Genomic DNA, 72,089 nt, shown 5'->3' on the forward strand with positions numbered 1-72,089 from the left:
AACTAACTCGATTACATGATAAATCTCATCCAACCCATCATCGTCCAGCAAGCCTACGATGGAATTACTCACGCACGGCAGTGAGCATCATGAAATTGGTGATGGAGGATGGTTGATGATGACGATGGCGACAGATTCCCCTCTCCGGAGCCCCGGACGGACTCCAGATCAGCTCTCCCGAGAGGTTTTAGGGCTTGGCGGCGGCTCCGTATCGTAAAACGCGATGAATCCTTCTCTCAAATTTTTCCCCCCGAACACGAATATATGGAGTTGGAGTTGAGGTCGGTGGAGCAACAGGGGGCCCACGAGGCAGGGGGGCGCGCCCAGGGGGCAGGCGCGCCCCCCACCCTCGTGGACAGGTGGTGGGGCCCCTGGCCTTGATTATTTCGCCAATATTTTTAATATTTTCCAAAAATAAGTTCCGTGGAGTTTCAGGTCATTCCGAGAACTTTTGTTTCTGCACATAAATAACACCATGGCAATTCTGCTGAAAACAGCGTCAGTCCGGGTTAGTTCCATTCAAATCATGCAAGTTAGTGTCCAAAACAAGGGCAAAAGTGTTTGGAAAAGTAGATACGACGGAGACGTATCAGCAACCAATAGTAAACATAAATGACGAAGTTCCTCATACCCAAACTAATTAACTAGAGCGATCTACGCTAGTTCAGGACCACTGTTTAGTTACATCACATAGTTTCGCTGTGCATAAATTCAAAGTTTAACCATAGAAAGATAGTAGTGACACATTGTCATCGACAATCAGTCCTCCATGTCGGCGGTCCAATCTTCATAGTCAGGGAGGAAGCACCCGAGCTTCTTGAAAGGCTTCAGGGCTAGATGTTGAGTGAGTAGCAGTGCTCAGACATCTTCCCGCGTGATTGGCCCATGGTAGAACATCCCTATTGGTTCAAGGACCTGCTTCATGATCACTTGGGCAAGTTCACATTGTACGTGATAAAACTCAGCTCTGATTCGATGATCCGGTTTGCTTCCTATGCTTGTGGCCCAGCTGACAATCTCGGCATCGTTGGTAGTAGTTGACATGCGAAGGCGGTTATTATCCCTTCTGTACTCGAGCAGGTGATGCATGAGGTAGAATCCATCAGCCATACTGGTGTGCGGTTGCTGGATGCAGCAGAAGTTGGTCTTATGACCAAAATCCAGCCCGCGATTCCTGTACTTTTTCACCTTGATATATCCACCAGACAGGCTGAAGGTTAACAGGGCACTATCAAGAACACTCTTTATGTGCTTGTAATCCTTTTTCCTGAGGTTCTTCGATGAGTCCAAGTACATAGCATGGGAGTATTCCAGGGACAGAACGATGAGGACGCCCCCCCCCCCCCCCGCTGCACAAATTAAGTACACCTCAAATTAGCCTCCATGCTTACAAAGGAATGATTAACACTTACGAAAGGATATGTGTGGATGACTTATGATACGTCTCCAACATATCTATAATTTTTTATTGTTCCATGCTATATTATATTCTGTTTTGGACATTATTGGGCTTTATTATACACTTTTATATTATTTTTGGGACTAACCTATTAACCGGGGGCCCAGCCCAGAATTGCTGTTTTTTTGCCTATTTCAGAGTTTCGAAGAAAAAGAATATCAAACGGAGTCCAAACGGAATGAAACCTTCGGGAACGTGATTTTCGGAACGAACATGATCCAGAGGACTTGGACCCTACATCAAGACATCAACCAGGAGGGCATGAGGTAGGGGGGCGCGCCTACCCCCCCCCCCCCCAGGCGCGCCCTCCACCCTCGTGGGCCCCCTATTGCTCCACCGACGTACTCCTTCCTCCTATATATACCTGCGTACCCCCAAACTACCAGATACGGAGCCAAAAACCTAATTTCACCGCCGCAACCTTCTGTACCCGTGAGATCCCATTTGGGGCCTGTTCCGGAGCTCCGCCAGAGGGGGCATCGATCACGGAGGGCTTCTACATCAACACCATAGCCTCTCCGATGATGTGTGAGTAGTTTACTTCAGACCTTCGGGTCCATAGTTATTAGCTAGATGGCTTCTTCTCTCTTATTAGATCTCAATACAATGTTCTCCCCCTCTCTCGTGGAGATCTATTCGATGTAATCTTCTCTTGCGGTGTGTTTGTTGAGACCGATGAATTGTGGGTTTATCATCAAGTTTATCTATGAACAATATTTGAATCTTCTCTGAATTCTTTTATGTATGATTGGCTATCTTTGCAAGTCTCTTCGAATTATCAGTTTGGTTTGGCCTACTAGATTGATCTTTCTTGCAATGGGAGAAGTGCTTAGCTTTGGGTTCAATATTGTGGTGTCCTTTCCCAGTGACAGTAGGGGCAGCAAGGCACGTATTGTATTGTTGCCATCGAGGATAACAAGATGGGGTTTATATCATATTGCATGAGTTTATCCCTCTACATCATGTCATCTTGCTTAAAGCATTACTCTGTTCTTATGAACTTAATACTCTAGATGCATGATGGATAGCGGTCGATGTGTGGAGTAATAGTAGTAGATGCAGGCAGGAGTCGGTCTACTTGTCTCGGACGTGATGCCTATATACATGATCATACCTAGATATTCTCATAACTATGCTCAATTCTGTCAATTGCTCAACAGTAATTTGTTCACCCACCGTAATACTTATGCTCTTGAGAGAAGCCACTAGTGAAACCTATGGCCCCGGGTCTATTTTCCATCATATTAATCTCCCATCAACAAGCTATTTCCGTTGCCTTTTATTTTGCTTCTATTTTACTTTGCATCTTTATCATAAAAATACCAAAAATATTATCTTATCATATCTATCAGATCTCACTCTCGTAAGTGACCGTGTAGGGATTGACAACCCCTTATCGCGTTGGTTGCGAGGATTTATTTGTTTGTGTAGGTGTGAGGGACTCGTGCGTGGCCTCCTACTGGATTGATACCTTGGTTCTCGAAAACTGGGGGAAATACTTACGCTACTTTGCTGCATGACCCTTTCCTCTTCAAGGAAAAACCAACGCGGTGCTCAAGAGGTAGCAACTTACGTGGGATGATAAGGTAAGAGAATCACTGCCTTGTCCTTATTAACTATCATGAATTCGCCGAGGTACGTGCTCGCATAGTCACGGTGCTCTTTGCAAACTGCCAAGAAGCTCTCGTGCATATAGTACGAGTCCGTGACGCAGATATATTTTATGTTCTCGATCCTGATGAAGTAGTTGAGATACAACCCATACATGCGGATGAACTGGAAATCCAGCTTGGTCATGTGGAACATGTCGTATATGTAGTGAAATCGCATGATGAACTGATTCGCGGGCCAGTTCTCGATGTACAACTTCCCAGCTGGCACCTTAGCCGCGTAAAGCGGGTATCCTGGTTTTTCCGCGATCAGAAGGCTTTTCTCTCTGGCCAGCACATCTTCATGGAGTCTCCCTAGATCATTGTTCAGTATGTGCTCTAGCGCTTTGGTAGGTAGGATCGGCTCGCCGGCGACATGGAAATGCTGCGCACCTTCGATAGGTATTCTGTCTACCACTCGGGGCTTCAGAGACGGCTGGCTGCTTGAAGCAGCTCTGGCGCCTTTAGGGCCTTTCTTGTCTGGTCTCCTCCTTTGCTTCTTGGCGGGTGGCGGTAGTGAGCCCACCATACCTTCCCTAACCACCACCCCCATGTCGTCAGGCTAATCAGTGGACGGCCCTCGGGGGGTTGCTGGGTACAGGCGGCATCTGGAGGCGTCTCCTGCGAGGATCGCTTGAAGAGAGAATTTTTGCATTCTGCCTTAGGACGTTCCGGCTCCGGCAAATCAGGCAGCATCAAGTCATCATCTCCACACTCATAGCCAAAGTCTTCGTCGTCCTGAGCCATCAATCCTCCATCGGTATTATACTTGTATGGGTCATCATGATCCTCCTCCATGTCATCATCAACATTTTCTTCTTCGACAGCGGGGGCGACATGATCTGACACTAATGGAGGCTCTCCCTCGCGTCGTACGCTATCACCCGCCATGACACGTGCAGGTAATTTGGTAGGTGGGTGATGTTCATAACTTCTTGAGAAGGTAGCGTTGGCGTGATACTAGGCGCCTCGAGACGAAGAAGAAACTTCGGCCAAGGCAAGAACCAGATCTTGCATGCGCCAATCATCTTAGGGGCCTCGTCGTCATCGACTGGTACCGGAGGAGGCAAATCCTCGAAGCCCCCTAAGACACTGGCCACGTTAACCTTTAAGATGCCATCGGGCGCCTCTCGGTTGTGGAACATGCGGTCCTTTGGCTTCACAATCGTGTCCTTTCCCACAGCCACCTTCTGGCCCTTGATGTCCTAGAGTAGGGTGCACGGCGTGTCGTCGGCCTACGAAGGAGACATGTCTGTGACATTAAACATCCGAAAGGCAACTGAAATGAAAGACTATAGACATGCGGGTGAAAAGGGTATGACGCGTAATTACCGTGAGGGCGTCGAGCTCAGCCAGCGACGAAGGCCCACCAAGCATGCCAGAGACGGAGGTCGGGCTGCTATAACAGGAACGGGACCTTTTGCGGTTGCTTGGGCAGGTGTTGGTGCTGTGGTGTTTGCCGAATTGCTCCCGACAAAGCTGGGAAGGGGAAAGTCCTCCGGCTGTGCATTTGGATTGCTCTTCGACCAATTGAAAATTGGTGGAATCAAGCTGGCCACCGCGTCAGTGACCGCTGCATTGACTACCCCGAGCAACTCTTCTTTGGTCTCAGCTTTGGTCTTATTGACCGCAATCGCAACCTTCTCGTCGATGCTCTGCTGAGTGATGACCAACCGTCTCTTCCTTCTTTCCTTTGGCTCCTCGTGGTAGCACGTCTTCCACGAGGCGCCATCTCCGACGCTGTGCACACGTCCATAGGACGGCGGCTTGTCCACCGGGACCTTTTTCAATATGTTGAGGGCCCGGTTGAATGGGGTGTCCCACTTGGGCCTCGCCAAAGACTGTGACGACTCATCGCTTTTGGCTGCCTTTTGGTGCTGCTCTTTCTGCAAAAGGAACGTGGATGGTTTACTAATGTGACAAAACTTGCAGTCGAATTGATTGGAAGCTAATATGATAATGTGGTAATATAACAATTACCAGAAGTCTCATGAACTCCCTCGTGTTCGGGTCCGTGTAAAAGATATTTTTGACTTTGTCCCACATGTACCGGGCCCTGATCCAGTCATGCTCCAGCGGGTCGGTGAACTCCGCCAAGGGGTCTGGGATTCCATGACTTTCATGTTCGGCGTCCTCCTTGGCCCATACGTGCCTCTTTGCCTCGTAACCATGGCTTTCGAGTCAGTGGGGAGGCGTGTTCCTGGCCTGGAGCGCCTTCATTTTCTCCGACCCTGCCTTGACTTCTTCTTTACCACAATTCTCCTTGAATTTTGCAAATTCCTCTTCCGTTATTGTCGATTATCAGCATGAATCTTGGACCACGGTTCATTCTTCGCAATCGCTTTTTTCACCCGAACTTTCCAGGAGGACAAGTCGTTGGTGAATGTCACCATCGCCTTGTCGTTTATCTTTGTCATGGCGACGTCGTCCCACGGCTCTTTATATTTGCCTTCATTCCGGCCGGGGAACATGAACCTATTGTCCAACTTCTTTAGGAGCATGTGCTCCATATGTGGTATCTGCTTCAACCTCTCGCCGTTGATGTTCACGGTTTCCCTGAGGATGCATCCAAGTTGATTTCCCCAGCACGAGCGCACATCCTCCGGCGCCGTTGGCTCTAACTTCTTGGGGTGCATCTCCGTGACCACAATTTGTCCGATGCCAAGATCATTTGGTCTTCGTGTCCTCTTCTTCTTCGTTGCTTTACCGGCTACGACAGCATTTTTGTCGGTCTCGGGGTGGTGTCGGTGCCGGTGCCAGTGTCGGCATCGGTGTCGGGGTTGGTGCCACTGCCGCCACCATGCAACCCCATCTGGTGTTCGTCCAGGTAATTGAAATAGTGATTTGCTGCCTCGATGGGGTCTGCAAGGCGAGAAGAACCACCCACGACTTCGGCGTCGGTAGACATGTTTCCTATTCAACAATTGTAATAAAAGATATAATGAAGAGAAAAATGGGGCCTATATTTGGTCGGAATGTTGATTCATTCCCCTTCCGGCAAATCCCGGGTACTCCATATGTACTAGTTTCTAGCACAAGTCATGTCGAAAATCACGAAAAATTTCGGCATCACCTTTGTTAAAAGTGGACATATGGAGCACCTGAAATTTGTCGGAACAGAAATGAATCAACATTCCGACAAACATAGGCCACTCGGATATTTTTCGACATTCAACCAACATTGCAAAACCAACATATAACATCAATGACATATATCATTCAAGCAAAAGCATGCTTGTACTTAAATACACAAAAATGACAAAAAATAGCTACAAACTTGCTCAAACTTGCTCCTAGGGTTCATACATAGCTAACTCCTAGCACAAACTTGCTCTCTCTCTCTCTCCCTCTCTCTCTACTATTTTTGCTAACTTGCTCAAGATTTTGCTAACTTTGCTAAATTTGCTATTGTTTTTTTAATTTGCTACTATTTTTATACCTAATTTTTTGCTACTGTTTTTTTTAATTGCTACTGTTTTTTAATTGCTAATGTTTTTTAAACTTTGCTACTATTTTTTAAAAAAATTTGCTACCATTTTTTATACCTAATTTTTTGCTAACTTGCTACAAAAATTTGCTAACTTCCTAAAAAAACAAAAAACAAAAAAATGCTAATCAGCTACGACCCTAATTTGCTAAGAAAAGTTGATAACTTTGCTAAATTTTCCAACTTTGCTAATTTTTTTGCTAAATTTGCTAACTTACCCTAAAATTTGCTAAATTTTCCCTAAACAGAGAGAGAGGAGGGCAGGGGAGAGGGAGTCTTATGAAGAGGGAGCTCGGGCTTGGGCGGCGGTCGTCGAGGGCGGCGGACGGCGGCGGCGGCGGCGAGGTCGAGGGCGCGTGGGCAGGGGAGAGGCGGGGGCGGCGTTGTGGTCGAGGGCGGGTAGGGGAGACGCCGGTGAGGAGGAGGGCGGGCTCGGGAGACGGCCGGCGACGAGGTCGACGGCGGCCAGGGGCGACGGACGGCGGTCGAGGGTTGGCAGGGCGACGGCGGTGGCGAAATAGTGGGGGAAGAGGGTGGGAGAGTAGTATGGACTTGGCAAAAATTGAGCCCTCGTGGTGGTTAACTCAAAATAGTAGTAGTGCTAGTTTAGGACCAGCGCTATAGCTAACTTAGCTATATGGGTGGGTTGTAATGCAGCGCTACTGCTAATGGCACATAGTAGTAGCGCTTGTTTAGGATCCAGCGCTATAGCTATATTAGCTATAGTGCTGGTTCACAATCCAGCGCTACTGCTAACTGTTCCAATTTTTATTATTTTCTTTTTATTATTTTCCTTCTCTAGTTTTTAGTTTTCTTTTCTTTATTATTTTCTTTTCCTTTTTTTCTACTTTTCTTTTTCTTTTGTACTGCTTTCTCCCTTTTGTTTTAGTTCTTTTGTTTTTCTCCCGACGACGGCGTCTCCCTCTCCCCCACTGTGCGAATATCACCGGAACCATGCATGTGGTGGTAACATATCAGTTGACCGATAACGTTTACTTCAATGCGTACACAAAATAGATACATATATATATATATATATGTAGGTTTCTGATCAGCTGTGTCGACGACGTTTCACATTGAGCTTCTTCTTCCCTTTCTTGTTCGTTGCCGAGTAATTGAGCCCCTCCTTGTGACTTTTCCGGAGCCATGGAGTGTGATCTTTCTTAGGTAATGTAGTCTTGATTCTTCTTTTCACGTATGCTTCATCGTCATCGTCATCTTCCCTCATCGGGTTGCCGTATTGGTCGTAGTATTCCTCGTTGGCGACTCCATCCATTCCGACGATGCTCCTTTTGGATCTCCTCGTGACAACATGCCTGGGATTGGCCGGGTCGGTTATGAAGAAGCATTGTGTCACGTGCTTAGCGTGTACCCATGGCTCATTTTTGGCGATGACGTTAACGTTCACGGGAGTGCTCTTCATGTCGGGTATAGACATGCTGGTGAAATACTTGTTTTCTCTTACGACGTCCTTGGCCCATCTGACACGAAACATCATCGCATCGTGCATTCCAGCATAGTCAAGCTCCCAGATCTCTTCGACCCTTCCGTAGAATCTTTCAGTTGTACCGTTGGCGTCAGTCACACATTAAATTGTCACCCTGGAGTTCTGGTAATCACTATCCATGTCTTTGGCCTCCGTGTAGAACATGTACCCATTCATATCGTAGGACTGATAGGTCGCGAGCTTGGGCGCGGGGCCATGTGCTAAGGCGTGTACGAGCAATCTGTCCGAACTTCCCTCTTCCGGGGGGTTTTCAAGAACTTGCTCTTTGAACCAACGAAAGAAAGTGGCGTTGTGCTCTACAGTAACTTGGACATCCGTCTTGAGCATCCCCTTATCATGGTACTTCTTTGTGATGCTTTCTTTGTGCCGTGCCACATAATCATCTACCACATCTAGGTGTTGTAGCACTACTAAGTTAGCCCTGCCAAAGTCGTTCCGTCGATCTAAGTAGTCCACGTGCAATTCCCTCCGGCCGTTGTTGTGACCATCTCCTTCAAGCTTCCCATCGTGCTTCTTGACGGGCAAACCAACAACAGGGTCTCCGACGCGTATATAATTCTCGCAAAAGGAGACGCACTCATGCGTCAGATACCCCTGGACGATGCTCCCTTCGGGACTAGACATGTTACGAATAAATCCTTTGATGACCCCATTTATCCTCTCGAACGGCATCATGCTGTGAAGAAATGTCGGCCCGAGGTCGATGATGTCGTCCACGATGTGGACACACAGATGCACCATGACGCCAAAGAATGCGGGTGGGAAGTACATCTCAAGCTCACATAGTATGACAATGATCTCTTCCTGTAGCCTTCGGAGCTGCTTCACACTTATGGACTTTCGAGAGATAACGTCGAAGAAGTTGCAGAGACCAGTAAGCGTGTCACAGACGTGCTTCTCCATTATCCCTCTAATGGCAATCGAGAGTATCTGCGTCATCATCACGTGACAGTCATGACACTTCATCCCGCTGAACCTTTTCTTCTTGCGGTCTAGAAATCTGCTTATCTTCCCACAGTAACCGGAACTGACTTTGATTCCCATAAGGCACTTGATGAATTGATCGATCTACTTTGCACTTAAGGTGATGCAATAAGGTGGGAAATAATTCGCCTCCTTCTTGTTGATTTTTCTGCCCCTTTCCCCCTCCTCCGTCTCCGTCTCCTCCATCAACTTTTTACGGTGGAGATCTTTCCTGATCTTCAAATCTTCCAAGTCTTTCCTTGCCTTTGGCCCATCCTTGGTCTTCTCCGGCATGTTCATCAGTGTGCCAAGAAAGCTCTTGAGGACATTCTTCGTAATATGCATTTGATCAAGGCAATGAGGTGTGTCGTGATTGGGCCAGTACTCCAAGTCCTAGAAAACAAACCTCGTTTTCCATACCTTCACCAGCAGCTCCGGTGCCTTTTTGATCTTTCCCGGCGTGGGGCATTGTTCCCAGTTTCTCAATAGCTCATCGATTTCGGCACCGCTCCTCTTATGTGGAGGTCCTCAAAGCTCAACCAACCCATTGAATAGATCTCCATGCTTTCTCCACGGGTCATCCTTCTCGAGCCATCTACGACGCCCCATGTACATGATTTTCCCGGACCCGCCATCTTTCATTGATGTAAACTGCTGAGACGTTGTATCATCCATGCACCTCGTGCATCCGCAGTATCCATGGCACACCTGGCCTGAGGTGTACCCGTAACCGAGATAGTCATGCACCGTCGTCATAAGCGCGGCTCTCATATGGAAATACTCTCCTTTGCTGGCATCCCATGTCCATGCCAGTGTTTTCCATAACGTGTGTAGGTCCTCTTGCAGAAGCCCCATCTCCAGGTTAATACTATTTCCCAGTTGTTTCGGCCCTTGAATCAGCATGATCATGTGTATGTACTTTGTCTTCATGCACTTCCATGGGGGGAGGTTGTACATCCATACAAACACGGGCCATGTGCTGTGGTTGGTGTTCTGGTTTCCAAACGGATTCATGCCATCGGTACTCGCACCAAGAATGATGTTCCTTGGATCTTCTGTAGCAAATCCATATACGACGTTGAATGCTCTCCACTGGCTACCATCTATGAGGTGTCTCAGCCTCGGATCATCTCCATCGCCGGGCTTCTTCCTCTCCGCGTGCCAGGGCATGAGCTTTGCTTCCTTAGGATCTATGAAATACCGCTGCAGACGGGGAGTGATCGGAAAGTACCATACAACTTTCTGAGTAGCTTTCTTTCCTGCCTTCTTGTATCGAGAAGCATTGCACACTAGACAGCTGGTTTTTTCTGCATGCTCCCCCCGATAAATGATGCAATCATTGATGCATGCGTGATACCTAATGTGCGGCAAATCAAAAGGGCAAACGATTTTCTTGGCTTCCTCAACACTAGTAGGACATAGGTTCCCCGCGGTAAAAACTTTATTATGTAGATACTTCAAATGCTCATCGAGGCTTTTGTCTGTCCATTTGTTTTTGGCCTTCCTCTTTAGAAGTTCGAGCGTGAAACTCAAGTGGGTCACCTCGGGATCGCAACCGTCATACAATGGAGTCCTCGAGTCTACTTCAAGTTGCGCCAGCTTGGCCTCCTCTCTAGAAGCAGCTCTCTCACTAGTTGTACTCTTGCGAAGGAGGTCTGGAACATGAGGGTCATGCACGACTGCAGTTAGTAGCGTCAAAGACTGCGGCGTGACCGCCGCCTCTTCTCCGCCATGTCCGGACTCTTCTTCGCCGTGTATGGAATCTTCTCCACCGCCGTCATTTCCAGACTCTTCCTCGCCACCATGTCTGGCGCCATCATCTTCGTGTCGATCGGTCATCTCTTTGTCTAGCCCCATGTCATTATTCCCTGCCATGTGGACGTCCTTCTCATCATTACCTTCTTCACTTATCCACTGAGTATAGCCATCCATGAAACCATTCATCAGCAGGTGCACCTTCAAAGTGCCACGATCAAAAGGGTCCAAAAGGACTCCTTACTTACATCTTGCACACGGACATCTAATCCTAGTCTGATTATTTGCATACATGTCCATCACCGCGGATTGCATGTACCACTCCACTTTCCATCCACTCACCTTCATGACCGACTGCACGGTATAACAAGCAAAATGGTTATAAAATAAATAATGCATGCTTCAAAGTCATATAAAATTTTGGCATGACCTTGCCTAGAAATAGGACATATTGAGTTTGCTCAAAATTCACCGAAACGGAAATAAATCGACATTTCGGCAAAACATAAGCAACTCGAGGGCATGTCACTCGCACAAATCTCTCCATATATATCCCAAACACACATATTCTCATTCACACACATATTTCCATTCTTGAAATGAACGACTTTTTACTCACCTATATATCTTCCGAGAGAGACTGAGAGCACGCGGTTAATTAGATGATGAGAGAGAACGATCGAGAGAGCACGTGTGGATGGCTAAATAGCTAGCTTGATCTAGTTGTTGGGGAGGAGAGGTGAATCTTGCTAGCTAACTAATGGAGAGGGGTTATGGTGGAGGGGCATTAATTAATGGGGAGAGAAGAGAGGTGTAGGAGAAAGAGAGAGGCCATTTATGGAGGAGGGTGCCATTAATGAGAGAAGAGAAGTAGGAGGAAGAGAGAAGAAAAGCAACAATGGTGGAGAGTGGAGAGGGGAAAGGAGGGGGAGAGAGGGCAAAGTGGGGGAGAGGAGGGGGAGGGGTGGAAAGGTGGCACCAGCCGCAACTAGCAGTAGCGCTGCTTAGCAAAAAGCATTGCTGCTATGGGACTTAGTAGTAGCGCTCTCTAGGAAAAGTGCTACTACTAAGTGGGCCCCATTAGCAGTAGCGGCGTGGTAAAATCAAGCGCTACTACTAAACTGTTAGTAGTAGCGCTTGTTTCTATACATCGCTACAACTCCAGCTACCGTCGGTGGCCTCGTCTGGTCCCACATAGTGGTAGCGTGTTTTTGCTTCCCAGCGCTACTACTACAGAGTTACTAGTAGCGCCTGCCGGGAAAAGCGCTACTGCTAAATAGCAGCAGCGGTTACTATTTTATAGCGCTACTACTATGCTACTGTGTATAAGCATTTTCCTCTTAGTGTATCAGTAAAATATGTTGATGGAAAATAAGCACATTGCAGATTCATCAGATTAATTCAAGCCACATGGAAAACCCATTTATCCAAACCAAGCATGATTAAGAACTAGGAAATGTAGCACTTTTATATGTTTCTCATGTATTAAGTGCAGCCAAATTTGATTTGTTCCTCACATGCACAACAATACAAAATTCTACCCACGACAATTTGGACATCGCATTGCAGAATTTAACCAAGCAGTTAACTAAACACCACAACAAATGAACCAAATATTAACTGAGCACCACATTGCACAATATAACATACTCCTAATAGAAGATCAGATAGTTAACCAAACCAAGCATGCTTAACAACTTGGAAATATAGCAATTGTATTTGTTTCTCATGTATTTACTATAGCCAAATTCAATTTATTCCTCACATGGTATACAATAACAGAATGCACCCACAACTATTGAACATCGCATTGCAGAATTGAACCAAACAGTTAACTAAACACCACAACACAAATGAACCAAACGTTAACTGAGCACCACATTGCATAATGTATAACCAAACCAAGCATGCTTGAAAACTTGGAAATATAACAATTGTATTCGTTTCTCGTGTATTTTGTAAAGATAAATTCGATTTATTTCTCACATGGAAGACAATACAAAATTGCAGCCTGAAGAATTGAACATCACATTTGCAGAATTGAACCAAACAGTTAAATGAAGATGACAACTAATTAACAAAACAGTTAATAAGTGAGCACCACACTGCACAACATATAGAACATATACACTAGAGCAACAGATTGCATGGTAAAATTAGATAACACAATTCACTAGAATTTGTGAAGGAAAGGCAGGAGCAGCACACGCAACGGGTAAACCGAGCATGCTTAACCGGCGTAGCTAGCAAATGGCAAGGTGCTCCTCCAAGATCTGGGGGTCGGCACGAATGGCAGCCATCACGACCTCATCCGCGCGTGCAGCCGCGATTTGCTTCTCTGCTGCCAAATGCTCCTTGAGATCCTGGCTATACTGCGTGCACCATGGCTTAGGGCGGCACTTATTTGGTGGAGGGGTCGGTGATTTGGGTGGAAGGTGTTGCGCTTGCACCGGCGGTCGGGGCATGTGGGATGTGGAAGGAGGAGGGGGGTGGGGGTCGGGTGTGGATTACCCGCCTGGATAGATGAGGCCGAGCAGCGTGAAGGAGGGTCGCCGGCGAGGAGGCGGCACTGCAAGCAAGGAGTGAAGGTTTCAACTTGGAAAGGAGGTGGAAACAGGGGAAATGTGGCTTTTTGTAAGGGGAGAGGGCGGGGAGGTAGATATTTACGCGGAAGCCGAAAATTTGGAATCGCTTCAGCGAAAAAACCGGCGTGCAAAGTGTCATCAGACACGGTCCCTTATTCAGAACTGTGTACGATATGTGAACATCACAAACAATTCAGATAGCTTAACCCGTGTGTGATGAGTTTGAACGTCAAAAATTTTGGTTCAAATTTCCATGGTTACAGTGGTCATCCACGTCATTGCATAATTTGGCTACACAAAGGAGACTATAGCACACCCACGCTTCTTAATCGAGCAAGTTCGGCAATTAAATAGAGCTAGCTGACCTAAACATTACTCTAACAAATTAAAGATCGGCGCTCTTAATTAAACAAAACAAAGAGTACTAGTACTACGCCTGGTGCTCGTCGATCTCTGCCGCCGCCTCCATGTCCAGCTCGCGCCTGACGGTCTCCTGGTGAAGGGGCTCCATGGCATCCATCGCACCATACTCGGCAAGCATCTCGCTATCCGCGTCTGCCATCTCTTTGGAAAAGGCAGCCACGAGCTGGGCATGAGCGGCCGCTATCTGGGCTTGGACGGGATCCGTCGTTGCAAGGTATGCGGCGGAGGAATGGACGGCTGCTCGAACGCTCTCGGCGATTGCCAACTCTTTGGTTGTGGGTTTCCGACCGTTGTCCGAGAAGCTTCGTTCGATTTGTGCGGTGACCGCCATGAGCTGGGCGTGGGCGACCTCGACATGGTCGTGGGCGGCCTCCATCAGGGCTAAGGCCGCCGCTGTGAAACGGACAGCTGTTGTGCCGCTCTCGCCGATTGCTATCCCCGAGGCAGATGTTGCTGTCACCACTTGAGAAGTAACAGCGGTCGTTTGGGCTGCCTTGGCCGCCCGGTCGCAGATTGCGGCCGCGCTCATGCACCTTGTTAACACGCGCATGGCGGCTGCGGCCGCACTCTCGCCGGAGTGGGCCACCGAAGTTGCCCTCACGACGCGGTTCCATGTGCCCATCTTTCACCGGCGACGATTGAACAGTGAAATGATATTTCGGGAGCGAGCTAGTGTGCTTGAGATGCCAGATGTGGATTGTAGCTGATGAACCTTCTCGCGTAAGCCATAGGCGTACTATACACTGACGGTGCTCCAGGATATTTTGTGCTGCATCTCACACGGTTGGTGATAATAAATTGTGTGCGATCTACTTGATTTTTCATATTGATTTGAATTACATAATGGGGTCACAGCGGCAATGGACGGTGTTTGAATTGCTAGACCTTTTATCTGCAGTGAACATGCAACTATATGTGTGTCGTAAAAGAATTGGAATTATTCAGGGTTCGTTTGAACATTTTATACATTAAATTGGTTTTCTAGCCATTTCAGGTGCACAATTCAAAATTAAACTACATGCACATGCTCCGGTGCACCAACATGGGTTGTAAAATAATATATGTGTCCATGGGTTTATGCTTATGTCCCATGCAAGAAATGGGGATGAAATTTGAACACCATGGCACCGTGGCTCTCCGGCAAACGTCGACGTACTTGCTTTTGTAATTCCAGTAAATCCAAAATTCGTCGGAAATTCATGAAACTTGGCATGCTATCATGGAGCGGCATCAACATACTGTGGTAAAAATTTTGTACCATTTGGGGCAGGTTTGGGTATAAGCTTCTCATAAACCAGAGCTTCTCACAACAAGTGTGATGGTTTTGGTAGTGAACGTTAGACCTTTCTGGACGAAACGGTATCCTTGCCTCTTCTCAATTTCAAATATTTTCCTAGTATCAACATAGAACAACAGGAGTGTTGTGTCAATTTTTGGGATTTTTCGGGGTTCGCTTGAACATTTTTATACATTAACTGAGTTTTCTATGCATTCATGTGCATAATTCAAATTTAAACTATAGGCACATGCTCTAATGCATATAAATTAGTTGAAAATTCATATATGTGTCCTTGGTTGCCTGCTTAGGTCCCATGCAAGAAATTGGAATGAATGGCAAACACCCTACCACCGTCACTCGGCCGCAAACATTGAGATACCTGGTTTTTTAAATTCTAGTAAATCCAAAGCTCGTCTGAAAATCATGAAACTTGGCATGCTGTCATGGAGCGGCATCAACATGCTATGGTAAAAAAATTTGTCCCAATTGGGGCAGGTTTGGGGATATGCTTCTCAAAAACCAGAGCTTCTCACAACAAGCGTGATGGTTTCGGTAGGGAACGTTTCACCTTTCTGGACGAAATGATATCCATTGCCTCTTCTCGATTTCAATTTTTTTCCTAGTGTCAACATAGAACAACAGGTGTGTTGTGTCAATTTTTGGGGTTCGTTTGGACATTTTTATGCATTAATTGAGTTTTCAATGCATTTATGTGTGTAATTCAAATTTGAACTACATGCACATGCTCTAATGCATATAAATTGGTTGAAAATTCAAATATGTGTCCTTGGTTGCATGCTTAGGTCCAATGCAAGAAATGGGAATGAATGTTAAACACCCTGCCACCGTCACTCGGCCGCAAACATTGAGATACCTGGTTTTTCAATTCTATTAAATCAAAAACTCATCTGAAATTCATGAAACTTGGCATGCTATCATGGAGCGGCATCAACATGCCGTGGTAAAAATTTTGTCCCATTTGGGGCAGGTTTGAGTATATGCTTCTCACAAACCAGAGCTTCTCACAACAAGCATGATGGTTTCGGTAGGGAACATCCCACCTTTGGGGACGAAACGATATCCATTGCCTCTTATTGTTTTCAAAAAATTTCTCATGTCAACATAGAACAACAGGAGTGTTGTGTCAATTTTTGTGATTTTTCAGGGTTTGTTTGGACATTTTTATGCATTAACTGAGTTTTCAATGCATTTATGTGCATAATTCAAATTTGAACTACATGCACATGCTCCAGTGCATATAAATTGGTTGAAAAATCAAATTTGTGTCCTTGGGTGCATGCTTAGGTCCCATGCAAGAAATGGCAATAAATTTCAAACACCAGGGCACTGTCACTCGGCCGCAAACATTGAGATATCTGGTTTTAAATTCTATTAAATCCAAAACTCGTCTGAAATTCATGAAACTTGGCATGCTATCATGGAGCGGCATCAACATGCCATAGTAAAAAATTTGTCCCATTTGGGGCAGGTTTGGGTATATGCTTCTCACAAACCAGAGCTTCTCACAACAAGCATGATGGTTTCGGTAGGGAATGTCCCACCTTTGGGGACGAAACGATATCCATTGCCTCCTATTGCTTTCAAAAAATTTCTCGTATCAACATAGAACAACAGGAGTGTTGTGTCAATTTTTGTGATTTTTCGGGGTTCGTTTGGACATTTTTATGCATTAACTGAGTTTTCAATGCATTTATGTGCATAATTCAAATTTGAACTACATGCACATGCTCTAGTGCATATAAATTGGTTGAAAAATCAAATATGTGTCCTTGGGTGCATGCTTAGGTCCCATGCAAGAAATGGGAATGAATTTCAAACACCAAGGCACCGTTGATTGCCGGCGAAACATTGAGATACCTGGTTTTTAAATTCTAGTAAATCCAAAACTCGTCTGAAATTCATGAAACTTGGCATGCTATCATGGAGCGGCATCAACATGTCGTGGTAAAAAATTTATCCCATCTGGGGCAGGTTTGGGTATATGCTTCTCACAAACCAGAGCTTCTCACAACAAGCATGATGGTTTCGGTGGGGAACGTCCCACCTTTGGGGACGAAATGATATCCATTGCCTCTTATTGCTTTCAAAAAAATTCTCGTGTCAACATAGAACAACAGGAGTGTTGTGTCAATTTTTGTGATTTTTCGGGGTTCGTTTGGACATTTTTATGCATTAACCGAGTTTTCAATGCATTTATGTGCATAATTCAAATTTGAACTACATGCACATGCTCCAGTGCATATAAATTGGTTGAAAAATCAAATCTGTGTCCTTGGGTGCATGCTTAGGTCCCATGCAAGAAATGGGAATGAAATTCAAACACCGGGGCACCGTAGATTGCCGGCAAAACATTGAGATACCTGGTTTTTAAATTCTAGTAAATCCAAAACTCGTCTGAAATTCATGAAACTTGGCATGCTATCATGGAATGGCACCCGACATGTTGTGGTATTTTTCGTCTCCATTTTGAGAGAAGGCACACTCGAATAATGACAGCCAACAAAGGCATTTTGAAAAAAATAGCTGCCACTTTAATATCTCAAACGTTTGCATAATTCAAACCATGTGCGTTCTGTTAACCATTCACGTGACGTCACATGTCTTGGTTTTAATGGCTGTAGGAGGTGCCGTGCGGACAGATGCTTGACCTTGACTGAACGAGAGGCGTGCGAGCGCAGTCCGGTGCGCAGGCTGACCGAGAGGCGTGCAAGCTGTACTCGAATGCATAGGCCCACCGAGAAGCGTGCGAGCTGTACGCTGCGCAGGCTCACTGGGAAGCGAGCCCTTTGACTTCCATGGCCGCCCGCCTTCTTCTCCGTGCGCGCGCCCCCGTCAGCGGCATGGGACGCCGTCGTCGAACACTACCTCTTAGCGCCGCCAACTGCCGTCCTCCCGCGCCCCGCCCATCGATCCCAGGACGACATATAAATTCGTATGACTGAATGAGCAAACTTGCATTATTCTCTCTTAATGTACAGACTTATCAAACAATTTTCTTTTGAAAAAAAACGTCAATGGTTTTTAAATATAAAACACTCATCGCAAATGTTTTAGTTAGAACACCCGTATGCACCGGGAGCTTCCCCAGGAAGCCAAGGGAAAATGTGCCGAGCAGGATTTTTGCGGCTCTTGATTGCAAACGTTTTAGATAGAACATCGTATGCAAAGTGAGAGCAGGATTTGTGCATCTCTTCAACACAAACGGTTCTTTTGGATGACCCGTGTGCAACCACTTACAAACAATTTGGTAAGATTTGCATCTGTCATATTGGGTATATGTTGCCATTTGTCAAACTGGAAAGATTGACATTGGTTGATCTAGTAACATTGCCATTTGTCAACCTTGTAACACTGCGTTTTGTCAAAATATGAAGCTGAAAATCACTAGCAGTATCTAATTTTTGCAACAAAAATTCAGTAATTAAGCAAAGATTTCATTCATAGATTAAGCAGTCGTTCTTAATTTATACAAACAGTTCAACTCGACAGCTGAACCGACCAAACTTTTCCCCAATTGTTGCCAACCAGGTACTAAAATAGCTAGTTCAACTATATATACTAGCTAATTTGAAGTACGTTGTACAGTTCTACCACATCTATAGTTAGATGAAATGATCAAAATAGCCCCTAAATACTACTACTACTGCGGAGGGGCTTTGTACTACTTCCGGCTGCCTCTGCTCTACCGAGCGCGCTCAGTAAGAGGCGGAGGAGGAGGGGCCTACCGACGAGCTGGGCAACTGCAATACGGTGCCTGTCGCTGTTGCAGCTTCAGCGACGCTCACCTCGAAAGCCCTCTGCCGCTCCAGACGACCCCTCTCGAAGCGGTGGTTCTCCTCGTAGATCTGATTCCTTGCCTCTGAGGCGGCGTGTGCCGCGGCCATGGCGGCGGTAAGGCTCCTTGCATGCTTGACGAGGCGCTCATCCTTCTCCCAACTCAGTGTAGCACGCAAGGTTGCTGACGCACCTGCGGGTATCCACCTCCGCCGACCGCCTTCGGGCGGCGGTGGCGAAGCGGGTGATGAATCCGGCGGTCGGTGATGGGGTGGCGGCCACGACCACCACCTCCCGCCTTCGGGTCGCGGTGGCGGAGCGGGTGATGGCCACGGTGGCCGGCAGTGGGGTGACGGCCACGACGGCCAACCTCCCGCCTTCGGGCCGCGGCGGCGGAGCAGGCGATGGCCCTGGCTTTCGACGGTGGTGTGGCGGCAACGGCGGCCGGCAACAGCTGCCGATGGGCACCGGCTGCGGAGCGTGCGGTGGGTGTTCCGCGCACACCCAACAGGGACGCCACACGCACTACACTATGCCGGGGACTGCGCCGCAGCCGCGGTGTAGCCTCCCAGCTAGAGCTGCCCTCTGATGACGACGGAGTGGCTGAGCGACGACGACGGACCGGTGCAATTGGCGATTGTGGGAGAAGCAGACGAGATAAGCTACAGGGAGGGAGGGGAAAATGCGATGCAGGACTCGCTGGCCATGAGGATTTTTATAGCAGGCTGGTAAGCATTGGGATTTTGGGGGATTTCACCGAGTCGGGCGGGAAGCTTGCGCGGAAACCTGCGAGGTTGCGCGGGAACGGGCTCACCGACGATTCATTGGCGCCACTATTTGACCAAAGAACGCCCCGGCGCGCTGCGCAAGCTTGCGCTGTAAGCCGTCTGCGGCAGCAGGGTGACAAGACGTGTGAGAGGAGGACGAAAGGCCATGTACACATACGGTTAATAAAAAAAAGTTTGCGATTTAATTACCTACTGTACCCCGTCTTGGTTTATAAGTATGATTTAACTAATAAAATACGAATGCATGCCGCCAAAGATTATATAGTTGGATTCGTATTTGAACATAGTTTCCAATTATATAATTTTTTATAACATGCATTAACATTTTGTTGGTTAAATCCGAGGGCAAAGTATGGCACAGAATATAAAGGGGACTATAGACTAGACGGAGGTGGTAGCACACAGTCGCTCTCTACGCAGCGACACAACTGTCGGCCGGCTTGCAGGCGACCATTTCCTGCGTGTTCAACTGCTCTATGCGTGTGGTTGCTTGTGGTTCAGGCAGCCGCAGCGCGCTCTGCTCGCGTCCCGCCGCGCGCGCTCTGCTCTCACGTCCCTCCGGGTGCTCTGCCCTCGTCCCTCCACGCGCGCTGCCAGTGTTTGGGGCCGGCGCACGATCACGCATGTTCGTGTGCATGTCGTTGCGCCGGGCGCGGCGCAACGATGAAGTTACCCGCTGCAAAAACTACCATGCGTACGCGCAGAGAATCCAGGCCGCCCGGCCCCCATTTATTCCTACGGCCATTTACCTTATATCTCCCACGTCACACGACACAATAAGCACACCCATGATGACACATACAGAGAGGACATCCAGCGGTTCCAATGGCGCTCCCCGTGGCTCCAATAGCGCTCCCAGTGGCCGACAATGACAACGGCGGGCAGTTCACCACGCATCACGTAGTGGACACCCACGTGAGGGGGAATGCCCTCTCGGTGGTGTACATGAACGATCCGGTCTCGGTGGAGAGCTCCATCCAAACTATGGAGCAGTTCCTTGCCGAGAACAAATACCGAGTGGTCGGCTTCGACCTCGAGTACACCATGGGTCGTGTCGGGAACGATCAGAAGGTTGTCGTCGCCCAGTTGTGCGTGCGACATGACGTCCTCGTCTACCACTACCACCTTGCCACAAGGCCTTGCAGCATTTCTCCAGGTTTATCAACAGCTCCGACTACAGTTTCGCTACGGTGGACACCACCAACGATCTAAAATCGCTCAAGGTTTCAGACTTGAAATGCCCGAATCTTGTCAACATCCAGCACCACTACAAGGTCTGGGGCAGCGACAAAAACAAACTGAACTCCCTGGTTGACCTCGCCTCGGCCATCATCGACCCCTACTACATGAAGATGAAGAATGAGAGCAATAAGGACAAGAACTCCTGGCACAGTGTGTGGCATGAGAGACTGCATGAACAACATGTCAAGTACATGGCCATGGACGCGTACACAAGCTATGAGATGTATAGGCGGATCGTTGACATGAGGAAGTGTCTTCTTCCTGCCCCAGACGAGGGATCGAGCCACAGAGCAGTGGCGGGAGAGTCACAAGAAGTAGATGACTAGACGATCGTTTCTCCTACTTTAGAATGCATGCAATTGTTTATTGAGGTGTGTGCGAATGATCTGTATAGTCACTTATGTAATTGGATGTTTATTTCAGTTATATATATACATACATACATACATACATACATGTTATTCTACTGTAGACAGAGCAAATCACACGGCTTATTAGCAGCAATCGTCTCTGTTATTATTGGTCTTCGCGCACATTTCTGATTACGGACCTATTTGTCGCGTATCACACACATCTTGTTCAGTTGAACCGTTTCCATTGTGTTGCCTAATCACACACAGTTCATCCTAGTGAACCGTATGCTGTATATCGCACACGCCTTCATCTGGCTGCCTGTTTTTTTGTTCCTCCTCATCCCAAACAGTTAATTGAACTAAACTGTATGCCCTGCATCGCACACGCAACTAAAATCTGAACCGTGTTTGATGCATCCATCATCGCAAACGTTTTGCACCTTTTTGATGGGTTTTTTACACCACCGTTTGTGATTATGGCATCGCACATAGTTTCGTCGAAGGGTCTCTGATCGTAGTGTCGCGTTTGGACCATCCTATAGTAGTGATCTCCTAGATAGATCTTGCGTGAGCGTAGGAATTTTTTTGAAATTGCATGCTACGTTCCCCAACAACTCGTTGATCAAAGATGGTTAAGGTTTCATGACCATGGACATGAGTTGTCATTTGATAACGGGATCACATCATTAGGAGAATGATGTGATGGACAAGACCCATATGTTAGCTTAGCATATTGATTGTTCAGTTTTATTGCTATTGCTTTCTTCATGTCAAATACATATTCCTTTGACTATGAGATTATGCAACTCCCGGATACCGGAGGAATGCCTTGTGTGCTATCAAACATCACAACGTAACTGGGTGATTATAAAGATGCTCTACAGGTATCTCCGAAGGTGTTTGTTGAGTTGGCATAGATCAAGATTAGGATTTGTCACTCCGAGTATCGGAGAGGTATCTCTGGGCCCTCTCAGTAATACACATCATAAGCTTGCAAGCGAACGACTAAGGAGTTGGTCACGAGGTGATGTATTACGGAACGAGTAAAGAGACTTACTGGTAACGAGATTGAACTAGGTAAGAAGATACCGACGATCGAATCTCGGGCAAGTAATATACCGATGGACAAAGGGTACGTATGTTGTCATAACGGTTCGACCGATAAAGATCTTCGTACAATATGTAGGAGCCAATATGAGCATCCAGGTTTTGCTATTGGTTATTGACCGGAGAGGTGTCTTGGTCATGTCTACATAGTTTTCGAACCCATAGGGTCCGCACGCTTAACTTTCGTTAACGATATAGTATTATATGAGTTATATGATTTGGTGACCGAATGTTGTTCTGAGTCCTTGATGAGATCACAGACATGACGAGGAGTCTCTAAATGGTCGAGAGGTAAATATTGATATATAGGACGATAGTATTCGAACACCGGAAGTGTTCCGGAGTGTATCGGGTATTTGTTGGAGTACCGGAGGGGTTACCGGAACCCCTGGGGAGAATATATGGGCCATGAGAGGGGAGCACACCAGCCCACAAGGGGTGGCGTGCCCCCCTATGGCAGGAGGCTGAGTAGGAGAAGGAGAAGAGGGGGTTCCCCCCTTCCTTCTCTTCTTCCCTCTTCCCTTTTTCCTTCCAGCAATTATGGTAAGGGTGGGGGGCAAATTGGGGAAGACCCCAAGTAGGATTCGGCCTACTTGGGGCGCACCCTGGCTGCTCCCCTCCCCTCCCACCTATATATATGTGGGGAGGGGGGCGCCTAGAACATACATCATCAATTGTTAACCGTGTGCAGCGCTCCCCTCCACAGTTTACACCCCTGGTCATATCTTCGTAGTGCTTAGGTGAAGCCCTGCGCGGATCACTTCACCATCACCGTCACCATGCCGTCATGCTGACGGAACTCATGTACTACCTCGACACCTTGCTGGATCAAGAAGCCGAGGGACGTCACCGAGCTGAACGTGTGCAGAACTCGAAGGTGTCGTATGATCGGTACTTGATCGGTCGGAGCTAGAAGAAGTTCGACTACATCAACCGCGTTGTCAAATGCTTCCGCTTACGGTGTACGAGGGTACATAGACACACTCTCCCCCTCGTTGCTATGGATCTCCGTGGATAGATCATTGTGTGTGCCTAGAATTTTTTTTTCTTTTTCCATGCAACGATTCCCAACAGGTAAGGGAGTGGAAAATGCTGGCTACAGATTATTCTTCTGCATCCTTTGACAATTATTGTTTCCGAGAAGAAAATTCCATAGCAGATAGGGTTGGGGAACGTAGTAATTTCAAAAAAATTCCTACGCACACGCAAGATCATGGTGATGCATAGCAACGAGAGGGGATAGTGTTGTCCACGTACCCTCGTAGACTGAAAGCGGAAGCGTTACCACAACGCGGTTGATGTAGTCGTACGTCTTCACGATCCGACCGATCAAGTACTTAGAGACATAAGAGCAGAAGAAAAAATGGGAAAATTCCACCATCTCCCAAAAACAGATGTGGCAATCTTGAAGAGAAAATTATCTACCTTGCAAAGGTATCTCGGCGGGATCAAATGTATGACGAGATTGCCAGACTCTACATCTGCGGGCCGGTAGGCCAGCCAACTAACTCTTCAAATGAAGAACTGATTACTCCACATCTATGAACCTATCATTCCCCGCCCTACCGAACACACGGCACCTCCGAGTTCAGCACACATTCAACTCGATGACGTCCCTCGAACTCCGATCCAGCCGAGCTTTGAGGGAGAGTTCCGTCAGCACGACGGCGTGGTGACGATGATGATGTTCTACCGACGCAGGGCTTCGCCTAAGCACCGCTACGATATGACCGAGGTGGATTATGGTGGAGGGGGCACCGCACACGGCTAAGAGATCCAAGGGATCAATTGTTGTGTCTCCAAAGGGTGCCCCCCTCCCCGTATATAAAGGAGTGGAGGAGGGGGAGGGCCGGCCGTCTCTATGGCGTGCCCTAGGAGGAGTCCTACACCCACCGGGAGTAGGATTCCCCCCCCCCCCCTTCCAAGTAGTAGGAGTAGGAGTCAAGGAAAGAGGAGAGAGAAGAGAAGGAAGGAGGGGGCGCAGCCCCTCCCCCTAGTCCAATTCGAACTAGGCCTTGGGGGGCGCGTAGCCTCTCCTCTCTCTTTCCCCTAAAGCCCAATAAGGCCGATATACTCCCCGACGAATTCCCGTAACTCTCCGGTACTCCGAAAAAATACCTGAATCACTCGAAACCTTTCCGATGTCCGAATATAGTGGTCCAATATATCAATCTTTACGTCTCGACCATTTCGAGAATCCTCGTCATGTTCCCGGTCTCATCCGGGACTCCGAACTATCTTTGGTACATCAAAACACATAAACTCATAATATAACCGGCATCGAACTTTAAGCGTGCGGACCCTACGGGTTCGAGAATAATGTAGACATGACCGAGACACGTCTCCGGTTAATAACCAATAGCGGAACCTGGATGCTCATATTGGCTCCCACATATTCTACGAAGATCTTTATCGGTCAAACCGCATGACAACATACGTTGTTCCCTTTGTCATCGGTATGTTACTTGCCCGAGATTCGATCGTCGGTATCTCAATACCTAGTTCAATCTCGTTACCGGCAAGTCTCTTTACTCGTTCCGTAATACATCATCCCGCAACTAACTCATTAGTTGCAATGCTTGCAATGCTTATAGTGATGTGCATTACTGAGTGGGCCCAGAGATACCTCTCCGACAATCGGAGTGACAAATCATAATCTCGAAATACGCCAACCCAACAAGTACCTTCGGAGACACCTGTAGAGCACCTTTATAATCACCCAGTTACGTTGTGACGTTTGGTAGCACACAAAGTGTTCCTCCGGTAAACGGGAGTTGCATAATCTCATAGTCATAGGAACATGTATAAGTCATGAAGAAAGCAATAGCAGAATACTAAACGATCAAGTGCTAAGCTAACGGAATGGGTCAAGTCAATCACATCATTCTCCTAATGATGTGATCCCGTTAATCAAATGACAACTCATGTCTATGGCTAGGAAACATAACCATCTTTGATCAACGAGCTAGTCAAGTAGAGGCATACTAGTGACACTCTGTTTGTCTATGTATTCACACATGTATTATGTTTCCGGTTAATACAATTCTAGCATGAATAATAAACATTTATCATGATATAAGGAAATAAATAATAACTTTATTATTGCCTCTAGGGCATATTTCCTTCAGTCTCCCACTTGCACTAGAGTCAATAATCTAGGTCACATCACCATGTGATTTAATACCAATAGTTCACATCACCATGTGATTAACACCCATAGTTCACATCGTCATGTGACCAACACCCAAAGGGTTTACTAGAGTCAATAATCTAGTTCACATCGCTATGTGATTAACACCCAAAGAGTACTAAGGTGTGATTATGTATTGCTTGTGAGAGAAGTTTAGTCAACGGGTTTGCCACATTCAGATTCGTATGTATTTTGCAAATTTCTATGTCAACAATGCTCTGCACGGAGCTACTCTAGCTAATTGCTCCCACTTTCAATATGTATCCAGATTGAGACTTAGAGTCATCTGGATCAGTGTTAAAACTTGCATCGACGTAACCCTTTACGACGAACCTTTTTGTCACCTCCATAATCGAGAAACATATCCTTATTCCACTAAGGATAATTTTGAACGCTGTCTAGTGATCTACTCCTAGATCACTATTGTACTCCCTTGCCAAAATCAGTGTAGGGTATACAATAGATCTGGTACACAGCATGGCATACTTTATAGAACTTATGGCTGAGGCATAGGGAATGACTTTCATTCTCTTTCTATCTTCTGTCATGGTCGGGTTTTGAGTCTTACTCAATTTCACACCTTGTAACACAGGCAAGAACTCTTTCTTTGACTATTCCATTTTGAACTACTTCAAAATCTTGTCAAGGTATGTACTCATTGAAAAAACTTATCAAGCGTCTTGATCTATCTCTATAGATCTTGATGCTCAATATGTAAGCAGCTTCACCGAGGTCTTTCTTTGAAAAACTCCTTTCAAACACTCCTTTATGCTTTGCAGAACAATTCTACATTATTTCCGATCAACAATATACTTATCAGAAATGTTGTAGTGCTCCCACTCACTTTCTTGTAAATACAGGCTTCACCGCAAGTCTGTATAAAACTATATGCTTTGATCAACTTATCAAAGCGTATATTCCAACTCTGAGATGCTTGCACCAGTCCATAGATGGATCACTGGAGTTTGCATATTTTGTTAGCACCTTTAGGATTGACAAAACCTTCTGGTTGCATCATATACAACTCTTCTTTAATAAATCCATTAAGGAATGCCGTTTTGTTTATCCATTTGCCAGATTTCATAAAATGTGACAATTGCTAACATGATTCGGACAGACTTAAGCATAGATACGAGTGAGAAATGCTCATCGTAGTCAACACCTTGAACTTGTCGAAAACCTATTGCGACAATTCTAGCTTTGTAGATAGTAACACAACTATCAGCGTTCGTCTGCCTCTTGAAGATCCATTTAATCTCAATGGCTCGCCGATCATTGGGCAAGTCAATCAAAGTCCATACTTTGTTCTTATACATGGATCCCATCTCATATTTCATGGCCTCAAGCCATTTTGCGGAATCTGGGCTCATCATTACTTCCTCATAGTTCGTAGGTTCATCATGGTCAAGTAACATGACCTCCAGAACAGGATTACCGTACCACTCTAGTGCGGATCTTACTCTGGTTGACCTACGAGGTTCGGTAGTAACTTGATCTGAAGTTTCATGATCATCATCATTAGCTTCCTCACTAATTGGTGTAGGAGTCACAGGAACAGATTTCTGTGATGAACTACTTTCCAATAAGGGAGCAGGTACAGTTACCTCATCAAGTTCTACTTTCCTCCCACTCACTTCTTTCGAGAGAAACTCCTTCTCTAGAAAGTATCCATTCTTAGCAATGAATGTCTTGCTTTTGGATCTGTGATAGAAGGTGTACCCAACTGTCTCCTTTGGGTATCCTATGAAGAAACATTTCTCCGATTTAGGTTTGAGCTTATCAGGATGAAACTTTTTCACATAAGCATCACAACCCCAAACTTTAAAAAACAACAACTTTGGTTTCTTGCCAAACCACAGTTCATATGGTGTCGTCTCAATGGATTTAGATGGTGCCCTATTTAACGTGAATGCAGTTGTCTCTAATGCATAACCCCAAAACGATAGTGGTAGATCGGTAAGAGACATCACAGATCGCAACATATCTAATAAAGTATGGTTGCGATGTTCGGACACACCATTATGCAGTGGTGTTCCAGGTGGCGTGAGTTGCGAAACTATTCCGCATTGTTTCAAATGAAGACCAAACTTGTAACTCAAATATTCTCCTCCACGATCAGATCGTAGAAACTTTATTTTCTTGTTACGATGATTTTCCACTTCACTCTGAAATTATATGAACTTTTCAAATGTTTCAGACTTATGTTTCATCAAGTAGATATACCCATATCTGCTCAAATCATCTGTGAAGGTCAGAAAATAACGATACCCGCCACGAGCCTCAATATTTATCGGACCACATACATCAGTATGTATGATTTCCAACAAATCTGTTGCTCGCTCCATTGTTCCCGAGAACAGCGGTTTAGTCATCTTGCACAAGAGGCATGGTTCGCAAGCATCAAGTGATTCATAATCAAGTGATTCCAAAAGCCCATCAGCATGGAGTTTCTTCATGCGCTTTACACCAATATGACCTAAACGGCAGTGCCACAAATAAGTTGCACTATCATTATTAACTTTGCATCTTTTGGCTTCAATATTATGAATATGTGTATCACTACGATCGAGATCCAACGAACCATTTTCATTGGGTGTGTAACCATATAAGGTTTTATTCATGTAAACAGAAAAACAATTATTCTCTAACATAAATGAATAATCGTATTGCAATAAACATGATCAAATCATATTCATGCTCAACGCAAACACCAAATAACACTTATTTAGGTTCCACACTAATCCCGAAAGTATAGGGAGTGTGCAATGATCATATCAATCTTGAAACCACTTCCAACTCACATCGTCACTTCACCCTTAACTAGTCTCTATTCATTTTGCAACTCCCGTTTCGAGTTACTACTCTTAGCAACTGAACTAGTATCAAATACCGAGGGGTTGCTATAAACACTAGTAAAGTACACATCAATAACATGTATATCCAATATACCTTTGTTCACTTTGCCATCCTTCTTATCCGCCAAGTATCTAGGGTAGTTCCACTTCCAGTGACCAGTCCTTTTGCAGTATAAGCACTCAGTCTCAGGCTTAGGTCCAAACTTGGGCTTCTTCACTTGAGCAGTAGCTTGCTTGCCGTTCTACATGAAGTTCCCTTTCTTTCCCTTTGCCCTTTTCTTGAAACTAGTGGTCTTGTTAATCATCAACACTTGATGCTCTTTCTTGATTTCTGATTTCATCATCATGAAAAGCTCGGGAATCGTTTACGTTATCCCTTGCATACTATAGTTCATCACGAAGTTCTACTAACTTGGTGATGGTGACTAGAGAATTCTGTCAATCACTATCTTATCTGGAAGATTAACTCCCACTTGATTCAAGCGATTGTAGTACCGAGACAATCTGAGCACATGCTCACTGCTTGAGCTATTCTCCTCCATCTTTTGGCTATAGAACATGTTGGAGACTTCATATCTCTCAACTCGGGTATTTGCTTGAAATATTAACTTCAACTCCTGGAACATCTCATATGGTCCATGATGTTCAAAACATCTTTGAAGTCCCGATTCTAAGCCGCTAAGCATGGTGCACTAAACTATCAAGTAGTCATCATATTGAGCTAGACAAACGTTCATAACGTCTACATATGCTCCTGCAATAGGTCTGTCACCTAGCGATGCATCAAGGACATAATTCTTCTGTGCAGCAATGAGGATAAACCTCAGATCACGGATCCAATCCGCATCATTGCTACTAACATCTTTCAACTTAGTTTTCTCTAGGAACATATAAAAATTAAACGGGGAGCAACATCGCGAGCTATTGATCTACAACATAGATATGCTAATACTACCAGGACTAAGTTCATGATAAATTAAAGTTCAATTAATCATATTACTTAAGAACTCCCACTTAGATAGACATCCCTCTAATCCTCTATGTGATCACGTGATCCATATCAACTAAACCATGTCCGATCATCACGTGAGATGGAGTAGTTTCAATGGTGAACATCATTTATGTTGATCATATCTACTATATGATTCACGCTCGACCTTTCGGTCTCAGTGTTCCGAGGCCATATCTGTTATATGCTAGGCTCGTCAAGTTTAACCTGAGTATTCCACGTGTGCAACTGTTTTGCGCCCGTTGTATTTGAATGTAGAGCTTATCACACCCGATCATCACGTGGTGTCTCAGCACGAAGAACTTTCGCAACGGTGCATACTCAGGGAGAACACTTATACCTTGAAATTTTAGTAAGGGGTCATCTTATAAAGCTACCGTCGAACTAAGCAAAATAAGATGTATAAAAGATAACATCACATGCAATCAAAATATGTGACATGATATGGCCATCATCATCCTGTGCCTTTGATCTCCATCTCCAAAGCATCGTCATGATTTCCATCGTCATCGGCATGACACCATGATCTCCATCATCTTGATCTATATCAATGTGTCATCACATGATCGTCTCGCCAACTATTGCTATCGCATAGCGATAAAGTAAAGCAATTATTTGGCGATTGCATCTTATGCAATAAAGAGACAACCATAAGGCTTCTGCCAGTTGCCGATAACTTCAACAAAACATGATCATCTTATACAACAACTTATATCTCATCACATCTTGACCATATCACATCACAACATGCCCTGCAAAAACAAGTTAGACGTCCTCTACTTTGTTGTTGCAAGTTTTACGTGGCTGCTACGGGATGAGCAAGAACCGTTCTTACCTACGCATCAAAACCACAACGATAGTTTGTCAAGTTAGTGCTGTTTTAACCTTCTCAAGGACCGGGCGTAGCCACACTCGATTCAACTAAAGTTGGAGAAACTGACACCCGCTAGTCACCTGTGTGCAAAGCACGGCAGTAAAACCAGTCTCGCGTAAGCGTACGCGTAATGTCGGTCCGGGCCGCTTCATCCAACAATACCGCCGAACCAAAGTGTGACATGCTGGTAAGCAGTATGACTTATAGCGCCCACAACTCACTTGTGTTCTACTCGTGCATATAACATCTACGCATAAAACATGGCTCGGATGCCACTGTTGGGGAACGTAGTAATTTCAAAAATTTCCTACGTACACGCAAGATCATGGTGATGCATAGCAACGAGAGGGGAGAGTGTGTCCACGTACCCTCGTAGACCGAAAGCGGAAGCGTTAGCACAACGCGGTTGATGTAGTCGTACGTCTTCACGATCCGACCGATCAAGTACCGAACGCACGGCACCTCCGAGTTCAGCACATGTTCAACTCGATGACGTCCCTCGAACTCTGATCCAGCCGAGCTTTGAGGGAGAGTTCCGTCAGCACGACGGCGCGGTGACGATGATGATGTTCTACCCGACGCAGGGCTTCGCCTAAGCACCGCTACGATATGACCGAGGTGGATTATGGTGGAGGGGGGCACTACACACGGCTAAGAGATCCAAGGGATCAATTGTTGTGTCTCCAAGGGGTGCCCCCCTCCCCGTATATAAAGGAGTGGAGGAGGGGGAGGGCCGGCCGTCTCTATGGCGCGCCCTAGGAGGAGTCCTACTCCCACCGGGAGTAGGATTCCCCCCCCTCCAAGTAGTAGGAGTAGGAGTCAAGGAAAGAGGAGAGAGAAGAGAAGGAAGGAGGGGGCGCAGCCCCTCCCCCTAGTCCAATTCGGAGTAGGCCTTGGGGGGGCGCGCAGCCTCTCCTCTCTCTCTTTCCCCTAAAGCCCAATAAGGCCCATATACTCCCCGGCGAATTCCCGTAACTCTCCGGTGCTCCGAAAAATACCCGAATCACTCGGAACCTTTCCGATGTCCGAATATAGTCGTCAAATATATCAATATTTACGTCTTGACCATTTCGAGACTCCTCGTCATGTCCCCGATCTCATCCGGGACTCCGAACTACCTTCGGTACATCAAAACACATAAACTCATAATATAACCGTCATCGAACTTTAAGCGTGCGGACCCTACGGGTTCGAGAACAATGTAGACATGACCGAGATACGTCTCCGGTCAATAACCAATAGCGGAACCTGGATGCTCATATTGGCTCCCACATATTCTACGAAGATCTTTATCGGTCAAACCGCTTGACAACATACGTTGTTCCCTTTGTCATCGGTATGTTACTTGCCCGAGATTCGATCGTCAGTATCTCAATACCTAGTTCAATCTCGTTACCGGCAAGTCTCTTTACTCGTTCCGTAATACATCATCCCGCAACTAACTCATTAGTTGCAATGCTTGCAAGGCTTATAGTGATGTGCATTACTGAGTGGGCCCAGAGATACCTCTCCGACAATCGGAGTGACAAATCATAATCTCGAAATACGCCAACCCAACAAGTACCTTCGAAGACACCTGTAGAGCACCTTTATATCACCCAGTTACGTTGTGATGTTTGGTAGCACACAAAGTGTTTCTCCGGTAAACGGGAGTTGCATAATCTCATAGTCATAGGAACATGTATAAGTCATGAAGTAAGCAATAGCAGAATACTAAACGATCAAGTGCTAAGCTAACGGAATGGGTCAAGTCAATCACATCATTCTCCTAATGATGTGATCCCGTTAATCAAATGACAACTCATGTCAATGGCTAGGAAACATAACCATCTTTGATCAACAAGCTAGTCAAGTAGAGGCATACTAGTGACGCTCTGTTTGTCTATGTATTCACACATGTATTATGTTCTGGTTAATACAATTCTAGCATGAATAATAAACATTTATCATGATATAAGGAAATAAATAATAACTTTATTATTGCCTCTAGGGCATATTTCCTTCAGATAGTTTACCAAAATTTAGCTTTACTTCTACTTCTTCTTCCGTGTGGGACTCTACCCCCCCCCCCCCCCCCGACGTCTTCTTCTAGCGGCGACGACATGGTCTACGGTGATTCGGCGGCGCAGAATCCTGGCGGCAGACGTGGTGGTGGCGACAGCGGCAGCGCGACCTTCGCACGACGGAGGTGCCTTGGATCTCGCCGTGCCCAGATGGGCTTTGGCGGGGCGACGGATCTGGTACGCGACGGCAGGTTGGCGTCGTGGGCCTGACAAAGCCGGCTGCTTTGGCACCATGGTGGTGCCGCTGCCGGTCAGGCGGCGCTGGATCCTTGTAGTCCAATCCCCGACAGAAAAGGCGGCGATCTGTGCACAATAAGCTGGATGGAGTTCTTCGAACAGATCTGGGTGAAAACCTGCTCTCGGCTAGATGCCAAGGCCGGCGATGACGGTGCTCTGCGGTGTCGTTCCCTTGTTGGAGGCATCGTCGTGGAGAAGTTCTAGACCACTATCTGTTACCTCTGGGGAAAACCCTAGATCGGTAGATCGGAAGACGGTGGCGCTCACATGTCGTTTCTCCCTTGGGGCGTCATTCTTGGAGGTGTACACAAGCTCGAGGGACTGGTGGACGACATCTTTGATGGAGCGGTGCTTCATCCTACACATTGATGGCGACGGATCTCGACGGCGTGGCGCCTTGGAGATTCTGTGTCCGATGTGCGACGATGACTCGCGCAGGAGGATGATGCTATCTGGCGTCGTGGTGGCGATGATGGTATAGAGGTCTGGCACGGTCGATGCGTCAGTTTCTGTCCTGAAGATGCATCGACGGAAGACGGTGATGACGGGCCCTGCAGTGTGCGCATGTGGTGCCCACTGTGCGTGAGCTGGACTGGTGTGTGACCCAGTGCAGGTAAGTGCCTAGGCCGGAGTACAACTTTAGATGTTAGGCTTTGGTTTGATGTCTGTTTAGTATTAGGTTCGGACATTTGGCACTCTTTCACAAAAGGAATAGGAGTAGCAACAAGTGTTTGCCAAGATGGTGCTTTCAGGTATACTGATGTATTATTTTCTAAGGTTTTTGTGAATAATTAATAAAATAACTGCATGCATCGGTCAGATGCAGAGGACGGGTACCTCCTCCTTTTTTAAAAAGAAAAACGAGTTCGAACACACGTGGTCTAATCGGACGGCGCACGGCAGGTGGAGTTGCCGTTCGGCCGATCGATCCCTATCACTAGCGTAAATTATTCGCCTCGATGCTATCAAAACCTTGCCACAATATATATTATAATTTTCCTCTAATTAATATATACGCCTCCTTATCTCCCCAAAGCAACAAACTCGTTCAGAAATCGGAGGTAGATTTGCGCCGACGGAGTGCTTCAACGTCGCATCTATGGCCTCCTCCGCGTTCTCCATCAGGTTGGTGTGGATGCGCCGCCTCGTTTCATCGATTATGGTGGTCGTCTTCGTATGTGCGTGTTTTTTTTTTCTGATCTCCGTCTGTGATCTATCCGAAGGAGGTACGCGGAGAGCATGAGGGTCGAGGCGGCGGCGGAGGGTCGTCGTCCTTCGTACATCGAGGATCTGCCGCCTATCAAGGCGCCGAGGTTCTCGTGGTGGGCGGACGAGCTCGCCTCCGCCGTGGCTGCTGCTGGTGCTGCTAAGCCGCTGAAAAAGCGGTCCATCTCTGACCTCTTTGACCCGGCGCCAGCCTTGGACGTGCCTCCCGGCGGTGATAGTGGATGCAACGAGCAAACGGAGGTAGACGGCGACGAGGCGCTGTGCACCATCGTGAGGCAGGCCAAGGAGGAGAAGTGGAAGAGGAGACGGCAGGGGGAGGAGGACGAGGAGGCGGCAGCGACTGCAGCGCCGGAGAACACCGGAGGACGAGAGCCTGAGGGGAATTTCGCGGCCACAAAGGTACGTGATCCATCCAGTCCATCGCAATCGCAACCCACCTCTGCCTGCCTGTCAACGCAATGATGTCATCTGCTGTTAATTATCCTCACGTTATTTTATCCTGGTTTTTTACTTTTGATCTGCTGGTCAGTTTTTGGTTGCTTTGCTTAACAGTATGATGAGTGGTAATACTCTAACTAGTTTTGGTTTGTTTGCTTTTGTGTATGCATATTGATACTATCGCACTATTAATATCCTATAGTTTGCATATTAATATTCCCGTCCAATTAGACCACGTGTGATCGTTGGAACTCGTTGGAAATGCATGCACTAGCAATATCCAGTTTTCGGACGGGAATCACACTTAATGTCCAGGAAAAGAACCCTGGCGCTCAGTGTTAGCGCCCCCCCATTGTAGATGGCCTTATAGTACGGCATGGTTTATCGTGTTCCCTTTTTCTCACACCTTATATGTTTATTGGCGTTTATTTTTCTTCAAAATGCGTCTAATCTGTGAATCCATGTGATGATAGCTGGTGTGGAAATGTTTCAATACCCCTTAGGCATGCATTTTTCTTCAAAGTGCCACATACACCATCTTCAAAACATTTTTCTTCAAAGTGGCACTTTCCAATATGTAACGGTCAGCCCGTTACCATATGTTTGGCATGATGCATGGTCTGCTGTTTGTACTCTATTATGGAGTTCCAGTAATTACCTAGTTGATGAGGAGATTAATCACTAGGAAAGTCATTTTTTGCCTTGTGTTTCCCAATACACCGAGAGTTTTATATCGGCCGCTTGGCTTACATGCCTGTATGTCGTGAACTGACCGTGTGGTACACCACGATGACCTGGCCGTTAGTTGCTTTTTTTATTTTGCCGTGTGCTGCTGTTTTTGCCTCAGTGTATCCATATGCCGAGACCCCGACGTAATACGCTCGGCTTACGGTTATATACCGGTGAGCTGTACACCGAGTACTTGACACCTAGTGGCGCACATGGCATACGGTACGCCGAGGTAGATTTTTGCCGGGTGGTTTCCACACCCGGTGTGGTGTGTTTTTCGTGTAGTGAATAGGGTAGAAATTTAACAGGATGGCTGAGGCACAATGGGGGCAAACCCATCCACACCTAGGTTCCAAACTTACTTATACCTAAGTTTCAAGTGTGTGGGAATGTAAGTCTCATTTCTTCACATCTGATATATAGTGTTTAAATTTTTTATGCATTTTATAATTCATTAACATTTCACATAGAGCTAATGCTCGTAATATGCATACACCCATAGTGCATGCCTGCATGCAAGGCTCATCATGTGTTGCACCTTTTAAGATTTAACAGTCCATTTATTTGCTCTCTAAGGAATAGATTATGAATTTGTTCTTTAAAATTATATCACTCGATTACATATTTTATCAGCAGCTTGGTCACAAAACATGTTACGTTTCATCAATAACTGTTATCGCTATGTTCTACTCCCTCCATTTCTAAATATAAACCCTTTTAGATATTTCAATATAAAGTACATACGGATGTATATAGACATATTTTAGAGTGTAGATTCACTCATTTTGCTCCGTATGTAGTCGGTATTTGGAATCTCTAAAAGGGCCTATATGTAGGAACGGAGGGAGTACAACAACAAGTATCCCTAATAACCACTGTCCCATTTTAGTTTGTAGCTTGTTTTCCTCGTTCATGTTATGAACTTTGATAATTTGACCAATGGGTGAATACTGTGAAAGAATGTCAGGTGTCAGCGGTTGAAAGAAGAGGGAACATAGTAGAGAGAGGGATTTATCACTACTCCTTGCTTGACGATGAAAATGCTGGTTCATCTTATGTACCGGTGTGTGCGCCTAATAGCAAAATACTGCTTGAAAAGATGTGTAATACGATAGCTTAGAAAGAGAAGGAAATAACTATCTATACCTACTATTAAAGGGAGGTGATATTTTTGGTTTCGTCCCGCTTCGTTTGGTGCCGCTTCAATTAATTTCACATATGCTATTGGTTTCATTACTTGCCACCCGTTTTGGCCCAACAAAGAAAGCCAACCTGGCGGCGCACTGAGGCCCAGGTCCGGAGAGCTGGCAAAAAATAAAATTGCCGATAGGAGGGTTCGATTTCATAACCTGCGAACCGGCCATGTACACGCATAGTTTGTTCAACTGACCCAGCTAGAGATATGAGAGGATTTTTTTCTCCCGTTGCAACGCACGGGCCTTTTTGCTAGTACTTAACCTAAGAGGGAAACTAATCATCCCAAATTCCTATATTTGATTGCTGGCCACATCTATTGCCATAATCATTCTCACCATGCTCATGATGGCAGTATGCTAGACCACTGATTATCTTGTTGTGATGACATTGTTTGTTAGTGCTGGATTATTTGTATTCTTTTCCCCAGGTGCAATGGGCCAGCAGGTGTGTTAAACATATGTAATTGAAAAGCAAACTAAAGTTTTGCCTCGTAGAGGAAATGTTGTGTTTTGTCTGGGTTCTGGGAATTGTGTGTTCTGGTTGTGTTTTGTCTCACCCTTTTTGAGTGTGATATGCGTGCACCAATGTATTCCGCTTAGCTAACTTATTTCAAGATTATTCAGATAATATCTATCGAGAGCCACACAACAAGCTAACTAAGACATTATGTTCTCTGTATATATATTTTAGTATCTTTTAGTTGTTAGTTTTCTGGTATACATATTCTTACTTGGGTATGTCTTAATAAAATAGATGGATACTAATTAATAAATGGATTGCGTTGAAGATGGTCTTTGCACATTGTGCACATTATGTTGGCTAAAATTGGGCATGCATATTCATAAATTACCATAACTCAGAAGTCAATATGATTGGTTTATCATCACCATATAAGATATTTGTTAAAATAATATTTTTAATAATACTATGGATGTGATCTTTTAATTGAACAAATCAACAACATCGCATGGTAGGGTTTTCTCTCTCAAGAAAACGCGATAATTTCAACCACGATATATTGATATCTAGATATAATGTATACTTTTACAAGCCTACACATGGGCTCATTACATGAATGGGAGAGTTGCATTCTCGCTATGCATTTGAAGGAGGTGCTTATTTGCATTCATTGTAGTGTATAGATTTTCATTCTTAGGCTAGTGTGATAGAAAGTTCTAAATGTAACGAAAGAACCATAATCAAAACGCTTCCGCAAACTTAGGGAGCAACAGAAAATATAATAAATATTACAGTCTGCGCCAAGCTTGGGAGCACCGGTGCACCCAAATCTTGGTCCATCCGATGGTTGGTGTTCGGGTACTATATACATCGACAGTTTGACCATACCAATCACGATATAGAAAACTAGCCCCTATACATTTAATTTCCATTAGTAGAAAAGGGTTTTCTAGACGTCTCTATTTTCTTCTCTTGTTTCTGATAAAACTTCAATCATGATGTTTGTACTTTGGAACATGCATTACAAATTCTTATCTAAGTAGAAGATGTATTTGAGAGATCGGAAAGCTGGGAAGGTATAGACCGATGAACTAGGGGCGGAAACTATAGAACCAACAGTAACCACCATTATTTTTCCAAATCTTTGTCTAGAAATGGACGTGAACCCTTTTTTGTGTGTTTTCTACTTCACTAGAAATTTATTGAGTATTTATTTGCGGTTGTATTTCAATTTTTTCACGATTTGAATTCGCATTAAACATAATAGGTATGTGCATGAAGTATATTTATCCATACCATGAAGTATCTGTGAGTGACGACATGTGCTCGTAATGTGATTTTAGCTGCGTAAACTAACATGGTTGTAAATTTGTGCATGTAAGATTGGATTATTCTATCAAAAGTTTTTTTCTTTTCACCTGGTTGTTACTTTTACCTAATCCAACCTGTGCTTTGACATTTGGGCCCAAATCATCGACATGTGCACAGCGGCGGCGCCAGCTCTCCAAGCATGTGGGGTCAGCCTTTGTAATATGTGGGGTCAAAATAGCTAGTAATAGCTAGGGGTCAAAGGATTATCAAAAACCTGTGGGGTCGGCTGACCCCACAACCACAACGTGGCTTCGCCACTGATGTGCACATACTAGTTCATTTTATGGATATTTGTGTGTCTACATGTTGGCCCAATCATATATATATATATATATATATATATATATATATATATATATATATATATATATATATATATATACTACTCCCTTCGTCCGAAGAAGCTTGTCTCTCAAATAGATGTATCTAGTCTTTTTCGGACGGAGGGAGTACTAATTAACTACACATATGTTCCATTGCATGCATTTTACCGTTTGAATTCTGCATATCTTTAGCTGTTGCATAAATGCAAGATATGTTTTGGTTTTTGCATATTATTTCCGCAATGTTCTTGGTCTATTCAACGGGACTTGATTATGTAGAGCTGTGCAATCTGGTGTACGAGTTAGTCTCTATGAGTCCAACAGGAGATTCTGCTATTCACATTGCATCACTATGTCCAAAATCAAACTGACAGTTAAGGGGGTGTTTGGTTCAGGGACTTTTTAGTCCCAGAGACTAGAAAAAGTCCCTAAAAAGTCCTTAGGAACCAAACGGGAGGGGCTTTTTCTACCGGGACTAGAAAAAGACTCTACTAGAGAGTCTTTTTTGATTAGTCCCTGGAACTAGAAAAAGTCCTAAGACTTCTGAACCAAACACCCCCTAAATAATCCTTATGGATATTTGATCCAACACATCATGTACATATATATATATATATATATATATATATATATATATATATATATATATATATATATATATATATATATATATATATATATACATACATATATTCATCTAATTCACCTTTAATTCCACTAGTGCATGTGTCCGTGTCAATTGTTTCCAGCATCGAAATGGATCAAACATTTATTCTTAAGCAAAGTGTTAGAGACATGTTAGTCATTTATTAGAGCACCTATATATGTGTGCGCATGTATCATTATGTTACAAGAAATGTTACGTTACTAGGAACTTAAAGCTATATATTTCCTAAACATGGTGGTGACATCCGAGGCTGACACTAACAAGTTGTATTTAGAGAAGAACATTTAAGTTTGTGAGTTTTGCAGTGGGTGTAATTGCATGTTTCACCTACTAGCTGCAAATATGCAAGACCAGCTGAATTCTTTATAACACACTTGTGCTAAATTTCCGTGATCCAAATTTAAGAAAAGAACAGAAAAAATAACAAGATATGTTCAATGACTTTTCCCTTCCAGAGTGTTCTGGCTTCCTGATGATTTGTTTGAAAATGGTATACATGTGCAAATGTGACGTGTGATGCCCACTTTCATATTTGTATATTATGGTTTGAAATAACGCTGCTCAATTATGTACGTAGGACACACTTGAAAGTCCAAACTTCCCTGATGGACTGGATACTCATCTATCACAGAAACATGAGACTACACAGCATCACAGAAAAGAGACAGAAAATATATCAGAGCAGATCAATAATGCGAAGAAGGCTGACACACAAAAATGCATTGATAATAATAAAAAGTGCATTCTAACGTACACAAGGCGCACATCCGTGAAAATGGCCAAGGAGAAACATGGCAAGTCGAAGGACAAGGAGGTAGTAGAACTCTGCCGCAAATCAGTGAACCATGTCAACTTCTCAGAAGCAGATGGTGTACTTGGCAGTAAGATGCATAGTTGTGAGCTACCTGAACAGCAAAGTCTGTGCAAACTGTTGTCGGATGCAATGGCTTCTTCATCTTCGCCATCATCATCCATGTCTATGGGAGAAGAAAAATGTGCAACTGTAGAAAGTAGTAATTCTCATATGCCCAAGGAAGCATTCACCAAAAGTAACGAAGCAAATAGGCGTTACGATCATGATGACTCTGCTGAGCTTAGTAAGATGTCTGCTCCATTGATTGATCTGAATATGGCACCACCGGAATGTACTTATTTGGACTGCACCTATGATTCGAATTTGGAGGTGCCCAATCTTCAAAATACACATGGCGAAACTTTTAATTCAGATGCTGAATTGCTTGATGGCAGAGAAAACTGGATGAATTTGTCTTCCGATTCACAGAAACTGGAAAACCAACCACCTGCTGTTGACATGGAAAGAGTAAGGAGTTCAAGATCGGCAGACACATATTTGCATGGAGAGGCAAAGAAAGCTTGTGACGCAGATGTTGTTGGTCCACCATTGAGCTTAAGAGAACTCGGTGAGACTAGTCCTTCTACGAGACAGACAGTTCGTTTGATGGGCAAAGATGTCGAAGTTTGCATGACCAGAGGTGAATCGTTTGCCGAGACTGCACAGAAACATAAAGGTACTTCTGAAAACAGGATTTCGCCCGGCTTTATTATATGTAAACAAAGACAAATGTCTTCTTGCGATAAGGACAGTCTTTTTTCTCTTTACAAGCTCAAATTTTCCCAATTTTGCAGTAAATTCTACCAGTTCAATTCAAGCTTCAACATATCATGCAAGCACAAGCCAGGCACATTTTGAATACATGACTCCACATGATTCCAGTAGCCTGTTTGCTACAGCACATGTATCTTCTGGAGCTCGACTGCCATATGAAAACAGGTATGGGGATTTTTCAAACTTGCAGACCAATCAGCCTTTTCTATTGGGGTGTCCACCTCCTCCCAGTTATGGTGCAGCATTCTATCAGCTGAATCCGCCGCCTCCTCGTGGTTATTTCTCTGATCCTATCCCTGGGGAAGAACCACCGGCAGCACCATTTTTGCCTATAACCGGACAGCATGGGGCACCATCTTCAGTTTGCCATGCCAATTCGCCTCGGCAACAAATTGTAGATTCAGCAAGCTCGTCTGTTTGTGTTCTTAACTCCGTGAGTTATACACTCAGCCATCCAGGCCATGCAATTCAAGAAGTTTCCAACCATTCGTCGAGTGGTCGGGGTGTGCAGGAGAGATCAGGACTGGTGAAGCTCACTCCCGGGGCAAAGCATATACTGGTGCCAAGCGATAGCACGCATGGCAACTCTGTGCCGGTGCACTCCTGTTTACCATTTGGTAGTAGGAGCGGAAATGCTGCAGGGTCTGAAAATAAAGGAGCCTGGTCGGCACTGCTTTAATTCCAATTCATATGTTCAGTTGGAGAATTTTGAAAAATGTTTGCAACTTTCTTTCTGTGTAAAACTAGATTGACTGATCTATTATTGATGATAGATCTATCCCTTTTCCAGAATCTAGAAACATTAGGGTTAGAGCTGGGTATCCTCGTTGGTTTGTAGGTAGTAAGAGATAGATAGAGTTTTCCGAATATAAAAATCTGGTTTGGTCACGGCCAAACGGCGGAGTCCGCTTGGAGCATCTGCGGCTACTGTTCGCTGGAGATTGCCGGTTTATTTCTTGGGTTTTCTTTAGAGGTGATTTCTTCGTTGGCGCAGGTCTTCGATCTGTCTGCGGCTACTATTCAGTGGAGATTGCCAGTTTAGAGCATCTCCACTCGCCCCTACCCCAACGTGCCCCTCAGAACATTTTTTAGCGCCGGCGGCGAAAAATCGGCCACCAGATCCTTGTTTATCGCCGGTTTGGGTTAAAATAACAGTCGGCGAGCCCAAGCTGAACCCAGCCTCCTGGGGCGCTTGGGGGCGCCGGCCGAAGCGAAAAGGCAGGTGGGTCTGTTTTGTCAGCGACAGACGGTCCTTTTCCTGCCGTTCCAGCCACTTTTCCCTCCATTTTCTCATTGCTTCCCCCTTCTGCCCCTCTCCTCCCGCCATTCTCCTCCCGCTCCCTGCCCGCCATGCCGCCGAAGAAGTACTCGGCCCCTCGCGCCACTGCCGTTGCCGATTCCACCTAGCCGAAGCAGAGGAAGCCGAGGGCGCCGATGGCAAAACCGCCAGGCATGTCGAATGCCAAGTGGAGGGCGGAGGTTCAGCGCCGGGAGGCTGTCACCACCGACCGGCGGAACAGGCTCAACGCCAAGAAGGCCCGGGACGTGGCGGCGGCAGCGGCGGATGCAGAGACGTCTCGCGGGGATGATGAACCAGCCCGGCGGCCACGACCACGGCCCGAAACTTGCGTGAAGCCAACAGAGCGTCGCGTCGTCGGCCAACTTCTCGCTGTCGCCGCCACCCAAGGGTACGCACCCTTGCCTGGCTAGGCCGACGGCGACGCGCACGGTGGATTCAACCCCAACATCACCTTTCCACATGGCTAGCGCGCCTCACCCTTCGGTATGAACCTCGACCAGCGCACTCCCCCACCCGCGTTCGCTGGCGTCCAGTACCCCCCGTACAACTACTCGCTGCCGGCGTACACAGCCTCGCCGACGCCGCCTCTACATCGTGGCGCTCTGCGCTTCTCGCAAGCCTCGGCGTCACATTTCGGCAACCCCGATGCAACGGAAGCCTGCATGGACGAGATCATCATGAGCGGCTCGGTTGCCGCTGCCTCCTCCCCCGGGTTCCACGCGCAAGACGACACAATGGACCCAACCGGCGACATCGACGATGAGCTCGACGACGCCGAGGAGGAGGAAGAGGAGGAGGAGATGGAGCCGGCGCCGGCGAGGAAAGGGAACAAGAAGCAGCGAGGGTCCAGGACCGGTGAGGCGCTCGTCAAGTGGACATCCAAAGAAGACGAGTACCTCGCCAAAGCATGGAAGACCGTCAGCATCGACCCAGTCACCGGCGCGAACCAGAACGTCGACACGTACTAGACGCACATCAAGTCGGCGTTCGATGAGCGCAAGCTTGTCGACCCGTACTTCGCCACCATCCACATGCAGCACGGTTCAAAGGCCATGGCGAATCATTGAGCGATCATCCAAACGGCCCGCAACAAATGGCATGGAATCGCCGAGGAGATCACGGAAGCGGCGCCAAGGTCGAGGATCAGGTATGCACACCCATCGATTCTCGCTTCTTTTTGTCGTGTACTTCGCCGATCTTGTTCTTCCACCGCAAATGGTTCAGATGTTCACCATATACCGCCAGGACAGCAGCGACCAAGAGTTCAAGTTCCTCCACGTGTTCACCCGGATCAAGAAGTGCGAGAAGTGGACGGATGTTTGGTGCACCCTCGCCAAGGCCAAGGAGACGTACAAGCCAGACGCGCCCACCCCGGGGGCGGCGGATGGGCGCCCTGATAGCAACAAAAGGGCCAAGACAGCAAAGGACGCCGCATCGGCTGCCGATCATCTGCAATCGTCGATCGAGCGGTGCCTCACCGATGCCAAGAACAACACCGTCAAGAGGGAGGAGAAATCCGACGTGCGTTGGTCGGTCTTGATAATGAAGCAGGACGTGAAGCTCGACCTACTCCGGACCAACGTCGCTGCGAAGAAGAGGAACACCGACCTGGAATCCTTGATGGGGGTGGACATGTCGACGATGGACGAGCAGGTCAAGGCATGGTACCTGGCAGAGCGCGGCCTCATCTTGAACCAGATGTCGTCGACGACCGCGCCTATGCCCACTCCGACCCAAACGCCGCCACCCAGCCCAAGTGATGATGCCACGACGACGCCCAGCATAGAAGCCACGCCGCGTCGACCAGCTCGAGCACAGAACCCACGCCGACGCCGAGCATGCCTACACTGGCCAGTCCCATGCCGGAGGAGCCCGTCATCGTTTGATGCATTGCCTACGCGTCCTTCCATTTGATCGCCGAACTATCATTTATGTTTGATCGCCGAACTTTGTGGCAGTCGTTGATCGCCGAACTTGTGGCATTTTTCGGGTAGCGGGAAATGGCAAGTTTGAATTTATGCGCGTCTTGGGGCCGAAACCTGGGGGCGCGGCCGGGAACTAGATCGCCCCCAGGGCCAAAAAAGCGCCGACGCTTGGGTCAAACCGCAATCGCCGAGTGCGCTGGGGGCGGGGGGGGGGGGGGGGGGGCGAACGAGTGGAGATGCTGTTATGTCTTGGCCGACGATAGGTGCTGGACGACCAGAGCGAGCGCCTGGCTGGCCGCACGCGTGCTATCCGATGGGCCCAATTAAAACAATTTGATCTCTTCCATACGATCCTCCTTTCGCTCGCTTCGTCCAAACAGAGACAAGAGGGGCGCAACGTTTGTAGAGATGCCCTGCCCATCACAAACCTTCTCTTTTGCGGATGATTCTTTGATTCTCATGAAAGCCAACCAACACAAGGCGGAAGCTCTGAAAACAGCGTTAGATTTATACTGTTGGGCATTGGGACAATTGGTAAGCGTTGAAAAATCCAGCATTTTCTTTAGCCCGAACACGAAGGTGGAGATTAGAGAACAATTGTGTACAGCGCCGAATATAATGGCGGAGGCCCTCAGTGATAAATATTTGGGCTTGCCAGTAAATGTGGGTGTCGATAAAACAGACTGTTTCCAATTTCTGATTAAACGAATTGTCAAGAAAATTAGTGGCTAGAAGGAAAAATTATTGTCTGGCGGGGGAATCCTGCTCAAGGCTGTGATCCAAGCCATACCCACCTATGCAATTCGGTCCTTAGAATTCCTAAAAAATGTAAAGAAATCATTGACGCGATAGCGCATTTCTGGTGGGGAGACGAGGAGAACCAGAGGAGGATGCACTGGATGGCCCGGTAAATAATGCGTGTACCTAAAAACCAATGACGGATGGGATTTCGTGATATTCACTGTTTCAATCTGGCACTTCTCGCCAAACAGACATGGCGCCTTCTAGATAATCCTGATTCTTTGTGTGCTACAATTCTAAGGGCTAAATACTATCCTGATGGCGATTTGTTAAATTCTAAGCAAAAGAAAGGCTCTTCTTTTACCTGACAAAGTATTATGGCTGGCATAAATTCTCTGAAACGTGGCTATATTTGACGTGTGGGGAATGGACAAAATATCAATATTTGGGAAGATGTCTGGATCCCAAATTGTGCTACTAGGAAAGTTGTGACGCCTAAGGGGGGACAACTGTTAACTAAGGTGGGTGATCTGATTGATCCTGCTTTGAATACTTGGGATGAAGACCTGATTACACAAACAATGTGGCCCATTGATGTTCAACGGATTCTCTCAATTCCAATCTCACGACATGATATGCCAGATTTATTGCTTGAAATTATACGAAAAATGGTATATTCTCGGTTCGGTCTGCTTATTTTGTGGAGTGGGACCATCAGTATGAAAGTAAACTAAGACATTCTAATGGGGTGGGGCAAACATAGTTGATCCTATTTGGAGTAAGATATGGAAGTTATCGTGTCCGGCGAAAGTCAAAATATTTATATGGCATACATTACATGGAACGCTTCCATGCCGGGTTACGCTTGCAAATAGACATATGAAGGTCACACCCATTTGTTCTACTTGATCTGAGGGTTCCGAAGATACAAAGCATATGCTTTTCCTTTGCAGTAGAGCAAAGGAGGTTTGGACAAGGCTGGGAATGGATGATATCATTGATAAAGCTTGCGAGGTTGACCTTATTGGAGAGGCGGTGTTGGAGTACCTACTACTTCTGTCAGACCAAGAATTGAGGATAATGGGTTATCAGAATGTGCGTGAAATGATTGTTGTCTCAGCATAGTATCTATGGTGGGAAAGACGAAAGTTAGTGTACAAGGAGACAACTCAGAATGCACTTCAGATTTCAATATGGATTCTAGCCCTACGTCAAACTTCGTAAATGCATCATCCCCAAGGCTTCTATGAAAAAGGGGGTTGGTCATCTCCTCCTAGGGGTTTTGTGAAACTTTAACGCTGACGCTTCTTTTGACCATGACCTGCTTAGGGCATGATGGGGGCGGTTTTGAGAGATGAAAAAGGCGGGAAGAATTGACTATTGAGCAGATGTGTTGATGACGAAAGCCTCGGCTCTTAAGTTTAGTATAACATTGGCGCAAAGGGCGGGATGTAATCGCCTTATTATTAACACGGACAACCTGGAGGTGATTGATACCATGAAGAACGGAGGACACTCGGCGGGTGCGGCAGCGGCAATTTTTGACGATTGTTTTCATTATGCTTGTGACTTCGTTGCTACTAGATTCGAACACTGTAACGGAGAAGCAAATAAAGTAGCTCATGAGCTTGCGAGTTTAGCTAGATTTTCATTGATTTCTGATTGGTTTGAGGAACCTTTAAATAAAATTGTAATGATCCTCACAAATGATGTACTTTTTATCTCTGAATAAAGCTTTGGTTTATCTAAAAAAAAAGGAGCGCAACGTTGACTTTGAGCGAGCCGCAGACTGTCGTCGCAGCACTGTTAGAACTAATCTTGTTGTTAGCGCTAGGTTAGATTATTTGTTTTTGTTGAGTCATGCATTTAGTCCAAGCCGCGGCAGAGTGTGCACGTTAAGTTGTGATCACGTACACCATGCAAAGCTTTTTTTTTGAGCATCAGTACAGACACAAGCGCTCATATATACGTGCATACACTCACCCCTATGAACGCACACACGTACACCCTACCCCTATGAGCACCTCCGAGAGACTGAGCCGGCATATCATCTTGAGATTTACGGAGCCACCATAGGCGCCTCGTCGTCGACGGGAACGTCTCCTCCCACTGAAAGCGCATCGCCGGAAATCCTAAAATAAATCCAGGAATAATGCGAGCACCAAGATTTGAACCCTGGTGGGTTGGGGATACCACTGTCCACCTAACCATCTCAACCACAGGTTGATTCGCCACCATGCAAAGCTGATCGGTAGAGCTAGGTAGTATTCTGTGAGTTAGTTAGTGAACTAGCTACGAGGTAGGCCGTGGACTGAGCATTTTTAGTCTGCATGCCAGCTGAGTTTGTTGGAGTAGCGGCCGGGTGGCCAGATGATCCGCATCATGGAGAGAATCCAAGATGTGCTGGTGCATGGAGATAGTGGAGTGAGTCGTTCGGGTCATGGCGTGAGTTTAGGATTAGTTGGCAGCAACATGGACGTGTGTGAATCCCTTGTACAGGCTATTTAAGTCAGAACTAATGAATGAGAAAGCAAGCCGAGAGTGCTGGCAAAATAATATAGTGTATGTGTGTCTCACCGGGAGTAGAAAGCAAAGCTAGTCTCTCCACGGTGAGGTGTGTGTGTGCGTGTGTTTTCTGCCCTGTGTATCTTCTCTGAGTTGTTTCCATGGTGCGAGTTCTTGAGAGAAACCACAAGAGAGTTGTGAGAGGTAGAAGAAAGGCGCTGCGAGAAGAGGCGGCGCCAACAATTGACATCAGAGCCTTGTCGATCCGAGGCGGTGGTGACGACGCGGCGGACTCCATGTGATGTGGAGGTCGTCGGCACAAGGGGGAGGTCATTGGCGGCGTGATGCTGCAAGTGGCCGGTATGTGTCTCCCTCATCGTCGAGCTGCGTCACGAGCGATGGAGAAAGGTATGTTGTCCGGTAAATTGCGTCACCGGCGACAAGGAGGTGATGGCCATGGAGTGGAGGCCATTGCCACGAGGAGTTTCATGTCCGAGTCGTCGACAAGGTGTGTCATCGTTGACAACATGGAGGCGAGTCACTGGCGAGTTGCGTCACCGGCGACAACATGGAGGCGAGTCACTAGCGAGTTGCGTCACCGGCGACGAACATGAAGACGAGTCACCGGCGAGTTGCGGCACCGGTGGCAAACATGCGGCAGTGAGTGTGCCACGCCGGCGCGCTCGTGGTGAAAGCGTAGAAGGTGTGGATCTCATCGAGGCCAGCGGTGACGACGACAATCGGCGTGACAAGATGGCATTGGCGGTCATCTACGTGTTTCACCGACGAAATCGACGACCATGGGCTTCAAGAGAGGAATAAGTAATAACAAGATTAGGAAGGTGAATGTTAGAACTAATCTTGTTGTTAGCGCTAGGTTAGATTATTTGTTTTTGTTGAGTCATGCATTTAGTCCAAGCTGCGGTAGGGTGTGCACGTTAAGTTGTGATCACGTGCACCATGCAAAGCTGATAGGTAGAGCTAGGTAGTATTCTGTGAGTTAGTTAGTGAACTAGCTCCAAGGTAGGCCGTGGGACTGAGCATTTTTAGTCTGCATGCCAGCTGAGTTTGTTGGGGTAGCGGCCGGGTGGCCAAATGATCCGCATCATGGAGAGAATCCGGGATGTGCTGGTGCATGGAGATAGTGGAGTGAGTCGTTCAGGTCATGGGGTGAGTTTAGGATTAGTTGGCAGCAACATGGACGTGTGTGAGTCCCTTGTACAGGCTATTTAAGTCAGAACTAATGAATGAGAAAGCAAGCCGAGAGGGCTGGCAAAATAATGTAGTGTATGTGTGTCTCATCGGGAGTAGAAAGCAAAGCTAGTCTCTCCACGGTGAGGTGTGTGTGTGTTTTTTCTGCCCTGTGTATCTTCTCTAGTTGTTTCCATGGTGCAAGTTCTTGAGAGAAACCACAAGAGAGTTATGAGAGGTAGAAGAGAGGCGCTGGGAGAAGAGGCGGCGCCAACAAGCACCCTGTGGCCGCAGTAGTCGCGATACCCCTTGCAGAAGCAGGTGATGGGCGTCGTAGCATCGCCGCCGCTGGACACGACATCGCCCAGAACGTGCGTCGGTGTTGACCATTTGTAGCTCATGCCATCCTCGTAGCACACTCGGTGTATGGTTGCAGCCCTTGTGGGGCCCGTGGTAGCATACTGCTGGCCGGTTGCAGCATCCTCTCGACGTCGCCACAGTAGCACCGCAAACCTCGCCGCACTGCCAGCTCATGCCCTCGCCGCGCAGCCATCGATGGTTGCAGATTCCGGCCCACGCGATTTTCTGATTCTGTCGTCGATGGAAAATCCCGGTATGGAGGCGAGCCGGACGGGCGGTGGTGCCAGATGAGTGGCCTCACGCAGAGATGGATCCCAGCCATTGCGCTTACTGTAGACATGGGAAATATTTCTGTAGAAAGGAGGGCTGGGTTGCAACTTGCGAGAGGGCTATCGAAGGAGAGAGAGGTCCATTCTATTCGCTGGTCAAACGGTAACGGATGCTGATTTGGCAGGGCTGTTGTGTCTGTCCGATCCATCCGTAAGCCGGTAACGAAATATTGACGTGGCAGACTTGCTGAGGTGAATAGGCTGCATGTCAAAATAAATAAGATAGTGGTGATGAATCTTTTATGTGTATATGATGCTCATGTGGATCATGCATCTGAATTTATTGTTGCATTTTTGCTTAATATCCAAAACAATACAACTAAGAATACATGCTCTATTCAAGCATTTTGCTTTCCATATAAATGAACATATTATATGTTATAGTTATAGACATGTTCCACAATGTTGCAGTTGTAGGTAGTATTATAACGGAAAGCGTGTTTTCAGGTTCTAAAAATGTTATTTTAGGTTAACCCTACAACACATTTGGCCACTATTGAGGAGAGGAACAGGAGTTTAAAGAAGGTAGTTATAGAGAGAATAGATATCGGATGGAATTTTAGTCACAATTCTCTATTTGTTTTTCATGAGTATTATGTCTAAGAACCGATATTGTTCGTTTGTTTGATTAGCGTAAATTCATTAGGATTACCTAAAAGGATGATAACATGACTTATGGTAAGAGGTTGACATATTCTCTCAAACAATCATCACCCAGTTCTCAGTGCCTACCCCTATTAATAAACTAGTGGAATTCGATTATTGCATCATATTTTCCGGTTAAACAACATGTGTTCGAAACTCCCCACCAACCTAACAACACAAAGTTAAGGGAACTCCCCATGGGTCTTATCGTTACTGTGCAGTGAAATTGGATATGAACAAAGCTTATGATCATGTTGAGTGGGGATTTCTAATGTAGATGATGTTAAAGATGGCTTCAATTTGCAGCGTGTGGAATTGATTATGGAATGTGTATCCTCGGCCAGCTACAGAGTTCGATCAAATGATACTGGTCGAGAAATTTATGCCCACTATAGGTCTTAGACAGGACTGCCCGCTATCCCCTTATCTCTTTCTGTTATGTTCGGAGGGTCTTTCTAGTACTTTGGCTCATGGAGAGGAAGTGGGTGGACTAGCAGGTATCGAGTATGTAGAAACTCACCATCTATTTCTCATCTTTTATTTGTAGATGACTATCTGATTTTGATGAAGGCAAATGCTCGTAGTGCAAGCACTCTGAAACGGGTGCTCGACACATATTGCAGTAGCTCTGGGCAACTTGTGAGTACTGCTAAGTCTAGTATCTTTTTTAAGCCCTAATACTAATTAATATCTGTGTCAGAGAAAATGTGTGCAGAAATTGAACTTTGTCATGGAAGCTCTCTTCGACACTTACTCCCTCCCTCCGTGAATAAGTGCACATCTAGCTTTTTTTTTCTAAGTCAAAGTTTTAAAATTTTGACCAACTTTATAGAAAATAGTAGTAACATATATGACATCAAATGGCTATATTGTCAAAGTACATTTCAAAACGGATCTAGTGATACTAATTTAGTGCCATAAATGTTGCTACTTTCCCATAAAGTTGGTCAACATTTTAAAACTTTGACTTAACACAAAAGATAGATGTACACTTATTCGCGGATGAAAAGGAGTAGTTGGGACTTCCTACTATGGTAGAGTATGTGAACTGCTGAAGGGCTGGAAAAAATTGTCTATGAAAATAAATGAGATTTTGATTAAATCAGTTTCTCAAGCAATTCCATCGTATGCCATGTCAGTGTTCAAATTGTCAAAGAGAATTTGCAAGTTAGTTACTGCTACTCGTGAGCTGCGTTGGGATTTTCACCGTAGAGGAAGGGTGAAGCAATATAGTAGTGGATAATATTTCCCTCAGTAGAGAACCAAGGTTATCGAACCAATAGAAAAATCATGCAAATACCTGTCAACAGTACCTACACACACAAGCGCAAGTACTTGCACCCAACGCGGGCAAGAGGGTTGTCAATCCCCTTGTATTCGTTAATTGTAAGGATTAAATCTGATAGTACTAGATAGATAAATTACAAAACAAAATAAAGAAAAGAAAAATTGCAGCAATGTATTTTTGGTTTTTGTAATATGATTAAAGTAGACCCGAGGGGCATAGTTTTCACTAGAGACTTCTCTCTCGTAAAAATGGCATCCGATAGGTAGACAAATTACTGTTGGACAATTGATAGAAAAGCGCATAGTTATGACGTTATTCATGGCAATGATCATGTATATAGGTATTACGTCTGTGACAAGTAGACCGACTCCTGTCTGCATCTATTACTCCACCAATTGACCTCTATCCAGCATGCATCTATGGTATTAAGTTCATGACAAATAGAGTAACACTTTAAGCAAGATGACATAATGTAGACAGAATAAAACCAAGCAATATGATTGAACCCCGTCGTTTTTCCTTAGTACCAACAATACAATACGTGGCTCGCTACCCCTTCTGTCCCTGGGTGAGGACACCGCAAGATTGAACCCATTGCGTGTGAGCTTGTGGATCTCTCGTACGTCTTTTGGCCTCCTCCTAAGCTTCTAGGGTCCATTCTGGTCCCGAAAAATTGCCATAGAGTTTCATCGTGTTTGGACTTCGTTTTGTATTGTTTTTCTGCAAAACAATAAAATAGGCGAAATCAAGAACTGGCACTGGGCACTGAGTTAATAGGTTAGTTCTAAAAATTTATATAAAATTACATATACAGTGTTTAAGATTGATAATATAATAGCATGAAACAATCACAAATTAAAGATACGTTAGAGACGTATCAAATTACTGATGAAATTACTGGTTTTGGTGGGGAGATAATGTAGGAAAAAGAAGATGCATTGGTTTTCTTGGTGGTAGTTATGCATTCTGAAGAAGGAAGGGGATTGGCGTTTAGAGACCTTCACAATTTTAAATTGCTATGTTAGTGAAGTAGTGATGACGACTAATCTAGGACCCTGGCTCTTTGTGTGCACATGTGCTGAGTGTAAAATATTATCCAAAAGGTAATATCTTGAAAGCAAGACTGAAAAAGGGATCCTCATACACTTGGGAAAGCATAGTCGCGGGGATTGAAACTTTTCAAAGGGGCTGCATTTGGCGAGTTGGGAGTGGACCAAAAATTAATATTTGATAGGATCCTTGGATTCCAACCATTGTATCATGCAAAGTCCTCACACCAAGAGGTGCAACCATGTTGACAAAGGTAGAAGAATTGATAGCCCCATACTCAGGATAGTGGGATGAGGTTCTTATGCGAGATGTTTTCTCTCCAGTGGATGTTCAAAGAATTTTACAAATTCCACTTAATGTTCAAGGTTTTGATGACTTTGTTGCTTGAAACAATACCCGATCTGGGACCTTCTCTGTTCGTTTAGTGTGTATCATCAGAAGCTCGAACATCATTATGGGCTTAGACTAGTGAGTCATGATGGACAGGGGAATGCACAGCTAATTCCCGTCTGTAAGTACAGTCGGAACTTGAGGCTCCCAAGAAAGATCAAACACTTCCTGTGGAAGGTGGTGCGAGGTGCTCTTCCCTGCTATGGAATACTTCCAGGTCGACACATTCTATGCACTCCCCAATGCCTCGATTGGTCTGGAGAATATTCAACTATGCCTCTTTATTTGCCATCGAGCGCAGGATGTATGGACCGAGCTGGGCTTGATCGATGTTATTCGATAAGCTATGATGCAAGATAGATTGAATTCTATTACGATGGACATCCTGTCAAAGCTGGAACCGGGCTCCGGTGAAATATTGGTACCAGAATTTGCAATGGGAAACGTTTCCCTCCGGTCGACCGGACGGGTTTCGGCCGGTCGCTTTTGTCGCGCGAGGCGCTGGCATGTGGGACCCATGCAGAAGCTTTTTGACCACCGCTGGCCACCTATCTTATCTCTTCACGTGACCCATTTTCATCCCCCACCCACTTCGTTCCCCACCGCCTGCTATCTCTCTCTCAATCCAATTCAAGCGGCGGCAACGACGACACCCACCGATGGCCACGGTGCTGCGACGGGGAGGTGGGTACCGACGGCGACGGGGATGTTGCAGCTGTCGGCCGCTGGAGCTGCAACGACCTCGACCGGCGGCACGGGGGGAGGGGCACCACCGGTGCTCAAGAAGATGCGACCTCGCCCGGCCATGGCGGGTGTGGGGACGGCGGTGGCGGTTTGCTACATCCGACTCTGGCAGACGCCGGAAGCGGCCATGGATTTTGCTGGAAGTGGCCATGGATTTTGCTGGATGGCAGACGCGGGCACGCAAGATGCTACAAGCACATGTCGGCGAGCTACCACCGTATGTGTTTTTTGTTGGAACCAGCCCTGATTTTTGCTACTAACTTCTTTTGATTTTGCTGGAACCAGCCAGATTTTTTGCTACCACCGTATGTGTGTTTTGTTAGAACCAGCCCCGATTTTTGCTACTCCCTTCTTTTGATTTTGCTGGAACCAGCCAGAATGTTTGCTACCACCGTATGTGATTTTTGTTGGAACCAACCCCGTTTTTTGCTACTATCTTCTTTTGATTTTGCTGAAACCAGCCAGAATTTTTGCTACCATCGTATCTGATTTTTGTTGGAACCAGCCCCGAATTTTGCTACTACCTTCTTTTGATTTTGCTGGAACGAGCCAGAATTTTTGCTACCACCGTATCTGATTTTTGCTGGAACCAACTTATTTTTTGCTACAACCGACTCTGCAGAATCAGAGAAGTTGCAACCCCCGGGGCGCTGTGTCCGGCGAACCGAAGTTGGGACATAGGTGAGGGCGGCGACCGACGGTGAGGGTGACTGGCGGTGAGGAGGCGAGGCGGTCGGTGCGTGCGGGGAGCGTCAGCGCGTGTGAGGCGGGCCTCTCCCTTTCCCGTGCCAGAGGTTAAAGACTACGGCTCGGGGGGGGGGGGGGGGGGGGGGGGGGCGCCAGATCTGACGGCTGGGGTTGGACCGGCCCAACAGTTGGGCCGGCGCAGATCGTTGCCCATTTGCAATTGTAGCTGGCTGGTATACTCGGTGGCAGCGCCGCCAATTTGGAGAAGATCCAAACGCCCGACAGAACGACACTTTAAATCAAGGCTCTAGCGAGAAATTTTATCCAAGCCTCAACACCTAAAAGTTCTGATCGAAAGAGTAATCTGATGTGGAATAGATTGAGACGAGGTAGTCAAAATCAATGTGGATGTTTCATTCCATTCGGAGACTCTTGATGGCGCAACTGGTACTATTGCTCGCGACGATCAAAGGAATTTCATAGCGGCGACAACATGGTTTTTACCTTATTTGAGGAGTGCTGATTTTGTCGAGTTGATTGCTATCAGATTGTAGCTTTCCAGTCGAGTCTACACAACATATGGATGTATACTAAGGCACGGAGGTATCAACCACCATGGAATGCAATCAGCTTACCCATGATTTTGTGAAAGTTTTCTATACTCATTGTTATCGAGAATCAAATACAATAGCTGACTGGTTAGATTCTTTTTCTTATAGCACTAGATCCCCTAGCTTTTGGAACGCCTTGATCCCTGACATTATTTCTCATTTACATGTAAATGACACATCGATCATTTGAGGAATAAAGCCTTATTGTTCTGAATTATAGATCCCTTTGTATAATTATCTTTAACCCAAAAACAATGTTGTTAGACAAATCACGTGGGGAAGCCTGTACGGGTTTCTAGTTTTCTCAACATGCAGCCCTCCACATTTTAAAAAATGTCACGTCAGCATCCACTAAAACTATTTTGTAGCACATGCATACCCCAATTTAATTGTTCTATCTCCAATGGTCCAGTGTAGATGTATACTATTTGTTCACACACAATTACCTATGAAAATAATAGCTTTTGATTTAAATCATTTCATTCATACAAAATTTATCCAAAACTAATCTTTTAAATCCCTCAGCAACGTGCGAGAAAATTACCTAGTTGTATTAATAATATATTCTGAAAACGTTGATCAGCAGCTTGAAGATATACATATTTAATTCATGTCTTTTTTTTGAGTCGGCATATTTAATTCATATCGGTAACACTATTCTGAGTGCTGACCCGCACACATGAGTATTAGATTTGCACAACTCCAAAAGATTCCATAAGACATTAGCTGTCAAGAATTCTGCTGACCGGGCGTAGTGTTGTTTAATACTCCCTCCGTTTTTAAATAAGGGGGTATAGTTTTTGGCACGAAAATTAAAAAAAGCACATGGACGGAAAATTTCACAAATTTTGGGCGAGATTACACCTGACTAATTGACAGGAGAACATAGAGGAGCTTGCATGATATAAGGAAATATAAACAAATCCCTAAAAAAATTATCCAGACGAGTGGTGCAACCGAATACACCTTATATTTTGGATTTTTTTCTTAAAAATCTATACACCTTATATCAAAAAACGGAGGGAACTACGGTTAATTGCATGTGCCCTTCCAAAAACCACTTATCTACGTACAAAATTAATACTCATGTGTCCAATCATAAAATGGAAGATGAGGATAGAAAGTACAGTGATCTGGTAGTACAATCAGAACTCTCTATCTTCTTATTTTCTTTCTTCAACATAAGCCGACTTTTTCAAAACTCCAGCAACCAAAGTGTTCTAGCCCTCAAGTGCACACATTGACAACGGCTTGCAACTGCTATCGCCTCGCACCCTCAAAGACGATCTCGATGGTCTTCTTGGTGCCTCTCTTTGGCACCTCGATCAAACATGGACGATCGCCATGTTGCTTGGTTTTTTTCTTTTAAAGGAGGATGACCCCGGCCTCTGTATCTGGGAGATGCATACGGCCATTTTATTGATTATTCTCGAGGACCTTACAAAGTAGTACAACAATATGCCTGAATCCGCCATCTTGGCAACATCTGCCGCTACTCCAATCCATATGATGAAGGGGTGCTGGGCCATGTTGCTTGGTTGACAACAATGTTCTCATTGTTGTCTCCTTGCCAATTTTCCAAATGAGGGTTGCCGGTGCTGAGGCGCTAGTATGACCGTCTATCTCTCTGTGTTAAAGTGCGGCTTCAAATCTTAGCTTTACTCTGACAGCAAATGTTGGGTTTCACACTAAAAATTGATCACAACAAAGTTACCAAGGACGCTTGACATGATCTTCTTTTCTCTTTTATTTCTGAACTATTGGTACAATAAACGCCTATGCAGCAAGGAAAACCTCCACACAAGCGTTGCCTCGCACTAGTCTTCTATATGTACCTATGTATATGCCTGCCTGAATTATCACACTATCAAATACTTCCTCCGCCCCTTTATGTAAGGTGTACTATTTTCAGCACGGTGACCAAAGACACATAATTATAGAGAACTGAGGACGAAATTACCCTTGGCAAATTCGTTGGTTAGTGGCAAATAAATCAGTTAGTCCAGAAAAATGAGAGATACATGCAATCGAGAAAGAGATACTTTCCTTCTTTTACTACAAGGAGAGATGCATGCAATCAGGGGAGAGATACTTTTCTTTTTTTAGGGATAAAAATAAAATTACGAGGAATCAGAAGAAATGCATCTTATATTGTGGAATATAAAAAAACAAATACACATTATATAAAGGACCGGAGTGAGTATAGTAACAACTTAGAGAGCAGCTGTCGGCACTAACCCGCTACAACAAACTCCCCCCTATCAGACTAGCCATAGTGGGAGTAGATGACGTGAAGGCAAAAAAGCTAATGTGTCAAGTAATTAATGAAGAGTGAGGTTTATAATAATATAATATGTTACTGTAACATCACATATCTCAAGACAATATGAGTCTATAAAATAATAAATAAAGCTTTGCATGATAGCAGACTTATATTACTACCCACTACGACTAATCTCGCCTATAATTATCACTTACCTAATAACTCAAACAACTACGGCAAGCTATATCAAATCTCATGTGCTAATTAAATTACATTACTATGTTTGGGGGAATTTGATATAGTACCACTCTATTACAACTAGTGCTTTCCATGCACATCACTTACTACCTCCATCTTTATTTATTAGCCCCTCTCGTATTTTGCGTCAAATTTTGATCATAAATTTAACTAATAAAATGTTAGTACCTAACTAAATTGCTTACTTTCCAAGTTCAACACAAACTCTACCTAATCAGCAGTCCGTGCAAATGCAAGATCTCATCTTGCATGCCCCCACGGGACGAGATCTCCAACCAGGAAGCAGCGCACGAGAAAAGCAGAAAAGCACTCGACCATAGTCACATGCAGAGAAGGCAGGCAGGGGCAGGGCCAGGCCCGGTAGGTCTCCGGCGGGTAGAGAAGAAAACAGACGAGGGAAGTGAGGAAAAAGAGGAGATAGAGGACAGAGCGCGCGCGCGCGACAGTATTACGTGCAAAAGCAAGAGAGAGAAACTACCGTCCGCCTTCAAGTCGGATCCATGTGGCCACCCGCTAGGCTAGCCGGCAGCAGGTACTGGTACCATCAGGGATGGCCCACTGCCCACTTGCGTGTCATCAACGCACTTGCAGGCAACTCTAATTATTTGGGAAAAAGTTCATTTTAAACCTTAAACTTGTAGAGGTCGGGCGGAATGAACCCTCAAGTCGAAATCCCGGTCGATTGTATCCTAAACTATGCAATTCCAAATCTAAATCAAACCCTGGCATCGTTTGAACTGGGATTCGTCTGGTGGGCCGGTCCGCTAGAGTGTTTTTTCGTTCAAGAACAAAAATTTCAAAGGGCGCGCACCTGCTCCCCGCTGAACCAGCCCACTTTAGTTTCTCTTTTGTAAAAAAAATAAAAAAATTAGCGCGTGGTGGTGGCTCGAACGAAGATCACGTGCGGTTGATTGAAGCAACACACGACCAAGACACCACTTGCGTTGTGTTAACTTGCTCCCTTCTTTTCCTCTGTCTTTTCTTTCTTTTTCCTTTTTCTTTTTCATTTTCTGCCTTTTTCTTAAATTCGTGAACCGGCCCATTTGGAGCTATTGAATAGCAGGTGCGCAAAAAAAAATCTGGAAAAGCTCTACGGGAGTGACTCGAACTCGCGACCTCAGTCTTGTTATTTGCTGGAATTTGCCAACCAAACTAGTGAGTTCAACCAATAGATTCACGGCGCGAAACATTATGCTTCGAACTTCTTTTGAACATTCGAGAATATTATGCACTGAATATTTTGTAATATTAAGCACTAAACATTTTGGAAAAAATATAAATATATGTTTTGAACAATTTTCGAATATGCATTGCACATTTGTATTATGTGATAAACATTTTTGAAAACAAATATGAATATATGCATGGATTTTTTTTTTGAAAATACGCAGTGAACATTTTTGTAATATATGTTGAACTATTTTCGGATAAACATTGAACATTCATGGACGTCGTGATAAACATCTTTTTTCATGGACATTTTCGAATCCGTGAACATTTTGTTCAAAATTCATAAAAAATATTCTTTTGAAAAATTCTGGTTCACAAGGTTCTTTTCTTCGTTTGCTATTTCCTAGTAAAACGGTCACCGGTTTTTATATAGTTTATAAACTCGAGCTTTTAAAAAATTAGAAATTTACATGATTCAAAAATAATATGCAAATTTGGAAAAAGGTACGTCAATTTCAAAAGAAATCATGATTTTTTTAAAAGGAAACTAAAAAATGAAATAGAAAGAAAAGAAAGAAGAAAATAAGAAAAAGGGAGGAAGATAACACAATGTATGTACTGTCCCTGGTGGTGTAGCGTCGTTCCAACAACACCAGCACGGGTCTCGACTCGACTATGAGGAACGAGGAGAAGTCATGGAAACAGCTATGGAGTGTGCAAGTGCCAGCTAAAATAAGAATGTTCTTGTGGCGGTTAGCTAGGCAATCTCTTCCAACCGAAGATGTTTGGGCTCATCGCAACATGTCGACCACTAGCTCATGTGCTTTTTGCGGCGCTAGGGATTCCTGGAGACATTCTCTCCTTGAGTGTTCGGTTGCAAGGTGTGTATGGGCTTTGGAAGAAGGCGAAATGGTGGACTGCATGATCGCTACGACTGAACCAAATGCGAAACAGTGGCTCTTTACCCTCATGGCGACCTTGGACCATGGCACTTTTGTCCGTCTGGCAGTCACTCTATGGTCCATATGGATGGCAAGGCAAAAATATATACATGAGGGGATTACTCAGAGTCCACGGGCCACTTTTCTTTTCGTTAGCAGGTTTCTGAGAGAGTTAGAGCTGATCAACAAAACTCCCCAGCGCGTTTTGCAGGCTACCCCCCGGGAAAATCGGGCGGCACATGCAAGACCAAGAGCACCACCTGAGGGTTACGTCAAGATCCATGTCGATGGAGCAGTGCAGCGCAACCGGAGAGGCTCCGCGGCGGCTGTATGCTGAGACCAGGCGGGTAACTATATGGGAAGTTCAGCACTTGTCGTTCCGGGAATAACAGATCCGCCCACGTTGGAAGCGATAGCGTGTCGAGAAGGCCTTGCTCTGGCCGAGGATCTTCTGGTGAGCAATCTAATCATCGCGTCGGATTGCAAGCGGGTTATTGATGATATCAAGCAAGGCAACCAGGGCGCATATGGTTCGGTGATCACAGAAATCAAACTTCGTTCTTCGGATTTTACTTGTAATTTTGTTTTTGAAAGCCGTTCTTCAAATGGTGAAGCTCATAGTTTAGCTAAGCATGCACTTTCTCTCGGTGCGGAGCGCCACACTTGGTTGCTTAACCCCTATAATCCGACTTGTATCCCACTACATGTGGATTATCATCAATAAAGCTTAGCTTTTGCCCTAAAAAAAAAACCAGCACGGGTCTCGATTTCGAGCCACAGCGTGCACTTCTTTTTGTTTTTTAACGAAAAAACAAAAGCGGGCCGGCCCAGCAGGGTGTAGTGCCCTTTGCTTGTTTTTATTTCTAAACAAAAAAACTAAAGCGGGCCGGCCCAGCGGGGAGCAGGGGTGCGCGCATCAGCACCCTCAGCGAAATCCCACCAATCCCGGTCATCCAAACGACCCGAAGGTTTGATTTAGACCGGGATTGTATAGTTTAGGGTGCAATCGACCGGGATTTTGACTTGAGGGTTCGTTTCGCCGAAGGTCTACAAGTTAAGGGTTGAAAATGGACTTTTTCCAATTATTTGCTACTGGTACCATCAGGTCACGCAAACAATGTGCACATGGGATGAGACAACCTTCGATCGGCTTTTGCTGCTGCTGAGTTTAACCCATGTAACTTTACTTTTCTGGTTTTTTTGTTTGCGATAAAATTACCGTTGATGTTGCTTAATCCAATGTGCCGTACTTATTTTATACTAATCTGCAGAGAAAAATAACCAACTGAGCTAGAGATAAGTTGGTTAACCAAACACTAAAATAGGCAACGGTTTGGTTGCATAAAGCATCTACAATCAGACCGTGCAAATTTGGCCTCCCTATACGTCTGCAGATGCGTACACGGACATCGTCCGCCCATTCCTCGTCTGTCCGCGTCCGCAGCAATCCCCTCGTATCCAAATGTAGAAATCCATATAATCTCATGCAACGTAGATCAACACACACAACTAAATTGAACACATAGCATAGCATCAGATGTAAGCGTCGTTGGAGATGCCGCTGGAGGACATGGAGGAGGGGAGCCCAACCAGACGTCGGGTGACTCGGGCTTGCTCCTTGGCGAGGCCGAGTTGCAATGCCTGTGCATTTTTTGCAGTGGCACTGGCGGACGTATGTCTCCGCTGTGGTCAAGGATCGGCGGATGACGCCGCGAATGAGCTCGTCCTACGAGTCGGAGGACTGGGCAAGGGGCGTGGATCTGCAGGACCGCAGTCAGACTGGTTAGATCTGGCCCTGGCCGCCTGCCGATGTGGGGCTAGCTGCCCGTGCCCCTAACTCGAGGAGCCGGCGTTGCGTGCTCGGCGGCGCTGACACTAGCACCCAACACCGACCGGGAGGAGGGAGGGCCGGAGGTGTGAGAGCTTGACTTTATAGGAATGATAGACTACTCGGATCAACAAGGAATTCCTTCTTTTTAAGAGCCCATTCGCAAAGAACTCTAAAGTTAAGCATGCTTGGCTTGGAGCAATTAGAGGATGGGTGACCAACTCGGAAGTTGGTCCCGGGTGTGAACGAATGAGAACAAAGTATGCAAGAAAGATTAGTGGTGGTCTATGGGGCCAGTCTAGATCCCGCCGGGCATAATAGCCAGGAACCGGTGGATGTGGCCGGGGTGTTACAATTAGTGTCAGAGCCGACCCTCGCGGTTAGATGGGCGTGTGTGGTTCAGGTGTGTGGGGATGTAGCGCATGGCGCGTATGGCCCGTCGTGGCACACGGCATGACACATGTGTCGGACTGAACACACAGACGTGTGCTAAGAGGGAACGTTCACATGGGTCGACGAGGACGTTGGTTCCTTCGAGTGGGGATGTATGAGAGAGCTTGGATTAATAGAAATGATAGACTACTCATATCAACAAGGAATTAATATTTTTCCCGGGAGCCCATTCGCAAAGACTTGAAATTTAAGAGTGCTTTGCTTAGAGCGATTTGAGGATGGGTGACGACTATAAAGTTGATCCCAGGTGCGCACGAATGAGGACAAGGTATGCAAAACAGACTATTGTTGGTCTGTGAGGTCGGTCTGGATCCCACCAGGTGTAACAGCCAGGAACCGGTGGCTGTGGCCGATGCGTGTTACAAAGAGTTTAATGGTTCCTTCCAATAGTGGTATTGGTCGGTACATACGTCTAACCCATTATTAGTGTGTTCAATACTTGTAGCCGTACTAATAATCTCTATTATCCACCAGCATGAAATGTTTCCCCGGACGCAATGAAAATAGCAATACATGTGCCTTTTTTCTTACAATTGGCATGCTCTTTCAAATATACTCTGTGTCCCGCGCATTGCTCTGGGAATCTTGCTAAAAGAAATGTAGTATAAATAGTTGCTACAGAAAATAAAAAAACTACCTCAACAACTTGAAAATTATGAAGTGCATAAAAGATGAATTATAGGTAAAAGAATGTCATTTCTAGGAAAAATGTGAAGGGTCAACTATATATGTGCTGCAATCGGCCAATACATATATTGGCCGCAAAAAAAAAAGCAAAAAAATAACTTGTTAATGATTAACAGGCATGAATTTATGATGTGGCAGTGTTGCATGCATAGAGTAGTAAAAAAGTATAATTTATGACTTGCATGCATGTCTTGTTTATGTGGCATGGTTGCACTGGAAGAGAAAATAGGTAGTGGGATGTAGCTATTTAGGAATAGAATATTTCATTAACATAACCTTTTATTTCTTAATTCCTCACTGGTTCTCGGACATAATTTAATTTTCATTTTCCCTATATCAAAGAAATTTATTATATTATGCCCATTTAGCACGTAAAGAGCCCATCACCTGAAATGTAATTTTTTAACATTTTGTATTTTCTTAAATAGAATTATTTAGCCAATAGATTACACATTAAATTTTGATTTTCTCTACAATTAATTGATTGTTTTTCTTAAGTTTGGAGGTATGATTGAAATAAAGGAGGGTGATTTAAATTTATTCTTAGAAAACAGTGATTACTAAACCTCCTTGTTTAACATCCCATATAGTGTAATATTGGTTACAAAATTACATCTCAACAATATTACCACTAAATTTAGAGATCCTGAAGAAATTTATTTGAATTGCACTACTTTGTAATTATAATTTTCTAACTTCTCTTATATGATAGGGAATGTTGATTCCTTTAGAGTTACACTCTTTATACAAGGTCGCCACGATCTTTTTTGAGCTATCCATATACTTTATTGGTATTATATTTCGGCCTTATATGGGATGTAGTCTTGTGGCTTACTTCTTCGAGCCCGGCCAATATGGATTGGCATCCATGTGATTCCAGCAAGCTAATCTCACTAAAATCATGTGTCCACTATTATGAGATACTATGAATCTTTTCAATAATAAGAAGGATTACAACCGTCCATTAATGTGGCATCTCTACTTTAAATTTGTCATATTTTTTTGATCAGCTTTAAAAACTTCAAAATACTATTTTGTTATTGGAAGATTTTAGTATTTGACATATATAGGCATAGATGATGCCACACGCATTGCTGCATGAACCACATTAAAATAAGCACAAATAGTGTTTAAAATCAACAAACTTAATGGAAAAACTAATGTAAAGTGTTCTCAGTTTATGTTTAAAAAATAATAGAACTGTGGCAAAATGAGTATAACAAGAGAAATACATTAGAACTGAACTCGCCTTTAAAAAACTGAAGCATAGGTACTATATTTTTTTATTGCAAATGCTTAACACATATACCGTCCACGACCATACAAAAATTTATGCAAAAAATTCAAACCTATGACTAAGATGCATGACTTGATTCATCTGGACAAAAATACATGCATGCCTTGGTGATGTGACATGGTTTCCATGAATATATTGTAATGCAAGGGCAACTTAATTACGAGTACATGCTTAACTACAGGATGTGACAATTTTGTTCCAGTGAATATTAATAATTGAGGTGATGTGGAAGCATGCATGTGAAGAGAAATCTCGTAGTCAGAACTAGCTATTTAGTTATAGTAGATGAGAATTCTCTATATAGGAGTATGTATATGATCAGCCGGAAATCCAACTCGATGCCCAGGCTCATCTGCTCCCGCTCAGAAAACAATTCAAAACAAATACTAGAAAAATTCAGAAAATTCCAATTTTTTGTGTGGTAGATAATTTGATGCGTGAGGTCCGCTTCAAATTTCAACTCATTTGGACATCTGAGCAGCTCTCAGCAAAAAAGATAAATTATCTACCACATAAAAAAATTATTTGGAGCGGAAATACTCACTCTGTCCCAAAATTCTTGTCTTAGATTTGTCTACATACGGATGTATCTATTCATGTTTTAGTGTTAGATACATCCGTATCTAGATAAATCTAAGACAAGAATTTTGGGACGAATGGAGTATATCTTTGCTTAGTTGGAGAAAAGAGAAGAGGAGAGAGAAGAGAAGAGAAGCGGGCTCTTGGTTAGTAAACCCAAAATGCTTTGTGAGGATGTAATATGGGCCAACTATTGATAAACTAGTACATATTTAGAACTTACTATTGTACATGCCGGCTAAGAGATTGGCTGTATATGACATGGAAATTTCTCACTAGTAGAAAACAGGGCTTTCGTTCGGGCATGGCAAGCCCATTAGTCCCGGTTCAGTCACGAACCGGGACCCATGGGGGCATTCGTCCCGGTTCGTGAGCCCAGGGGCCGGCCGGGGCCTCGTGGGCATTGGTCCCCGTTTGTATGGACCCATTTGTCCCCGTTCTAGGCACGAACCGGGACCAATGGTCCTCGCTCCTGGCCCACAACCATTGGTCCCGGTTCGTGGCTCGAACCGGGACAGAAGGCTGAGCTTTAGTCCCGGTTTCTACCACGAACCGGGACAAATGAGTTGCCTATATATACCCCATCGCCACAGCAGAGCACTTCACAGTGCTCTGTTTTTTCTGGCCGGCGAGGGGTGGGCATTTGGGTGCTCTAGCTCACCTCCTATGCACATGAGGTGTTCGATGAAATGTCTGAGCCACACTAGTTAATCTTTCTCCTCTCGAAACTCGACCTCCGAGCTCCATTTTCACCGAGATTTGTCTAGGTTTAGCGGTCCGTCACGTCCCGTCTCCGTCTTCACCGCCGTCGATCGCCCGCGTCGATCTCGTCGCCAGCACCACCGTGGTGAGCCTCTTGTTCTTATCTTCTTTCTGAAAAAAAATTCTTATTTTAGATAGATACTTGTCTAATTTTGTTACTTTTATTATTCCTTCTTATTACATAGTGCGATGGTTTTGGTATCCGCCCCCGTCGGCCCTCGTCCTGTCTATGATTCGGATGTGGTATATATTACCTTTTTATAACTATTTGGTTCATTTATTGTTTATGACAAATATGCCGACCAACGTGACATAGATTTTATTTATCTAGGAGGTGGTTGAACCGGAAATTCCAACCGACCCTATTGTCGAGAGGTTAAATTTAGTTGAAGAAGAAAACAATTACTTGAAGGAAAAAATAAAAAAATTGAGGAGGAGAAGATGATATTGGAGTTGCATGTTGCGGATGTCGTCGATGATCACAAGATCAAGATGGATGCAATGCGCTTGAAGATTAGAAAGATTAGAAAATATGCCATTCATACCGAGGCTTGGTATCATTATGCCGTTGGATCAATTGTTACCTTGGTTGCGACTATGATCACATTTGTTTTCGCATTGAAATGTTTTACATAGTTTCAATGTATGGTTTGATTAATTAGATGCTCTGGAGAGCTATATGTTGTTAGATGAGAACTATGTATGTACTTTGGTTTTAATGTGATGATGAACTTCTATTAATTTGGTCACTTAATTATCTATTCATGATGTTCTGTAATGGTTTTTGACACACTTAATTATATATAATGCACGCAGATGAACCGGCAATGGATGTACGGTGATAGACACACCTCCGAGTACATTAAGGGCGTGCATGATTTTCTCGAAGTGGCTGAGGCAAACAAGCAGAATGGTTTTATGTGTTGTCCATGCCCTACATGTGGGAATACGAAGTCTTACTCTGACCGGAAAATCCTTCACACCCACCTGCTTTATAAGGGTTTCATGCCACACTATAATGTTTGGACGAGGCACGGAGAAATAGGGGTTATGATGGAAGACGGCGAAGAAGAAGAGGACGATGACAACTATGTGCCCCCTGAATACGGTGATGCTGCAACGGGGGAAGCCGCTGAAGATCAAGAGGAACCAGACGATGTGCCCAATGATGCTGCAAGGGGGGAAGCTGCTGAAGATCAAGAGGAACCAGTGCCCGATGATGATGGTCTCCGCCGGGTCATTGTCGATGCAAGGACGCAATGCGAAAGTCAAAAGGAGAAGCTGAAGTTCGATCGCATGTTAGAGGATCACAAAAAAGGGTTGTACCCCAATTGCGAAGATGGCAACACAAAGCTCAGAGAATGCTGTGCCTGACAAAGGATTTGAGAAGCTATTGAAAATATTGAAGAAGAAGCTTCCAAAGGATAACGAATTGCCCGACAGTACATACGCAGCAAAGAAGGTTGTATGCCCTCTAGGATTGGAGGTGCAAAAGATACATGCATGCCCTAATGACTGCATCCTCTACCGCGGTGCGTACAAAGATCTGAACGCATGCCCGGTATGCGGTGCACTGCGGTATAAGATCAGACGAGATGACCCTGGTGATGTTGACGGCGAGCCCCCCAGGAAGAGGGTTCCTGCGAAGGTGATGTGGTATGCTCCTATAATACCACGGTTGAAACGTCTGTTCAGAAATGAAGAGCATGCCAAGTTGATGTGATGGCACAGTGAGGACCGTAAGAAAGACGGGAAGTTGAGAGCACCCGCTGACGGGTCGCAGTGGAGAAAAATCGAGAGAAAGTACTGGGCTGAGTTTGCAGCTGACCCGAGGAACGTATGATTTGGTTTAAGCGCAGATGGCATTAATCCTTTCGGGGAGCAGAGCAGCAATCACAGCACCTGGCCCGTGACTCTATGTATATATAACCTTCCTCCTTGGATGTGCATGAAGCGGAAGTTCATTATGATGCCAGTTCTCATCCAAGGCCCTAAGCAACCCGGCAACGACATTGATGTGTACCTAAGGCCATTAGTTGAAGAACTTTTACAGCTGTGGACTGGAAACGGTGTACGTACGTGGGATGAGCACAAACAGGAGGAATTTAACCTGCACGCGTTGCTGTTTGTAACCATCAACGATTGGCCCACTCTCAGTAACCTTTCAGGACAGACAAACAAGGGATACCACGCATGCACGCACTGTTTAGATGACACTGAAAGTATATACCTGGACAAATGCAAGAAGAATGAGTACCTGTGCCATCGTCGATTTCTTCCGACCAACCATCAATGTCGAAAGAAAGGCAAGCATTTCAAAGGCGAGGCAGATCACCGGAAGAAGCCCGCCATGCGTACCGGTGATCACGTACTTGCTATGGTCAATGATTTACACGTAATCTTTGGAAAGGGTCCCGGCGGACTAGCTGTTCCGAATGACGCTGAGGGACACGCACCCATGTGGAAGAAGAAATCTATATTTTGGGACCTGCCCTACTGGAAAGACCTAGAGGTCCGCTCTTCAATTGACGTGATGCACGTGACGAAGAACCTTTGCGTGAACCTGCTAGGCTTCTTGGGCGTGTATGGGAAGACAAAAGATACACCCGAGGCACGGGAGGACCTGCAACGTTTGCACGAAAAAGACGGCATGCCTCCGAAGCAGTATCAAGGTCCTGCCAGCTACGCTCTTACGAAAGAAGAGAAAGAAATCTTCTTTGAATGCCTGCTCAGTATGAAGGTCCCGACTGGCTTCTCGTCGAATATAAAGGAATAATAAATATGCCAGAGAAAAAGTTCTAGAACCTAAAGTCTCATGACTGCCACGTGATTATGATGCAACTGCTTCCGGTTGCATTGAGGGGGCTTCTACCGGAAAACGTCCGATTAGCCATTGTGAAGCTATGTGCATTCCTCAATGCAATCTCTCAGAAGGTGATCGATCCAGAAATCATACCAAGGCTAAGGAGTGATGTGGCGTAATGTCTTGTCAGTTTCGAGCTGGTGTTCCCACCATCCTTCTTCAATATCATGACGCACGTCCTAGTTCATCTAGTCGACGAGATTGTCATTCTGGGGCCCGTATTTCTACACAATATGTTCCCCTTTAAGAGGTTCATGGGAGTCCTAAAGAAATATGTCCGTAACCGCGCTAGGCCAGAAGGAAGCATCTCCATGGGCCATCAAACAGAGGATGTCATTGGGTTTTGTGTTGACTTCATTCCTGGCCTTAAGAAGATAGGTCTCCCTAAATTGCGGTATGAGGGGAGACTGACTGGAAAAGGCACGCTAGGAGCGGACTCAATAATATGCAGGGACGGGCATTCTTGGTCTCAAGCACACTACATAGTTCTACAGAACTCTACCTTGGTGACCCCGTATGTCGATGAACACAAGAACAGTCTGCGCTCCAAACACCCGGAGCAGTGTGACGACTGGATTACATGTGAACACATCAGGACTTTCAGCAGTTGGTTGGAAACACGTCTCAGAGGTGACACCACTGTTTGTGATGAGTTGTACTCGTTGTCCAGGGGACCATCTTCGACTATATTGACTTACAAAGGATACGAGATAAATGGGAATACATTTTACACGATCGCCCAAGATCAAAAGAGCACCAACCAAAACAGCGGTGTCCGCTTTGATGCAGCAACCGAGAGGGGAAAGGACACGTATTATGGTTACATAATGGACATATGAGAACTTGACTACGGACATGATTTTAAGGTCCCTTTGTTTAAGTGCAAATGGGTCAATCTGTCAGGAGGCGGGGTACAGGTAGACCCACAGTACGGAATGACAACAGTGGATCTGAACACTCTTGGGTACACTGACGAGCCGTTCGTCCTAGCCAATGATGTGGCACATGTTATCTATGTGAAGGACATGTCTACCAGACCGAGAAAAAGAAAAGATAAAGAAGCGAATACATCATACGATGAGCCAAAGCGCCACATAGTTCTTCCAGGAAAAAGGGACATTGTGGGAGTGGAGGGCAAGACAGATATGTCTGAAGATTATGAAAAGTTTCATGAAATTCCTCCCTTCAAAGTCAAGGCTGACCCAAGCATCCTGATAAACGATGAAGATTATCCATGGTTACGACGCAATAAGCAAATGACACAAGCGAAGAAAAAGTGAAGACTTTCTCCCGCAACTATTATGATAATACCATGCCAACTTTGTAACAGACGAGTATGATACCATTGTCCGTTTTGTACACGAAGTGCATCTAGTTTTTGCCGTAACCCTCTCAACTTTCTTTCACATGCTATGTGGATGAAATGATGATACCATGCCAACTTTCAACCTTTTCAGAGTTCATTTGAAATGCTTTTCAATTTTAGGGTCTTATAGCTCAAAATAATTAGTAAATGCATGAAAAATGGTGCATGAAAAATAACAAATAAAATAAATAAGTAATTAGAAACAAAATAATATAAACTTTATTAAAATATATAAGTAGAAACAAAATAAAATAACTTTAATAAAATTTATGAAACTAAAATTAACAAAGTATTTTCTGTTCAAAACATTATAAGTAACCTCTAGTATTATTGAAACTAAAATCATATAAAATTGATGCAACTAAAATTATCGAAGTATTTTCTGTTCAAAATCATTAAAAGCAAAAAGAATTTTCATAAAAAACTTTTTTTGATAGAAACTTTAATAGCAAAAAGAATTATCATAAAGTAAAATAAATAAGTAATTAGAAACAAAATAAAATAAAATAAATAAGTATTTTGTTGTAAGTAGAAACAAAATAAAATAAATAAAGCAAAAAAGAAAACAAAAAAACTGGGGAAAAAATAAAAAAATGCCACCTACTGGGCCACCACGGCCTGAATACGACTAGAAACCCATCAATGTGCCTGGATTCAGGCCCGCAGAAGGCCCAGCAGGCCCACATGCATAGCAGTGCAAGATTAGGCCCGTAAGCCTGCAATGGAGAGGAGCTCGAGGGGGTTGGCGCAGCAGCGCTTATAAACCACTCTCGAGCTCTCTCAACTAGCGAGGTGGGACTAAACCTTGGCCGCGACGCGGGCAGCACATGTCCTTTGGTCCCGGTTGGTGGCACCAACCGGGACTAAAGGGGTGTATTGGTCCCGGTTCGTGGCACCAACCGGAACCAATGCCCCCCCTTTAGTCTCGGTTGGTGCCACCAACCGGGACCAAAGGCCGCCGCTTCCCGCCCTTTGGGCTGCTGAAAAGAGACCTTTGGTCCCGGTTGGTGGCACGAACTGGGACTAAAGGGTGCATTGGTCCCGGTTGGTGCCACGAACCGGGACCAAAGCTCTTGGTATATAACCAACACTTGTGAAAATTTTCATCTTCATCTCGCAGTTGCCCCTGACGACCCCTCGACGACATCGACGCCGCCAGGCTGCCCCGACGCCGCCCGCCGCCCCCGCCATCGCCCGTCGTCGTCGTCGCCCGCGCCCTCGCCGTCGCCGCGCCCTCGCCCGACGTCGTCGCCGCGCGCGGTCCCTGCCCCGACGCGCGCCGCCCCTGCCCCGCGCCCTCGCCGTCGCCGCACCCTCGCCCGTCGCCGTCGCCCGCGCCGGTCGTCGCCATCGCCCGCGCCCTCGCCGTCGCCGCGCCCTGGGCCGACGTCGTCGCCTCGCGCCGTCCCTGCCCCGACGCGCGCCACCCCTGCCCCGCGCCCTCGCCGTCGCCGCGCCCTCGCCAGTCGCCGTCGCTCGCGCCCGTCGTCGCCGTCGCCGACAGTAATGATGTTTTAAATATATATTTTAGATATATGTATTTTTTATGTATGTTCATATATGTATGTATGTATTTTTTACATGTTTTTTTGTATGTATGTATGTATTTTTTCAACTGTAATGATGTTTTAAAAATACATATATGCAAAAGTTAGATTTTTAGAAAGGAATTTGAATAGGTTTTCAGCAAGGAATTTGAATCTGGTTCAAATTTCATTTGAATGAAATTTGAAAATTTTGAACTATGGATCAGAAGGTTTTTGGTGAAATGGAGTGTGGGTACTGTCATGAAGTTGGAGTAACTTTTGTGGTTGTAAAAGAGTTAGGAAAAGTTTTATATATGCAAAAGTTATATTTTTAGAAAAGTTTTATGTATCTAGCTAGGAAAGGAAGAACAAGAAAAAGAAGGAGAGGAAAAACGAAAATAAGAAGAGAAAGAAAGGAGAAGAAGAGGACAGGAAGAAGAGGAGAAATAAATAAGAAGAGGAAAAAAGAAGAAAAAGAAGAGGAGAAGAAGAAAAAATTGAATCAATTTTTTCTTCTTCTCCTCTATTCCTTTCTTCTTCTCCTCTTCTTTTTCTTCTTTTTTTCTTCGATCTTCTCCTCTATTCCTTTCTTCTTCTCCTCTTTTTATTTCTTCTTCGTATTCTTATTTTTTATCGGGTATGTCGTTGTCGATATACCCCCTCCTCGATAACATTATTTTCCCATGTATGTATGTCGTTGTTGTCGATATATATAACTCCCTCCCAGACAACTTCGACATGATGGACGGTCGATATTTATACCCCCTCTCGACCGTGATAACTTATACCACGGGAGCACCCCCCGGCCCTCTCGCTCGACCAAAACACTCGAGGACACCCAAACCCTAGGAAAAAACGATGTCGGTCTCCTACCCCCTCCCGCCGCGCCCCTACCCTTGAAGCATTGCCGAGGCCACCCCAAACCCGGAATAAGCTAGGTCTACGTTTGCACTAATATATCGACCTGCTGTCATGTTTGTGTAATAATTGCCATGTTGTAATATTTGCAGAAACAATGAAGCACGGACAAGACGAGCAAGCAGAAGAGGTGTTGGGGGACATAATCTTAGCCGGAGGTGATATCTTGTCGTATCTTAACGACAATGATGGTCTGGAAGAACAGGGTGAAGAAGCAGGCTACGGTGATCGAAGAGTGGAGGAGGAAAGACATGATTATGATGGCTCCGGTGACCCAATGCTGGTGCAAGAAGGAGCCCGTGGTGACGGCTCTGGTGACCGAACAGAGTCCGGCCAGGTAAATATATTAGTTAAGCCTGTGCTGACTAGCTAATTGATGCATTCATTGTTTTGGTATGTACACATATTAATTAACTCTCGTCTTTCTTCTTTTTCTAGCCCTCCGGATCGAGCACAACTTCGGTAAAGAGACGAGGCCCGAAGAGAAAGTTGCGCTCGGATGAAAGGTTTGAGATCACAGCAATCGCGCGCGACGGCCAACCGATTGAACCCATCCGGACAAAGGATGCATTTGCTGCTCAGTGCGGGGTTCTAGTTAGGGACAAGATCCCGATCAGCATCCACCAATGGTATAATCCTAAGAAGGAAGACCCTGAGGTGTCTTATGTCAATGATATGCAGAAAGATGATCTTTGGACTGAGCTGAAGGCAAATTTCACCCTACCGCCAGAGGAGGATCCGGAGAAGCCAGTTA

At 45.3% G+C, this 72,089-nt stretch overlaps 1 protein-coding gene, 1 long non-coding RNA gene and 1 pseudogene across 3 annotated transcripts; all 3 read left to right on the plus strand.

The window, feature by feature from the left end:
* The first annotated feature begins 33,578 nt into the window (after positions 1-33,578).
* Positions 33,579-41,545, plus strand: LOC109786910 (uncharacterized). 2 transcript variants are annotated; one of them, XM_073510081.1, is made up of 5 exons: positions 33,658-33,745; positions 33,844-34,246; positions 39,609-40,214; positions 40,314-40,560; positions 40,679-41,545. In XM_073510081.1, exons 1-5 carry the CDS (start codon positions 33,720-33,722, stop codon positions 41,335-41,337), a joined length of 1,941 nt encoding a protein of 646 aa, XP_073366182.1. In that variant the 5' UTR covers positions 33,658-33,719; the 3' UTR covers positions 41,338-41,545. The 2 variants fall into 2 exon arrangements, with proteins under 2 accessions (XP_020201065.1, XP_073366182.1); XM_020345476.4 differs by having other exon boundaries at positions 33,579-33,745; positions 39,609-40,560.
* Positions 41,546-42,092: 547 nt separating this feature from the next.
* Positions 42,093-45,749, plus strand: LOC141042751 (uncharacterized; annotated as a pseudogene).
* A 7,218-nt stretch (positions 45,750-52,967) lies between these two features.
* LOC120976524 (uncharacterized) lies at positions 52,968-54,641 on the plus strand. The gene is made up of 2 exons (XR_005772173.3): positions 52,968-53,343; positions 53,749-54,641. It is a non-coding gene; the product is annotated as an uncharacterized lncRNA (long non-coding RNA).
* Positions 54,642-72,089: the final 17,448 nt, after the last annotated feature.

Source organism: Aegilops tauschii, chromosome 3, assembly GCF_002575655.3.
Source record: "Aegilops tauschii subsp. strangulata cultivar AL8/78 chromosome 3, Aet v6.0, whole genome shotgun sequence".
Taxonomy (NCBI): domain Eukaryota; kingdom Viridiplantae; phylum Streptophyta; class Magnoliopsida; order Poales; family Poaceae; genus Aegilops; species Aegilops tauschii.

What these genes read in the sequence shown, in the direction of transcription:
- LOC109786910 (XM_020345476.4), top strand. Translation starts at nt 33,720, where the DNA reads ATGGCCTCCTCCGCGTTCTCCATCAG. An exon ending in TCCTCCGCGTTCTCCATCAG is followed by an intron (nt 33,746 to 33,843) that starts GTTGGTGTGGAT and finishes ATCTATCCGAAG; the next exon opens with GAGGTACGCGGAGAGCATGA. An exon ending in GACTGCACAGAAACATAAAG is followed by an intron (nt 40,561 to 40,678) that starts GTACTTCTGAAA and finishes CCAATTTTGCAG; the next exon opens with TAAATTCTACCAGTTCAATT.